This window comes from Schistocerca serialis, chromosome 1 (assembly GCF_023864345.2).
Source record: "Schistocerca serialis cubense isolate TAMUIC-IGC-003099 chromosome 1, iqSchSeri2.2, whole genome shotgun sequence".
In the NCBI taxonomy this organism is placed as follows: Eukaryota; Metazoa; Arthropoda; class Insecta; order Orthoptera; family Acrididae; genus Schistocerca; species Schistocerca serialis.
Window position 1 is genome coordinate 251,018,713 of NC_064638.1, and position 72,089 is coordinate 251,090,801.

Genomic DNA, 72,089 nt, shown 5'->3' on the forward strand with positions numbered 1-72,089 from the left:
GTGTCTCAAGCGTCTGGGGAATTAGCCTAGATTTTTGCTATATGGACGCAAAAAACCGCTCAAAAACCGAACTCTGGTTGCCGGTGTACAGGGGCGACTTCAGTTCCTTTTGCGGATGCCTTAGTAATACTGTGAACTGAAGCCCACTACAGTTACGGCAGCACACAGGTGGGGAGTCACAGTTCTTGCACTGATCAATGGTCATCATAGTGTTGCGAACGATGGATGATGAGTTGTGAGAAAACGACAGTATCGAAATATCTTTTTCTGGTTCTTTGTCTTGCACTAAGTGCTATCGGTCTGCAGTGTACTTTGCTTTATACTCATACCATATGAATTACTAAATAATGTCTATGTGCTGGATTATTTTATCGCGCAGATTCCAATGACGGACGTTACTAACGCCGGCCGGCGTGGCCAAGCGGTTGTAGGCGCTTCAGTCTGGAACCGCGCGGCCACTACGGTCGCAGGTTCGAATCCTGCCTCGGACATGGATGTGTGTGATGTCCTTAGGTTAGTTAGGTTTAAGTAGTTCTGAGTTCTAGGGGACTGATGACCTCCGATGTTAAGTCCCATAGTGCTCAGAGCCATTTGAACCATTCTTGAACGTTACTAACAGAATACGTACATGTTACAATATTTTACCTAAACGAAAAACCACTCTTTACGTATAGTCGTGTAAGGAAAAATTCCCATGGTCGTTACTTCCAGTTTCTGAAATACAGCTTGTGATCCTTGGTAGTAATGTTACAGGTCTAGCTATGAAGGGAATATTTAACACACACACACACACACACACACACACACACATACTGTTACGTTATCTGTTATCTGTTTTGCACATGTGAACAATACTGTTAAATAGCAGAGCTCTCTTTAACGATTTACAAACTCCTACGCTTACATACATTAATTCTTCACTAATATTCAGGACTACCAAAATTAAGAAATTGTAACAATGCGATTGAAACTGTAACAATCCAATTCATTAAAGTGATTCCCATGCAGATTGTGCTCCACACATTAGGGAAAAGTCTGTCATTTTATTGTGGTACTGAACTGTTTCTTAGTCTTAAAAATTGTGGGAATATGTATGCTGAAATGTAATGATCCAAATTTTTTATTCTGTTCCCAATATCGATTGAGCTATTACATATCATACATGTTACTCGATAGACATTAAGCTTCGTTGAAGCAAGTTGCAACCCAGTGCCACTGAGAGCTCCGAATTGTAACGTTTAACATGTTGCTGTATAGCGTAATTGTGTGTGTGCGTGAGAAACAATGTTCTGTATTCGAGTTTCTAACCACAGGAAACGTGCCTCCAATTGAAACCCTTAGAAGAATGAAATCTGTGTACGGTGATGATCATATCGACATCGGTAAGTTGCGACACTGTGTTGTTCATGCCCATAATCTAGGAAATGGTGGTGCTAACATTCACTTGTGTGTCAGCCCAAATCTCACCCAACTGTTCATCTCCTCCAATTTGCTGATTCAGCGCCTTCCTGGCTCTTTATCCTACCCTTCAACGGTCCCAACGTAGCCTATAAACCCACTCTGACGCGCTCACCACCTGGTGCAACCAGTGGTTCCTTCTTATCAACCCCTCCCAGAACCAGGCGATCATCATAGGCCGCATCACCCACTCCTTCCGTCTCCATGATTTCTATCTAATGATTTATGGTCGTCCTATCCACCTCACTCCTTCCCTAAAATACCTTGGCCTCACCCTTGGCCGCCACCTCACCTGGACTCCCCATCTACTTACAGGCCAACACAAAGCCCACAAAAGACTTCACCTACTGAAACTCCTGTCTGGCCAGACATGGGGATCACATCCTTCCACAATCCTTCACACCTACAAATTCATGATCTGCCCCATCCTTTGTTATGCCAGCGTCACTTGGATTTCTGCCCCTCCTAGATTCTATAAAGTACTCTGCCTCGCCTTTTGTATCTGCCTTCCATCCTCCATGTGCATACCCTGCGACCTCTTCCCCTTCCCCAACCTTCTTCTTTTCCCTGAACACATCTGCACCCTGTATATCATCTGCCAACTCGCCCCCCCCCCCACCCCCTGGTGTCGCCATTCCTCTCCACCCCCAGTCCGTTGGCACACCTTTACTGTTGCATCCCACCCTCTCTCCACCTCCTGTACCACCACAACTTCCGGCACCTACCCCTCCCAGATGATAAGCTTCACCCTGACATCTACCCCTCCTACCAACTCTAACCCCACCTTCCTTCTCCCTACTCCTCAGGTCTCCCTTCGCTGGCCGAAGTGGCCATGCGATTAAAGGCGCTGCAGTCTGGGACCGCAAGACCGCTACGGTCGCAGGTTCGAATCCTGCCTCGGGCATGGATGTTTGTGATGTCCTTAGGTTAGTTAGGTTTAACTAGTTCTAAATTCTAGGGGACTAATGACCTCAGCAGTTGAGTCCCATAGTGCTCAGAGCCATTTGAACCATTTTCAGGTCTCCCTTCCCCTTCCCTTCCCCTGAGTCGTTCTCGCCCTCCTACACCCCTCCATGCCCCCTTCTGTGTCTCTGCACTCCCTTCTGCTTTCTCTTCCCTCTTCATATCCCACTCCACCCATCTCCTGCCTCATGGTGCGCCTACTGCCCCCTTTATCTTCCTTCCTACCACCCCCCGCCCCCCAGCTCCTCACTGCACATTCCTCCCTTTTTGCCTCCAGTCCCTTGGCAGGTTCCTATCAGTTTTTATTCTTCATGAGTATTCCATCATTTCCAGTGGGTTTGTTTTTTATGTGTCTCACTCTGCATGATTTTTATACTGTGGCCAACTTTTAACTTCTGTTTGACTCCAGTAATTTTAAGTGTACAACGAATTGCCAGCATTGTTCTTTTAACTTTATGTCGACTAGAATAACATTTTCACTCTGCAGCGGAGTGTGCGCTGATATGAAGCTTCCTGGCAGATTAAAACTGTGCCCGACCGAGACTCGAACTCGGGACCTTTGCCTTTCGCGGGCAAGTGCTCTACCATCTGAGCTGCCGAAGCACGACTCACGCCCGGTCCTCACAGCTTTACTTCTGTTAGTATCTCGTCTCCTACCTTCCAAACTTTACAGGAGCACTCATGCGAACCTTGCAGAACTAGCACTCCTGAAAGAAAGGATATTGCGGAGACATGGCTTAGCCACAGCCTGGGGGATGTTTCCAGCTCAGATGGTAGAGCACTTGCCCGTGAAAGGCAAAGGTCCCGAGTTCGAGTCTCGGCCGGGCACACAGTTTTAATCTTGCAGGAAGTTTTTTATGTTGACTTGTTAACTGTCCCCCAGTGCATTTCCCTGCATTAGAGTACATTCTAACTCCCTTGTTATGTAAGAGATCCCCTTTCATGTATTTTCATAAAGCCATTTGGCTGAAGAGCGGTAGACAGTGCTGCTGCCAGCCCTCCCTTGCCTATATGGGGCAGGGGCATGAAATTACAGTGAAGGACAAAAAAAAAAACAGAGCCGGGATCGGGTTAGTGAACTCATCAAAGAAAATCGTCCGATAACACAGACACAGTTCTCAGGTGAGTGTAGCACACCACAAGTAGCGTGCACGGGCCATCATTGGGGAACCATGGCGCAACTGTTGTACAGAAAACTGCTGCACGGTGGGATTCTCGAATGCTCGCTCACTACACAAAACGGAGGGGACTGAACATAACTAAGCAATTTCATTTTGAGCTTGAGGGTTATGGATTCGTTAATAACGTTGTGACAGGTGATGAAAACTGGGAACGCCTTTTTGACCCCGCAAACAAGAGAGCAACAATGTAGTTCCGCCGCAGAGGACCACTGGCGGCATATTAGTCAAAGACCATGCTATGAGCGCACGAAGTCATGCTCACAGTGTTCTGGGATTTTCAAGGTATGTTGCATTTGGAATTCATGCCTAAAGGCACACTACGAAAACCCTCAGAAAACTGAAAGCACGAATTCGAGGAGTTCGTCCACACATGGAGGACCCTCTCCTTCAGCATGACAATTCAAGACCACACACGAGTCCGTCGACATCTACAATAATCCGACACCTTGGGCTCATTGTGCATGAGGTTGTGCCTCCATCAACAAAGTCAAACATTTGACAGAGACGGTATCAACAAACGAGTCTCTCGTTGCGAGAAGTGTGTTCGTCGATGGGGTGACTATGTAGAGAAATAAATATGTACAAATGAAGAATGAATACGCAGAATGTTCATAATTCCACTGGAAGAGGGTATACGCTACTTTCATATATGGAATACGGAAAGATGATTTCTAACTGGTTCTGTAAGCGCTATGATAGTCTAACCTCATAATCCAGGTCTCTACAGATGCTACAGATAGAATATTCTTGGAATATGCAATTCACACTGCTTCTTCGAAATTTTTATACAGGCATTCGAGGGGAATTAGGCGTATGTCTCCTCTCGTCTGCTAGACCATATGTTTGCGTTTCGTGAGGTGGATTTGTGAACGCTTGAAATAATTTACTAAACTTTGTACTATTTTCAAATCTTTTTAAGATATGAAAATACTTACGTAGATTTTTTCCAGTCGTACTTCATTAGAGCTACACCACGTATTCAAAAGTATCCTGACACCCTCAAAAACATACGTTTTTCATATTAGGTGCATTGTGCTGCCACCTACTGCCAGGTACTCCATATCGGCGACCTCAGTAGTCATTGGACATAGTGAGAGAGCAGAATGGGGAGCTCAGAAGAACTCACGGACTTCTAACGTGGTCACTTGTGTCATACGTCTATACGCGAGATCTCCACGCTCCTAAACATCCCTAGGTCCACTGTTTCCGATGTGATACTGAACTGGAAACGTGAAAGGCCATGTACAACACAAAAGAGTACAGGCCGACCTCGTCTGTTGACTGACAGAGACCGCAGGCATTTGAAGAGGGTCGTAATGTGTAATAGGCAGACATCCATCCATACCGTGACACAGGAATTCCAAACAGCATCGGGATCCACTGCAAGTACTATGATAGGCGGGAGGTGAGAAATCTTGGATTTCATGGTCGAGCGGCTACTCATAAACCACACATCACGCCGGTAAATGCCAAACTACGCATGACTTGGTGTAAGGAGCGTAAACATTGAACTATGGAACATTGAAAAAACGTTGTGTGGAGTGACGAATCACGGTACACAATGTGGAGATGCGATGGCAGGCTGTGGGTATGGCGAATGCCCAGTGAACGTCATCTGCGAGCGTGTGTACTGCCAATATTAAAATTCGGAGGCGGTGGTGTTATGGTGTGGTCGTGTTTTTCATGGAGGGGGCCTGGCACCCCTTATTGTTTTGCGTGGCACTATCACAGCACAGGCGTGCATTGATGTTTTAATCACTTTCTAGCTTCCCATTGTTGAAGAGCAATTCGGGGATGGCGACTGCATCTTTCAACACGATCGAGCACCTGTTCACAATGCATGGCCTGAGGCGGGGTGGTTACACGACGATAACATCCCTGTAATGGAGTGGCCTGCACACAGTTTTGACCTGAATTATACAGAACACCTCTGGGATGTTTTGGAACGCCGACTTCGTGCCAGGCCTCACCGACCGACATCGATACCTCTTCTCAGCACTCCGTGAAGAATGGGCTGCCATTCCCAAAGAAACCTACCAACACCTGACTGAACGTGTGCCTGCGAGAGTGGAAGCTGTCATCAACACCATATTGAATTCAAGAATTATCGATGAAGGGCGCTACGAACTTTAACTCACTTTCAGCTAGGTGTGCGGATACTTTTGATCAAATCTCCGAAAAGTCTGTTATTACTATTGAAATTAGGTTCCAGGCCATTACTGTACAAAATGTACCTCCCTAGGACAATCCTACATTCGTCGATGACGCTCCATCCACGACAACAGTCTGCGACTTCCTCACCAAGAAATTCTCCATCTTCAGTAGCTCTACAGCCCTTGGTGAGCCTTGGCTTCTTCAACAATCTTCCTCCACACTTCTCGGTTATTTGCTGCTCTTTTCCACCCCCGGACTCCCATATCGCTGATATCCATTACTACCTCATCGATCCATCTTCTTCTAGGTCTCCCTTTTCGCCTAACTGAATGGATCATATCTTTCATCATTTTCTTTGGAATTCTATCCTCTGCCATTCTCTCCAAGTGTCCTAGCCATCGTATTCGCTGTGATTTCACAAATTTTACTATGTCCGTGCCTTGTATTAACTCTTGTAATTCGGCATTGTAGCGTATTCTCCAGCTTTCTTCCTCCCTTATTGGCCCATAGATTTTGCTTAGTATTTTCCGCTCAATGCTTCTTAGAGCATTTTTATCGTGTTCTGTCAACGTCCATACCTCTGAGCCGTATGTGATAACTGGGCGGACTAGGGAATTATATAGAAATTCTCCATACAGTCACAAATTACGTTTGATATTTTATATGGTCGTAGTTTCTTTAATAAGCGTTGGTGTTTTACTGAGTCAAATGCTTTTGGGAAATCACGAAATACTACATTCCATTGACTGTGTTGATCCATGGCTGTCAGACGTCATGTGGGACAAGGCCGAGATGGGTTTAGCCCGGTCGAAGTTTCCCGGAATTCACGTTGGTTGGCATGGCAAATGTGGACACTTCATTAAGTGTAAGATTAGAATATTTTCCGGTACCGTTCTCGTAGACGGATGTAACCTATGCTTACTTCCATGTCACTCAGTACAGCTTTTTTGGGTGAGGGAAGGTATATTATTGCAGCAAGTATAGCAGACAGCCAACCATTTACAATTAATGATGGTTTTCAAATAACCTTTACCATAGTTCCGACGGATTTAAACCTGTCTTCCTCAAAAGGACAACCAAACTTCACATTAGCAATCAGTCACTAAAGCTGTCTCCACGTGACAAGTATAGGCAACGGACCGTATGTCCATGTGTAAAAATTAATGCCCGTAGAATCAAGGGCTTGTCTTATCAGTAAAACCAATCCCTTAAAATAACACACTATGTTATTAACTACAGTTTAGTCGGCATGTTGCTGTTAACATGGTCTGTTATTTTAAGAGATTGGTTTTACTTATGTGATGAGCCCAAGATTCTAGGGGCCTTAATTTTTACATATGGACACACAGACCGTTGCTGATACTTTTCATGCGGAGACAGCTTCACTGACTGGTTTCTAATGTGAATTTTGTTTGTTCATCTGAGGAAGACGGGTTTAAAATCGTCGGAATCATGGTAAAGGTTATTTGAAAATCACGATTTATTGTAACTGTCTGGCTGTCTGTTATACCTGCTGTTCTGTATCTGTTGCTGTGTTGCAGCCATGTTCAAAATATTGATGTATATTATTGTTAAGAGAGGCTAACTGAGCTGGAAACTGTACATTAATTCCGACAGCGATAGCATCTGGCGCTAGTGCCTTCTATAGTACACATATTTTCAATAGAGCGAGAATTAAAATGGAACAGTACTTCTGCATCTTCCGTTGTAAAGGAACAATTAAAAAAGAAATTCTGTATTTCTGCCTTTAGAATTTTTGGCGTCTCGCTGAAACTTCGCCGTCTGTAACTGGTATTCGTTGTAACAACCATAAACAGACTAAGTTTCCAGAATTGGTGCCCGGAGCAGCGGTATCTGTCATCAGCTTGTTGATGACGTAGAGCTGGTGCCAGATACTTATGTTGTACCGTTGCCCCTCTCCAAAATTCTTACTTTAAGAAAGAGGAAAAGTTCCTGCCGTGAAGTGAAACTGCGTTGGACACACTAACCGCGCAAGTTACTGTTTACGGAAGGTTGTATAAACCGCCAAGGTAAATTATAGTAAACTGCACTAGGTTGTTCCCTAAATGAGCAAGTGGAGGTTTACTTACCTCGTATCTTCTTAAGCTGTCTCAATGTCAACCTCGAATTTCTTCTAACATGGGAGCTAAAAGAGAAGTTTGTAGTGACTTTTAGGAATGCTGCCACGACGGTACAATAATGTCTCAACTCGTGGGAAGCCACCTCACTTATTAATACAGACTAAGATGAAGAAATAAATTATCACAGCGAATCCTGCATGAGATCCAGTCTAACCCGTTAGTAGCGATAACGATAGCGAGCTCTTAAGGCCCCCGTACTCAATCAAACTTATTTGAAGATTCGTTATAATCTACCCATATACGATCCAACAAGTTTGTCAGTGAAGACCGCACCCACAGATATTCGATCTTGAGCATCGTGGACCAACTCGTTGTACACCTCCTCTCGCACAAGCATGCGACTAAGCTCATCGGCAGCTTGGTTATCAGAGGTCTTTATGTGTGAAACCTCAAAGCGAAACTCCGACTTTCTGAGGGCCCATCCAGCTGTTCTGGGTCGCGCCAACACTCAGTTCGGTGCTTGGTTCCCCATTTCCGAGAAGAAAGGTTTGTGGTTCAAAGTAGAACTTAAACCTCTCCAAACCAAATAATACTGTCAATGCTACCGACTCGTAGATGGAACACTTGCCCTCTGCTCTTGACAAAGATCGGGAGGTATACAACACAGGTCTTCTCTCCCCGTGACTTTCTATCAGCAACAGCAGCAGTACATAAATTGTATGTACCGCTTTGCAAGATAAATTGTTCATCAGTGTTAAGTACAACCAGGACCCGATCAGTATCCAACGTGGTTTTAAGAGCATTAAAGGATGCTTGTTGCGTAGGGCCCCATAAAAATTGTTGACCCTACCCACTCAGGCGATTTAGGCTCGCCACTGCCAAATTGAGCTTTGAGTGTTCGAGTGTGAGTCCAGCTTCCTGTAGACGTCAAGTACAAACTATTTTATTTTTATTTTTTTTTCGAATTCCTCTCATGTGCCAACCTCTTCATATTAGAGCAGCAGTTGCAACCTACCTCAACTGTTTGCTGGACGTATTCCAATCTCTGTCTTCCTCCACGGTTTGTACCATCTAAAGGCCACTCTAGTACAATGGAAGCTATTCTTTGATGTCGTAAGACATATCCTATCACTATTATCTTCTTTGTCAGTGTTTTCCATATATCCCTTCCGTCGACAATCCGGAGGGGAAGCTCTTCATTTCTTATCTTATCAATCAGCCTAATTTTCAACATTCTTATGTAGCACCACTTTTCAAATCCTTCTTCGATTCTATTCTGTTCCGGTTTTTTCACAGCCCATGTTCCACCGCCATACAGTGCTGTGCTTCTAATGTACTTTCTCAGACATTTCTTCCTCAAAATAAGGTCTAGCCTTCTTTTGGCCTTTTTCGCAGTGCTAGTCTCCTTGTTCCATCCATCATGGGTTATTTTGCTACCTAGGTAGCAGAATTCCTTATCTTCATCACCATCAAATCAAATGTTAAGTTTATCAGTATTCTCATTTCTGCTGCGTCTCATTACTTTCGTCTTCCTTCGATTTACTCTGTCCCCATTCTGTATTCATTAGACTGTTCATTCCATTAAACAGATCTTCTTCCCTTTCACAGAGGAGAGGAATTTCATGCTCTGATTTTATCACTGTTATCTTCTTACCCTGAACTTTAATCCCAACTCTTGAACCTTCCTCTTGTTTCCGTCACTGCTTCATCGATCTACAGACTGAAAAGTAGGGTCATAAGATTTAAATCCTCTCCTACACCCTTTTTATTCTGGGCACTTTGTTCTTGGTCTACCAGTCTTGTTGTTTCCTCCTGATTCTTACGCATATTGGACTAGTATATTACACCTGTTTTTCTCAGAATTTCCGATATCTTACACTATTTAACGTTTCCAAAGCTTTTTCCAGATCGACAAATCCTATGAACATGTCTTGATTTTTCTTCAGCTTGCTTCAATTATCAAGCGCAACATCAGAATCACCCCTCTGGTGCCTTAACCCCTGCTAAAGCCAAACTGATCGTCATCTAACAGATCCTAAAGTTTCTTTTTTATTCTTTTGTATATTATTCTTGACAGCAACTTGGACGCATGAGCTGTTAAGCTAATGGTGCGGTAATTCTAGCACTTGTCGGCTCTCGCTCTTTTCGAAACCGTCTGGATGGTGTTCTTCCGAAAGTCTGGTATACCGTCAGTCTCATGTATTCTACACAACAGCGTGAATATTCGTTTTCTTGTCGCTCGCCCAAATGTTTTCAGAAATTCCGATGGTACGTTATATGTTCCTTCTGCCTTACGTGATCTTAAGTCTTCCAAAGCTCTTTCACATTCTCATTCTACTATTGGATTCCCTATCTCTTCGTTGTTGACTCCTGTTTCTTATTCTTCTATCGCGTCATCAGACAAGTTCCCCCCCCTCATAGGCGCCTTCAAAGTACTCGTTCAACATGTCCGTCCCTCCTATGCATTTAACAGTGAAATTCCCAGTGCACTTTTAATGCTACCGCCCTTGCCTTTAATTTCACCAAAGGTTGTTTTGACTTTTCTGTTTGCTAAGTCAGTCCTTCCGACAATCATTTCATTTTTGATTCCTTCACATTTTCATGTAACCATTTCGCCTTCGGCTCCCAGGACTACCTGTTTATTCCACTGCTAAGTGACTAGTGTTTCTGTATCCGTTAATTTCCCGGAACATTTTTGTACTTGCTTCTTTCGTCGATGAATTGACTATTTCTTCTGTTATCCGTCGTTTCTTCGCAGTTACCTTCCATGTACTTAAAATTTTCTTTCCAACTTCTGTAATTACTATTTTTAGAGATTTCCATTCCTTTTCAACTGACTGGATACTGGGCTACTCATTGTTTCATTATCAATACCTCCAAAGAAGTCCAGGCTATCTTTTCATTACTTAGTAATTTCTGTCTATTAAACTGTACCCTACTCTTCATCATTATTATGTTGGTATCTGAGTCTCCTCCTGAAAACGCCTTACAATCCAATATCCGATTTTGGAATGTGTGCCTGACCATATTGTAATCCAACTGAAATCTCCCCGAACTCCCGGACTTGTCCAAATATATCTCCTGCTTTTGCGATTCTTGAACAGAATATTCGCTATTACTGGGTTTTAATTTATTGCAGAACTCTGTCTCTTGTCTCTCATTCCTACTAAGAAGCCCATACTCTTCTTAATCAGTTCTCCTACTCCTTCCCCTGCAACTAATCGAGTCCTCCACGGCTATTAAATTTGCGTCTACCTTTACATACCGAATTACCCTTTCAGTATATTAATACACTTCTGCTTGCGACATCGCATGTACATCTGAACTATTGTTGTCGCCATTGGTTTGCTGTCGATTCTGATGGGAATAGCCAGATAACGGAACTGTTCAAATCTACCCACTTCCCTCCCTACCTTACCATTTATAACGATTCCTACTACCGTTATACTATTTTCTGCTGCTGCTGATATTACCCTATATTCGTCTGACCAGAATTCCATGTCTTCTTTCCATTTCACTTCTTGACCCCTAATATACACTCCTGGAAATTGAAATAAGAACACCGTGAATTCATTGTCCCAGGAAGGGGAAACATTATTGACACATTCCTGGGGTCAGATACATCACATGATCACACTGACAGAACCACAGGCACATAGACACAGGCAACAGAGCATGCACAATGTCGGCACTAGTACAGTGTATATCCACCTTTCGCAACAATGCAGGCTGCTATTCTCCCATGGAGACGATCGTAGAGTTGCTGGATGTAGTCCTGTGGAACGGCTTGCCATGCCATTTCCACCTGGCGCCTCAGTTGGACCAGCGTTCGTGCTGGACGTGCAGACCGCGTGAGACGACGCTTCATCCAGTCCCAAACATGCTCAATGGGGGACAGATCCGGAGATCTTGCTGGCCAGGGTAGTTGACTTACACCTTCTAGAGCACGTTGGGTGGCACGGGATACATGCGGACGTGCATTGTCCTGTTGGAACACCAAGTTCCCTTGCCGGTCTAGGAATGGTAGAACGATGGGTTCGATGACGGTTTGGATGTACCGTGCACTATTCAGTGTCCCCTCGACGATCACCAGTGGTGTACGGCCAGTGTAGGAGATCGCTCCCCACACCATGATGCCGGGTGTTGGCCCTGTGTGCCTCGGTCGTATGCAGTCCTGATTGTGGCGCTCACCTGCACGGCGCCAAACACGCATACGACCATCATTGGCACCAAGGCAGAAGCGACTCTCATCGCTGAAGACGACACGTCTCCATTCGTCCGTCCATTCACGCCTGTCGCGACACCACTGGAGGCGGGCTGCACGATGTTGGGGCGTGAGCGGAAGACGGCCTAACGGTGTGCGGGACCGTAGCCCAGCTTCATGGAGACGGTTGCGAATGGTCCTCGCCGATACCCCAGGAGCAACAGTGTCCCTAATTTGCTGGGAAGTGGCGGTGCGGTCCCCTACGGCACTGCGTAGGATCCTACGGTCTTGGCGTGCATCCATGCGTCGCTGCGGTCCGGTCCCAGGTCGACGGGCACGTGCACCTTCCGCCGACCACTGGCGACAACATCGATGTACTGTGGAGACCTCACGCCCCACGTGTTGAGCAATTCGGCGGTACGTCCACCCGGCCTCCCGCATGTCCACTATACACCCTCGCTCAAAGTCCGTCAACTGCACATACGGTTCACGTCCACGCTGTCGCGGCATGCTACCAGTGTTAAAGACTGCGATGGAGCTCCGTATGCCACGGCAAACTGGCTGACACTGACGGCGGCGGTGCACAAATGCTGCGCAGCTAGCGCCATTCGACGGCCAACACCGCGGTTCCTGGTGTGTCCGCTGTGCCGTGCGTGTGATCATTGCTTGTACAGCCCTCTCGCAGTGTCCGGAGCAAGTATGGTGGGTCTGACACACCGGTGTCAATGTGTTCTTTTTTCCATTTCCAGGAGTGTATTTAAATTGAATCTTAGCACTTCTCTTTTCCGATTTTCCAGCTTCCTTATCGCTTCCAAGAGGGAACAATAAGAGTGGAAGACCAAGATCTAAATGTTCGGAGTACGGAGTGATCGGATTAAAAAGGTTATAAGACAGCAATGTAGTCTTTCGCCGCTACTGTTCAATCTGTTCAATCTTTACATCAAACAAGCAATGATGGAAATAAAAGAAAGGTTCAGGAGTCGAATTGAAATTCAAGGTGAAAGGGTACGAATGATACTATCCGCTGATAATATTGCTATACTGAGTGAAGTGAAGAAGAATTACAGGATATGTTGAATGGAATGAACAATCTAATGAATACAGAACATGTATTGACAGTAAACCGAAGAAAGACGGAAGTAATGTGAAGGAGCAGAAATGAGAACAGCGGGAAACTTAACATCACGATTGATGGTCACAACGTAGGCAGCAAAATAACCAATGACGGACGGAGCAAGGAGGACATAAAAAGGAGATTATTACTGGCAAAGCGGGCATTCCTGGCCAAGAGCAAACTACTAGTATCAAACATAGGCCTTAATTTGAGGAAGAAATTTCTGAGAATGTACGTTTAGAGTACAGAATTGTGTTGTATGAAACATGGACTAGGGGGAAACCGTAACACGACAGAATGGAAGTATTTGAGATGTGGTGCTACAAAAGAATGTTCAGATTAGGTGAACTGATAAGGTATCCAATGAGGAGGTTCTCCGGAGAATCGGCATGGAATTCAATTTACGGAAAACACTGAAAGAAGAAGGAACAGGTGGTAGGACAGTTGTTAAGATATGACGGAATAACGTCCATGGTATTAGAGAGAGCTGTAGAGGGTGAAAACTGTAGTAGAAGATTAAGATTGGCATAGATTCAGGAGCCGGCCGCGGTGGCCGAGCGGTTCTAGGCGCTTCAGTCCGGAACCGCGCGACTGCTACGGTCGCACGTTCGAATCCTGCCTTGGGCATGGATGTGTGTCATGAACTTAGGTTAGTTAGGTTTAAGTAGTTCTAAGTTCTAGGGGACTGATGACCTCAGATGTTAAGTTCCATAGTGCTCAGAGCCATTTGAGCCATAGATTCAGGAAATAATTGAGGACGTAGGTGCAACTGCTACAATGAAGAGGTTGGCACAGGAAAGCAATTCCTGCATTTTTTTTTCCTTTTTTTCTTTTGACTCATCAGTCTTCTGACTGGTTTGGTGCGGTCCGCCAAGAAATCCTCTCCTGTGCCAAACTCTTCATCTCAGAGTAGCACTAGCAACCTACATCCTCACTTATTTGCTGGATATATTCCAATGTCTGTCTTCCTCTACAGTTTTTTACCTCTACAGCTCCCTCTACTGCCATGGACGTCGTTCCCTGATGTCTTAACAGATGTCCTGTTATCCTGTCCGTTCTCCTTATCAATTATTTCCAAAAGATTACTTCCCTCTGCGATTCTGCGCAGAATTTCCTCATTCCTTAAGTTATCAGTCAATCTAATTTTCAACATTCGCCTGTAGCACAGTACCTCAAATGTTTCGATTCTCTTCTGTTCCGGATTTCCCACAGTCCGTGTTTCACTACCATGTTCTGCTCCAAACGTACATTCTCAGAAATTCCTTCCTCAAATTAAGGACTATCTTTGATAATAGTAGACGTCTCTTGGCCAGGAACGCCCATTTTGCGAGAGTTAAATCTACTTTTGATGTCCCCTTGCTCCATCGTCACTGATTATTTTGCTGTCTAGGTAGTAGAGTTCCTTAGCTTCATCTACATCGCAATCATTATTCGTGATGTTAAGCTTCTCGCTGTTCTCATTTCTGCTACTTCTCATTACTTTCGTCTTTTCTTCGATTTACTCTTAGTCCAACTTCTGTACTCATTAGACTGTTCGTTCCATTCAGCAGATCATGAAATTATTCTTCACTTTCACTCAGGATAGCAATGTCATCAGTCAATCGTATCATTGATATCGTTTCACCTTCAATTTTAATCCCACTTTCTTTTATTTACATCATTGCTTCTTTTATACAGATTGAACTGTAGGCTCGAAAGACTACATCCCTGTCTCACACTTTTTTAATTCGAGCACTCTTATATTCCACATAGCTTACCCCTACATTTCTCAGAATTTCGAACATCTTGCATCCCAGGGACAAGAGCGTGCACTTAACCTCTGACCACTCCTCCCCTATCTTTGACAAGGCTGTTGGCAGGATGAGTGTGCCTTACTATGCAGGAAGTTTCGGCCGCCTATGCTGATTATTAATCAAAATTTAAGGGGTGCCGAGGTTCTAACTCGGGACCGAGGACGCTTTGATTACTAATGAAAGCCCTCTCCTTCTTTTTAAATGACATTTTGTTTGTTACTGCTCGTTACATTTGTTCGAGGCGGACGTCCCATGACACCCGTTTAAATTCATCATTGTTCCGTTCACTCAGTTTCTTTTATTATTATTATTTCAGAGAGAAAATAAACCTTTAATCGAAAACGCTGAGCAAACGTGTCGGTTTCCCTAGAGCACGGATGCTTCACCAGTTCGTGCCTAGTCACATCAAACCAGTCAGAAGACTGATGACTAGAAGAAACATAAACTTAAAAATATGGAGAACCACGTTCAACTTCTGACGTTCCAACTCATAGAACGTTATTCTGCAGTTAGTTATTCAATCTTTTTTTCTTTTTCTCGTGGTCACCAGTCCCTTGGGAGACTCCTCGCAGAAATCTGGATGGGGACTAGTCCAGAAACTTTTGACACTTTTCAGTTACAGGCCACATGTCCTGTGGACATACTTCACGTGTCTTCAGCGGTTTCCATTGCCTTCTGCATTTTCATGCGGATGTTCATGGCTGTTCTTCCGCATTTTAGGGGGCAGTTTCCCACCCCAAAGGCAAGAGAGTGCACTGAACCTTTGACCCCTCTTCCACTCTCTTTGACAAAGCCGTGGGCAGCACGAGGGTGACATCTTACACCGGATGTCTTCGGCTATTATTGTTTATGATTTTTAATCAAAACTTAAGCAGTGGCAAGGTTCAATCCCGAGACACAGGATGTTTTGGTTATGAGTCTAAGGCACTACCCTGGCACCACGGGCACTAACCTTAAAGTAATTGAATGGTGCTGAAAGATTTTTGTGACCGGATAGTCAATGGAAGGCAGGATTCGGTTGCGATTGTGGACGGGCTGTCTCTGAGCACTAAGGGACTTAACATCTGTGGTCATCAGTCCCCTACAACTTAGAACTACTTAAACCTAAGGACATCACACACATCCATGCCCGAGGCAGGATTCGAACCAACGACCGTAGCGGTCGCGCGGGTCCAGACTGTAGCGCCTAGAACCGCTCGGCCACACAGGCCGGCACCCTTGTGGACGGGCTGTAATCAGTTACTATTGGTTGTCTTTTACAGTTACACACATTTATTTTTAAAACAGTAATTCCAGACTCAACAATAAATAAAAAAAATACCGCACGTTATTAGTGAAGGAATAAACAACTGCGTAAATAATAGTGTTTTCTGTGCGTTACAATTTATCAAATCACCATAAAATAGAGATACAGATGATGTTTAAAAAAAAGGGCAAGCCACTGTGATCACAGCGCAAAGCCTTACAAGCCAAGGATGGCAATAAATTAAGAACGTTTAAGAACTCGCTGCATCTTACAAATTACAGGTATTGAAATATTAAAGGCAAGTCGCCACAAACACAGAAGACGGAATCAGACGCCAGGAAGGCAGTAAGTAAGGTTTAAAGGCTTACTGCGTAAATAACAATACAAATTCGAATTTTAAGGCAATCGATCACAATCACGGCTGAAGGCCTTACACGCCAGGAACGGCAATAATATAAAAAATTTTGAAACCTGGTAAAATAGCAAATACGATAGCAAAAGTTAATTAAAGAAAAAGCAACTGATCCAGATCGTGCTCCAGGAATCGACCTCTGAGAATGTCCGCATCAAACACTTTCACGAGCGATGAGATAGGCAGCCAAGAGTTGCATTCACTTCACAAGATGGTAACTCAGACTAGTGGCAGTCTAACGAATGACTTATGATAATCTCGCTGAAGCTACCTGACGCCCGATAAATCAAATGCAACGATGGAACAATACGCCAAAGCCAGAACGAGTGGTCTGCACTACATCCCCAGAATACTGTAATTAGAACTGGAACGAGAAAGGAACCACTACCACCAGAGTAGTAGAAACACCCACAGGCCACTGGTTGAACTTAACAAATCGTAACAAGTTGAACACAGTATATAGTGATCAGGAGACGAGGAACGCTAATCAGATCCGCCTTCCCCAACACTCCACTCGCTGCTCTTTGCCTCGGCAACACTACGAGCTACAAGTCACTGGAGAAGCATGAGATATCACACTGGTGGAGGTTTCTCTACTTGGATTGAAAGGCACTCACCTTAAAGCTTGCTGGATCCGGTTTACGACAAGGTGGTGCACCCTCGTGACCACAGCCCTTCCGTCCAGCAGTCCATGCGTGCCTCCAGAGGTCCCGGCGTTTTCTCGCACTGTGCGGACCTGGCTCCTCCTCAGTCCCCGATCGAGCTGGCCCACTCACACGACCTGGAAAAACATCGACGTCGCCCCAAAGATAGGGCAACAGTTACCACAAATCGATAACCGCCGCTGCTGCCACTAGCGGACAGACAATGCTTGCGGAACCGAGTGGCTCCAGTCAATACTAGAAGAAGACAACCAACTGCAACCATTCAAACTAAACGATACCGTCTGGCCTGCAACAGAGGGCGAAAACCTACAAACAGCACCAATATGCGCTGGAGCACAGCTCAGTTTGACTATAATTTACCACGTCATCTAAGTAATTGTAAACAAAATTAAAATTTAGGTCTCCCAGCAGGGAATCCAACTGTTCAAAAAGCTGTCACTAGGTAGGACTCTTCAGCAAGCGGCACCTGATGTTAAGACTGATTTAGATCCATCACAGTGAAATAGTGAGCACGAGAGAACTATGTGAAAGGGTTACGCAGATCCTACAATGATACTGAAGCCAAAACTACTTTCTGATTGAGCATGTGAGAATTGACTACCGGGCGATACCCTTCACCATTATTTTTTGTCACCAAAAAACATAGGTGGGGCGTAGGGGGTACTGATGGTCTTATCACACTCTCGGCTAGAAGGCTTGTTAATGATTTTACGCATTTTTTTTTTTTCATTTTGAGAATCGCCAGCGATTGAAAGGCTGATGTACGGAAATAGAAGCAGTTAATTATGTCTTGTAGCTGATCTTGTCGGTTAATTTCATTTAATTTGTCAGCCCATCACGATATTCGCTGAGGAGAGATATCAAAGCGACACACCTCTCACCACATACCCACCAGTCTAGCTACGTTTACTGAAAAAGTAGCACACATTAGGCCAAAATTTAAAAGAAATCACTTTTTCTACGCAATTTAACACGCAGCCAGTGTATTCTAAAAAAATCACATCCCAGCTGTTCCGGCGCAATATCAAGCGCCGGCAATTGGTCTCGAAACGTAACAGCAGAGAAGGCTGTGAGACGACGTCAGCCAATAGCCCGCTACCAACGCACCACGACAGGAGTGGCCTCTATCCGAAGAGAATATAAGTGCCGCTCCAGCTAGCTTCACATCTCAACGTCCTTCCTATGTCATCATCTATAATACAGATTCCTACACCTTCCACTCCTCATCCAGTGTGCCCCAAGGTTCTGTTCTCTCCCCTCTTCTCTACCTTTTTTATACGGAGGACGTGCCGCCGCCTTTCACCCCCCATACACCTTCTCCAATACGCCGATGAAACCACCTTCCTTGTCCTCGCTCCCACCCTGCAACGCTCACAGCTCCTTCTCCAACCCCATCTTGACCAGTTCACCACCTGGTGCAACCAGTGGCGGCTCAAGGTCAATCCTTCCAAAACCCAGGCAATCAACGTAGGCAAAACCACCTCCTCATTCCATCTCGTTGATTTTTATACCACTATCTACGGCCGTCCTATCAACCTCATCCCCACCCTTAAGTACCTTGGCGTCATCCTTGACCATCACCTTTCCTGGACCCCACATCTCTGGAAAGGCATGCTCCTGACTCTGTCTCCTCAAACTCCCCTCCTGCCAAACATGGGGTTTGGGACCCTCCACTGCCCTCCAGACTTATAAGTCCCTCATCCACCCCATCCTCCGTTGTGCCCATCCCACCTGGATCTCTGCCCCTCCTACCTACTACAAGTCCCTTCAAATCCTGCCTCGCCTATCCCATCTGCCTCCCATGCCCCATGTGGCTCCTCCACGACTTAATTCCTTTCCCACACCTCCTCCTCTTCCTTGAACGGATATGGATCCTTTACACCTTCTGTAAACTTGAACCCCCTCACCTGCTTGTCTCTCCCGCCCTTTCCCACTGCAATCCACTGCCGCACCTGTACTACTGCATCCCACCTGTTCTTCATCTTACCTCCCTCCATACCATTACACAAGGTGGCTTCTTCCAACTCCCCCTCCCAGGTGATTCCCTCGTTCCCTCCATCTACTCCTCCTATCAGATTTGATCCTTTCGCTTCCTCCTCCTGAGTTTTCCTCCTGGGCTCCTTCTTTCCCTTCTCTCCCTCCTAACTTCCTTCCTCCTCCTCTCTCCCTTTCCTCCCCCCCCCCCCCAAGCTTCCACACCCAACCCTACCCTCTCCCCTCCCCTTCACTTCTTATCTCCCACTGGCGTCCTCCCCTCCTCCCTCCTACCCTCCCCTATTTCCTGTGGCAGCCCCCCCCCCTTTTTTCGTGCAATAGTGTGTGTAGTGCGTCGAAGACGATCGTTAGTGTTCTCTGTGCAGTGTTTCTCCGTTCCAGTGCCATTGTGTCTCTTCAGCGTCCTCCATCGTTCGACAGTGTACTCATTGTGCATTCCTATACGGTTGCACTTGCTTATGCAATTCGGTGTCTTCAGCTCGAACGTCTTCGTTATTATCATTATATGTGTCACCTGATTTTTCATATTCATATTTTCTGTGTATCTGTCTACATGTAATCTGTTCTTTAGTTTTCTATGGCGGAAGAGCGGCGAAGATAGGCCGCTGCCGGCCTACCATTTAGCTGAGACTTGCGATCTATATCAGTCACTTGTTTGGAAGTTGTATATACCGAAGCACATTGATTATTTGCATGTCGCCAGTTGCTTGAGACACTTCATTGTGAAAAAGGCAAAGTTAAGAATTGTCAGTTCAATTACTGCAATAAACTCCATTAAATCGATTTGCTCTGTATGTTGTCTAGCTATCCGAGGAAACAGCTTCCTAGGCACTCTGTATTACAGGAGTGGGTGGGATCCCACACCAGCAACACACTGCTACGCAAGCCCTTTAAAACAAATTCCAAAGGCCAGAATAATTCGTATATCTTAATACGAAATACCCCTTTTTCCCTTGACCATCAACTCCTGCCCATTATCACTACGACAGCAAACCTGACAACACTGTAAGCTAGGCAGCTTACGAATACTAAAATAAGTCTTACGTCATCCATAGTCCAAAATAGACACATTGCTACCAGAATGAATTAAGGCACGAACCGGCTCCTGATTTACAGAGGCAGGAATGAAAGGGAAATTTACTCTTTGCGGGGTCTTGAATTTGCAGTTATAACGTACAAGCACTCACTGAGCAGTTGGTTACTGTCGTTCTAAGGTTCTTGTTCCGTGTACAGCCATAGTCCATCAATATGATTTTCAATGTCAGAAGATGATCATATTGTACACGGGTAACAGGGGTTGTGTGGCGTGGACTGGGCGGCTTTTTAGGTTACAGGGTCTCGGGGAAACACAAAAGGGTTTCAGTCTCAAAGGGCGGAGGTACAACACAGGAAGAACGTAGATCCATGAACCATCGGTGAAACAGTTGTAAATTGTCGTAGCTGTGTTGGGAAAATATCAGAGCTCCAAGCGCTAATAGAAGGCACTGCTGCTCAAATCGTTATAGGCAGTGAAAACTGGCTAAAAGCGAGATAAGTTCATCCGATTTTTTTTATGAAGAACGTAACGGTGTTCAGAAAAGACAAGTTAAAGGCAGTTGACGATGGCGTGTTTGTCGCCATTAGAAGTTGTTTACCTTGTAGCGAACTTGAGGTAGATGGTTCCCGTGAGTTAGTATGGGCAGAGATCAGTCTTGGCAACCGGAGTAAAATAATAATTGAATCCTTTGACGGACCGCCCAACTCAGATGATGCAATTGCTGAAAGGTTCAAAGAAAATTTGAGTTTAATTTCAAACACGTACTCGACTCAACAATTATAGTCGTAGGTGACTTTAATTTACCCTTGATACGTTGGCGAAAATACATGTTTAAATTCTGAGGTACGCATAACATATCATCTGAAATTTTGCTAAGCGCATTCTCTGAAAATTACTTCGAGCAGTTAGTTCATGATTCACGGTTAGAATCAGCCAACATAAATACCGAGGTGTTACAGTTGGAAGAGGTATGAAATGGAATGATTTTATAAATACAGTCGTAACGCTAATTATCACGCGAATTTAATTATCATTAAAGAAAAAATATTAACTGAAGAATACAGAGGTACTTACATCTATCGCTCACAAAGAGACCGGGAAGACAAAATTAGAATAATTACAGCACTCATATAGGTATTTAAACAGTCATTCATCCCGTGCTCCATAAGCGATTGGAACGGAAGAAAACCTAATGTTTGGTATGTGTGGTACTGTACATAGTACACTCTGCCAGGCATTTCACATTTCTTCAGAGTATGTACAGAAAGAAACTCTAAATGCCGTCAGAAAATTCCTTGAAGGCCCAACGGTACCTACCGACCGCCGTCTCATCATATGCCCATAGGCGTCTCTGGAAACGGGTATGGATGGGCATGTGATCAGCACACCGCTCTCTCTCGTCGGTTTTCGCTACTGCTCGGTCAGGTGGCTTCTCAGTTTGCCTCACAAGGGCTGACTGAACCCCGCTTGCCAACAGCACTCGGCAGATCGTCACCCATCCAACTTCTAGCCAAGCCCGACAGCGCTTAACTTTGACTTCTATTGTGGCAAGGCCATCGGCAATACGTGTACAGAGTGTATCATACTTAACGGTGCAAACACGTACTGCTGAAAGTAAGCGATACTACAATGCAAAAAGTGCTTTAAACTCACACCTTAATGGGTATGAGCATTTCATCTTCAATACTGTGAAACACATCTCTTCTACACAATAATTGTTCGAAATCTGTTCTTTGGCTTTGATTTTAACTTTTAAATGTTGTTTTTTGGTGATGAATATCTCTCTTTCTTCTGTGTTCTATTGATTCCATATCCACTACAGTATTGCCTTTGTCAGAATTTGTTACAATGATATTTCATGCTTGTAGTTCTTTCTTTGTATTTTGACAGAGCACTGAAGGGCCTACGTCAAAACAAGGCCCTGGGAGTAGACGACATTCCGTCAGAACTGCTGATAGCCTCGGGAGAGCAAGCCATAACAAAACACTTGGAAGTGGCGAGCAAGAAGCATCAGACAGGCTAAATGCCACCTTTGCCGAACTATAAGTTTTTTAAGTCATGGTTGCAAAATAATAACGCTAATTCTGTACAGAAGAACGGAAAAACTGGTACAAGCCGACATTAGGGAAGATCTGTTTGGATTCCGACGAAATGTAGGAACACGTGCGGCTATATTGAGCCTACGGCTTGTCTTAGAAGATAGGCTAGGGAAAGGTAAACCTACGTTTGTAGCATTTGTAGACTCAGAGGAATCTTTCGACAGTGTTGACTCGAATAATGTCTTTGAAATTCTGAAGACAGCAGGGGTAAAATACAGGGAGCGAAAGGCTATTTACAACTTTTACGGACTCCCAACGACGGATACAAGAGTCGAGGGGCATGAAAGGGAAGCAGTGGTTGACAACGGAATGAAACAGGGTTGTAGTCTATCCCTATTGTTATTCATTTTGTACAATGAGCAAGCAGTAAAGGAAATAATCCATGGAGAAGATATAAAAACTTTGAGGTATGGCGACGCCACGGCAGTTCTGTCAGAGACAGCAAAGGACTCAGAGGAGCAGCTGAACGGAATTAACAGAGTCTTGAAAGGAGGATCTAAGAGGAACATCAACAAAAGCAAGACCAGGATAATGGAATGCAGTCGATTTAAATCAGATGATGCTAACGGAATTAAATTAAGAAACGAGAGTCTGAAAATAGCACATGAGTTTTGCGTTTTGGGCACCAAAATAACTGATTATGATCGAAGTAGAGAGGATGTAAAATATAGACTGTCAATGAAAAGCAAAGCGTTTCCGAAGAAAAGATGCTTTTAACAAAGAATACAGATTGCAGTGTCAGTAAGTCTTTTCTGAAAGTATCTGTATGGACTGGAGTCATGTATGGAAGTGAAGCATGGGTGATAAAAACAGTTTACACAAGAAGAGAATGAAGCTTTTGAAATGTGCTGTTCTTGATTCGAAGTCTGGATTATTTACTTCGTCTTCTTTGGTGAAAGAATTTCGGAATGCTGTGTTTAGTAACACTACTTTGGCAGCTCTGTCGTCGAAAGCAATTGTATTGCTACTGCGTAGAGAAGGGACTGATTGTGTCTCGCCGCTAGCAATACTTTGCATACGATCGGAATATGAATTACATTAAGGTAATGGTAGTCGGCATCAAAGTGGGATTCATCTGAGGCCGCACTCATCTTTAGCTGTTGTTTCCTCTGTTCAAAACATTCCTACGCGTTGCTTACCGCTTGAGGCAAAGCGGAGGATCACACCTGTAGATAACTCCCGTCCGCTGCTGTTGAGTTCATGAGTTTTTATGGAACTCTGTTACCCAGAATTCCGTTGATTAAGCAGAGCCTTCTTTCGAACATTTCACCACTATCGCCAGAGTGCAGTGTATGAATAGCCTGCTCGTCGCATGGCTCCGTATGCAGTCAGCTTTTATAATACACTGTTCTGTAGCTTCAGAAACATCGCATTTGCTTATTGCTGATGTTATGGATATCGTTGGCTTCTATTAAAACGCATGTTGCACACGCTAGCAATTTCATCTGAAGCACGGGAATGAGCTGTGTTTTCCCTTTGCGAGCGCAACCAACTTTTACGAATTTTTTATGCCAGCCGTCAATTCGTTTACGACGATCTGGCCATCTGTTGAACCGAAAGCGGATTTCATGTAGCTCGTCTACAATTGATTCACCCCTCTCAAATTGCAGCACAGAAAATAACCTTACCTATGCGTGTAACAATTCGCTATAAACGGATGCAGCGTCCCTGTATGGCATTGTCTCTGTATGGCATTTGCTGCAAATAAAGATAGGGTGAAACATGGTTTTCCTTTGGAATAGCTTTGACTTAAAACAACCAGTGACAAATAGGAAGTTATAGTTTCTTTAGCAGTTTTAAGTTTCGATGCCGCTGCAAGTCCGCAAAGGTGCTATTGATTACCATGTTTGATTATTCAGTCTTTCGAATGTTGATCTCCATCTCATTCCATTGTAAAATAGATGCAAAGAACGATAGCTTCAATATAAGTGAAACACGACAGTATCGTTATTTGGCTGTATAGATCGTTTAAGGATACCATATCTCAATCGATAAAAACGGAACTCTTACAGAATCACATTGTTGTCCGTCTGTCTGTCTCTGCGACTGTTAGAACCCTTTTTTTTTTTCAGGAAAGGTTTGATGTATGATGTCGAAATTAACGTCACAAACGTACGTCTTGCGTTCCTTGGACGAGCAAAAAATTGAAGCTTCTAAATTAATAAGTCAGAAGGTAAGACAATTTATCTCACGTATTTTAATACTCGCAGGCTCACTCATTAACAACTATAGAGTATTTCAGGTCGACCTAGAATCACGAAAGTAAGCCGAAAACCAAGGTATCACAGTACAACTAAAAGAAAAAATTCGAAAATTGTTAATCTGTAATTATATTACACGAATCAAGTGCGCTTTTTTTTATTTTTGTCTTTTCTTGTCTTTTTCTGTGGTTAAGCGGAACCCGTAGTCTAGGGGTAGCGTCTTTGATTAGTAATCATAAAAACATCTTCGGTCCCCTGCTCGAACCCCATCACCACATAAATTTTGAATAAAAAACGTCATCAATGGCGGCTGAAGACTTCCGACATAACAAGCCACCCTCATTCAGCGAATGGCCTTGTCAAAGAGGGCAGAGGAGCGATGATGATGACGATTTGTGGACCGTTCAACTGTGCGGTTATCAGCGCCCGTATAAATTCCCAACCTTTGCTCAGTCCGATCTCACCACTTTCACGAATGATGATGACAACACAAACACCCAGTCATCTCGAGGCAGGGGAAAATTCCTGATCCCGCTGGGAATCGAACCCGGGACCCCGCACTCGGTAAGCGAGAACGCGACCGCGAGACCGCGAACTGCGGACGGCAGAAGAGCGGTCAGAGGTTCAGGACACCCTCTTGCCCTTGAGATGGGAAACTTCCCCTGAGGTGGACGAATCAGCAATGACCAATGGTATGAGGATGCTGAAGGCAATGGAAGCCACTGCATTAAAGATAGGTAATATGCATCCACAGGACATGTGGCCTGTATTTGAAATAATGTCATGATGATCTCTCCATTCGTATAAGATTTCAGACTAGTCCATTTGGATCTTCAGGAGGGGACAGCCAAGTAGGAGGCGATCATGAGACAGAGACTGAATATGAGTCGGGGTGAGGAGTGTCAGTAGTTTAAATATGGTTGGGAAGCTAGAAAATCTGAAAAGGGAAATGCTAATCCTCAGTCCAGATATCGTGGGCGTCAATGGAATGAAATCGAAAGAAGACAAGGATTTCTGGTCAGATGAGTATAGAGTAATATGAGCAGCAACAGAAAATGTTATAACAAGTGTAGGATTCATTATGAATAGGAAGGTGGGGCAGAGAGAGAGTTTCTGTGAACATGTCAGTGATAGGGTTTTTCTCATCAGAACTGACAGAAAACTTGCACCGACAATGATAGTCCAAGTATACAAGCTGAAGATAAAGAGATATGGAAAGTATAGGAGGATAATTAAAGGTTAATTCAGTACATAAAGGAAGACGAAAATCTAATAGTCATGGGGGACTGGAATGCAGTTATAGAGAAAGGAGTAGAACAGATGGTTACGGGAGAATGTGGGGTAGATAATAAGAATGGGAGAAGAGAAAGTCTAATTGAGTTCTGCAATACATTTCAGCTAGTAATAGCGAATACTCCGTTGAAAGATCACAAGAAGAGGGGGTGTACTTGGAAAAGGCAGGGAGACACGAGAAGATTTCAGTTACATTGTAGCATCCTCAGACAGAGATTCCGAAATCGGATACTGGATTGTAAGGCGTATCCAGGAGCAGATAAATACTCAGATCAAAATTTAGTAGTAATAAAGAGTAAGATGAAGTTTAAGAGACTAATCAGGAAGAACAATGCGCAAAGAAGTGGGATACGTCAGTACTAAGAGATACGCTCGAAATTCTCTAAAGCTATAGATACTGAGACAATGAATAGCTCAGTTGAAGAGGGTTGGACGTCTCTAGAAAGAGCAATCACATAAGTTGGAAATAAATCTTAGATACAAGGAAGGTAACTGTGAAAAGTTCATAGGTAACAGAAGGACTGTTTCAGTTGATCGATGAAAGAAGGAAGCACAAAAATGTTCTCAGAAATCTAGGAATACAAAAATATAAGTTCTTGGAAATGAAAGAAATAGGAAGTGCAGGGAAACTAAGTAGAAATGGCTGTATGAAAAATGTGAAGACGTCGAAACAGAAATGATTAGCTGGTGGGCTATTTCAGCATATATAAAAGATGAAACAGCCTTCGGTGAAATTAAAAGCAAAGGTGATAACATTAAGAGTGCAGGGGGAATTCCACTACTAAACGGATAGGTGGAGACAGTACACTGAAGGCCTCCATGAGAGGCAAAAGTTGTCTGATAAAGTGATAGAAGAAGAAAAAGGAATTATGTAGAAGATATAGGGGATCCAGTATTAGGTCGGAATTCAAAGCAGCTTTGGTAGACTTAAGATGGAGTAAGGAAAAAGGAATGGATAATGTTCCGCCAGAATTTCTGAAATCATTGGAGAAAGTGACAACGAAGTTACTATACACGTTGGTGTGTATAATGTATTTGAATGGCCATATACCATCTGACTTTCATAAAAGCATCATCCACACAATTGCGCAGATTGTAAGAGCCGACAAGTGCGAGAATTATCGCCAATCAGCTTAACAGCTCACACATCCTAGTTGCTGACAAGAATAGTATATAGAAGAATGGAAAATAAAATTGAGAATATGTTAGATGACGATCAATTTGGCTTTGGGAAAGGCAAAAGCGTCAGAGAGGCAGTTCTGATGTTGCAGCTGATAATGGAAGCAAGACTAAAGAACGGATTTGTCGACCTGGAAAAAGCGTTCGACAACGTAAAATGTTGCAAGATGTGTGAAATTCTGAGAGAAATAGGAGTAAGCTATAGGAAAAGACGAGTAATATACGATATGCAAGTGGGAACAATGAGAATGGACGAACTTCTCGGATTAAAAAGGGTGTAAGACAGGGATGTAAACTTTCGACCCTGCTGTTCAATCTATACTTTGAAGAAGCAATGACGGAACTAAAAGAAATGTTCAAGACATGTTGGGTTGGGTTGTTTTTGGGGGAGGAGACCAGACAGCGAGGTCATCGGTTCTCATCGGATTAGGGAAGGAAGAGGAAGGAAGTCGGCCGTGTCCTTTCAAAGGAACTATCCCGGCATTTGCCTGGAGCGATTTAGGGAAATCACGGAAAACCTGAATCAGGATGGCCGGACGCGGGATTGAACCGTCGTCCTCCCGAATGCGAATCCAGTTCAAGACAGGGATTAAAATTCAAGGTGAATTGATATCAGTGATAATATTCACCGATGACGTTGCTATCGTCAGTGTATGTAAAGAAGAATTACTGTATCTGTTGAACTGAATCAAAACTCTAATGACTAGAGAATATGGGCTGCGAGTGAACCGAAGAAAGATGAAAGTAATGAGAAGTATCAGAAATTAGAATACAAGAAACTTAGCATCAGGATTGTTGATCACGTAGAGGACCATGTTTAAGTTGTGCTACCTAAGCAGCAATATAAACAATGATGGACGGAGCAAGGCCAACATAAAAAGCCGCATTGCACTTGCAAAAAGGTCATTCCTGGCCAAAAGTTTACAATTAGTACCAAATGTAGGCGTTGATTTGAGCTACAAATTTCTCAAAATGTACCATTGGAGCATAGCATTTTACATGGATTGTGGGAAAATCGTAAATGTGCGGAATCGAAGCATTTGAGATGTGATGCTACAGAAAAACGACGTAAATTATGTGGTCCCGATGAGGTAATGAATGGTGAGGTTCTCTGCAGAATCATCAAGGAAAGGAATATGTGGAAAACTCTGACAAAAAGATGGCACAGGATAACAAGACATCTGTTAAAAGAATAACTTCAATACTAATAAATGGATGTGTAGAGGATAAAAGCTGTAGAGCAAGACAGAGATTGGAATGCATCCAGCAAATAATTGACGACGTAGGCTGCAAGTGGTATTCTCAAATGAAAGGGTTGGTACAGGAAAGGAAATCTAGACGGAGGGTATCAGACTGGTCAGAAGACTACTGACTCAAAAAACAGTTAATTACAACGTTTTATGGGAGTGATGAAACGTTAACGCAATCGCTTTCGCGGCATTCGGCCGGCCGGCAAATGCTGCTGCTGTGAGCGCTTCGCGGGTGACGGGAGATTCGCAATAAATGTAGTACGGTTTGTCGCTTCAATTATTTCAAACATACATAACATTAATACTGAAAAGATAGGTAAATTATTAAGCAAGGAAAATCTGGAACTGTCTCCCTTCGTTGTTCAAGTACTAGGAAATTGCTCATACACTCTGAAGTTCCCTCTGAGAAATGGCAACAATTTCTTGATGAATGTTAGTTTTAAGTTCATCTAAAGTGTTTGGATGCGAACTATACACTTTCTGTTTTAGTGTCTCCGCAGAGATAAAAACCGCGGGGAGCCAAATCATGGCAATGTAGAGGTCATATGGTGTTTGTGACAGATCTACCTTGAAGTGCGCTACGAATTTTCTGTAATGAGAAATTTTCTTTATGAGCCGTTGCAGAGTCTTGCTGGAAGGTCGCAGAAGCACGTGTTCTCTCATTTATCTGGTAAAAACACAGCCACAAAACATTTTCCACGTATCTCTCACTATTAATCGTTTCCTGGAAAATCATTGGACCTATGATCCTCTCACCGCTAATAGCGCCCCACACTCCTATTTTCTGATCATTTATGCGTTCCTAGTGTATTAGGTTACACGTTTCAAAATTCCAATAACAGATGTTTTGTGAACTAACGTATCCGCTCAGGTGGATCCATGATTCGTCCGAAAAAAAGTTATGTGAGGGTCAATTTCTCTGTTAAGCACTGTATTCAAAATTCAGTCACTAAACCGCAACCTTTTTTCAGCGTGACTCTTGCTGTAACTTCAGTAACTTTGTTGCCGTTTGGACAGAGCCATAGCAAATTCCCATTTGCTGAGAAAGACGTCGAACTGATTTTCTAGGAGACCTTTTCACAGCTTGCCAAACGTTATCGAGAGTTTCTTCTATGTGTACAGTACACGGTTGTCTATATTTGCTGTCAAGAACGCTTCCTGTTTCGCGAAATTTATTTATCAATCGATGATCTTATTCCAGAAGGAAACTTGAACACTGGTAAATCAAATCAAATGTTCAAATGTGTGAGAAAACTTATGGACTTAACTGCTAAGGTCATCAGTCCCTAAGCTTACACACTACTTAACCTAAATTATCCTAAAGACAAACGCACACACCCATGCCCGAGGGAGGACTCGAACCTCCGTCGGGATCAGCCGCACAGTCCCTGACTGCAGCGCCCCAGACCGCTCGGCTAATTCCGCGCGGCACTGGTAAATCCTTCTAGAAATAACGTTACTGCATGCGCTAATTCTGTAACACGTATGAATCACACGTGGATCCTCTTTGGCCAATAGAATACATGTATATCGCAATTTCACTTGAAACTCTTTCATTCAATACACTGTATTGCGGCGCCTATCAAACATATGCTGCCTTTGCAAACAAAGACTTCGCAGCGGAGGGGAAATGTACTCCCCGCCAGTGCTGACTGCCAGGTGGGCAGCAAAAACCTCGCCAGGCGGTTGCATTAAGGATCGATTATCCTATATTTATTGACATGATTCGAATGGTTAGATAACTGTTAGCTTCCATATGGAAAGCCACGTTCCCCATCCATGTCTGGGTCCATGTGTTATTTGTTATGCATCCTTGTAGCCCAAACATGTGTTACAGCCCTAATGAAAAGAAATCTGGTAACAGGCAATTTCCTTTAGCTAGATGAAACGTGGAATATTGAAGAGAATAGGGCAATGCGAATGCTCTGCAGTAGGAAGTGGCTTTCAATGAACAAGAGGGATAGTGAGCCTGTGCTAGCAGAAGCTAAACTTTCATCTCTAATGTATGTGAAAGCGTAGTCAAGGCATTTATGCAGCAGTTATTACGAAACGGATGATGATGATGAAGATTATAACGTGATTATAATGCGGTGACTACTTTCAGTTTCTTCTACAGGGTGGTCCATTGATAGTGACAGGACCATATATCTCACGAAATGAGCATCAAACGAAAAAACTACAAAGAACGAAACTCGTCTAGCTTGAAGGGGGAAACCAGATGGCGCTGCCATAGATCGAACGGATATCAACTGAGTTTTTTTAAAATAGGAACCCCCATTTTTATTACATATTCGTGTAGAACGTAAAGAAATATGAATGTTTTAGTTAGTCCACTTATTTCACTTTGTGACAGTCACAAACGTATGAGTACGTGGTATCACGTAACATTCCGCCAGTGCGGACGGTATTTGCTTCGTGATATATTACCCCTGTTAAAATGTACCGTTTACCAATTGCGGAAAAGGTCGATATTGTGTTGATGTATGGCTATTGTGATCAAAATGCCCAACGGGTGTGTGCTATGTATGCTGCTCGGTATCTCGGACGACATCATCCGAGCTTCCGGACCGTTCGCCGGATAGTTACGTTATTTAAGGAAACAGGAAGTGTTCAGCCACATGTGAAACATCAACCACGTCCTGTAACAAATGATGATGCCCAAGTAGGTGTTTTAGCTGCTGTCGCGGCTAATCCGCACATCAGTAGCAGATAAATTGCGCGAGAATCGGGAATCTCAAAAACGTCGGTGTTGAAAGTTCTACATTTACATCGATTGCACCCGTAGCATATTTCTATGCACCAGGAATTGCATGGCGATGACTTTGAACGTCGTGTACAGTTCTGCCACTGGGCACAAGAGAAATTACCGGAAGATGACAGATTTTTTGCACGCGTTCTGTTTAGCGACGAAGCGTCATTCACCAACAGCGGTAACGTAAACCGGCATAATATGCACTATTTGGCAACGGAAAATCCACGATGGTTTGCGACAAGTGGAACATCAGCGACCTTGGCGGGTTAATGTATGGTGCGACATTATGGGAGGAAGAATAATTGGCCCCCATTTTATCGATGGCAATCTAAATGGTGCAGTGTATGCTGATTTCCTACGTAATGTTCTACCGATATTACTACAAGATGTTTCACTGCATGACAGAATGGCTATGTACTTCCAACACGATGGATGTCCGGCACATAGCTCGCGTGCGGTTGAAGCGGCATTGAATAGCAGATTTCATGACTGGTGGATTGGTCGTCGAAGCACCATACCATGGCCCGCACGTTCACCGGATCTGACGTCCAACGATTTCTTTCTGTGGGGAAAGTTGAAAGATATTTGCTGTAGTGATCCACCGACAACGCCTGACAACATGCGTCAGCGCATTGTCAATGCATGTGCGAACATTACGGAAGGCGAACTACTCGCTGTTGAGAGGAATGTCGTTACACGAATTGCCAAATGTTTTGAGATTGACGGACATCATTTTAAGCATTTATTGCATTAATGTGGTATATACAGGTAATCACGCTGTAACAGCATGCGTTCTCAGAAATGATAAGTTCACAAAGGTACGTGTATCACACTGGAACAACCGAAATAAAATGTTCAAAGGTACCTACGTTATATGTTTTAATTTAAGAAACCTACCTGTTACCAACTGTTCGTCTAAAATTGTGAGCCATATGTTTGTCACTATTACAGCGCCGTCTATGAGAAAGCGAAAAATGTGGTGCAACTAAAAGATTCATATTTCTTTACGTACTACACGAATATGTAATAAAAAATGGGGGTTCCTATTTAAAAAAACGTAGTTGATATCCGTTTGACCTATGGCAGCGGGCCAACCATAGCGCCACCTGGTTTCCCCTTTCAAGCTAGACAAGTTTCATTCTTTGTAGTTTTTCGTTTGACGCTTATTTCGTGAGATATTTGGCCCAGACACGATCAATGGACTTCCCTGTATAATCTGGGTTACATTTTGTAGTATCTATCGCCCCCTCCTATGTCTACCCTGTTCCATTCTCTCCAGTTCTGGGCGAATTCTTCTCCGACACCTAGGCTCCTGTCCGCTAAATGGGGCTGAGAGCCGGCAAGCCTGCGAGTACTGCAGATAAACGTGGGGCGTGACTCCTGACTGCAAATCTTCGACGTCAGCGAATGCATTTTGAATATCAATACGTAGAACTGGAGGCCGCCGGAGTCTATACGTCGACTGTCACCCTGTGACGTAACAGTCGCCACCTGTCATTTTAATGTGCGCACGCTGGCCTCCCGCTTCTGATGAGCCGCTGCTCTGCCAGCCCAGATGTGGCGCGAGCTTTGCAAGACGTGTTACTGCCTAATAAATGAGTTATTGTCAATTATGGTTTCCTGACACTCGAGCCTAACTAGGTCCTCACCACGACATCCAGCCTAGCTCTCTCCTGTAGGAGTGTGGAACTGTACCCTGTGCCGGCCGCTGTGGCCGAGCGGTTCCAGCCGCTTCAGTCCGGAACCGCGCGACAGCTACCGTCGCAGGTTCGAATTCTGCCTCGGGCATGGATGTGTGTGATGTTCTTAGTTAGGTTTAAGTAGTTCTAAGCCTAGGGGACTGATGACCACAGATGTTCCAAGTCCCATAGGGCTCAGAGCCTTTGTTTTTCTCTCCTGTAGAACCTTTGTCTGCACACGATTTGATAATGTCACTAGCGGTAGTCTATCGATGGGCTAGGCCTTTCTAGTTAAAGTATTGGACGCTGTCCACCATGCAGGCAATAGACTGGGCGCAGGAGAGTACTGAACTGGTCCCATTCCTAGCCTCTATACAGAGACAGGCGAGTCGCCTGCTAACGTAAAATGGGAACTCCTCATATTGCTACAGGTATAGAATATGACGCTCATCCCCGACCATCACATTGTCGGTATCGGAGCATCGTGAACACATTCTGGTTTTCACCGATGGATCAAAGCAAGGGCACACACTCCGGTATTCTGTTATCTTCCCACGTGTTATCATTAAATGTCGTTCCAGTCAACTTCTCGGTGTACTATACTCAGCTCTTGGAGGTCAAGAAGGCACTGAAGGACAAGAGACTTCTTGGTGGAAAAAAGAATCTGTCTGCATGGACTGTCTCAGTGCTCCTATTCAGCAAAACTTCGTAGGAGAGTTGAGGGCACAATCTACCTCCTGCACAGGCGGAAGAAAGAGGTGGCCTTTTGCTGGCTTCCTGGACACGTGGGAATCGAGGGGAATGAGGAAGGTGACAGAGCAGCGAAAGCAGCCTCCCAGAAAAACATCACATTACGTTTTAACGTCTCCCTAAGGAGTGACGTGTCGTGAGTGTCGTCTGAGTGGGAAAAGCAGAGGCTGCGAGCAGCTAACAAGAGGCATTCTCCGGTCAAACTGACTATTCAACGTCCTTTTGAGCTCTGCAAAGGGGCGCTCACTGCCCAAGGCCGCGTGCTTGATCTCGCAGCATGAACACGCAAGGGAATGCAGTGTTTGCGGCGCCACACTCACGGTGCATCATGTTTTAACATCGCCTGTTTTGCATGGTGGCAGCAGAGAAGTGAAATGTCATGTAAGAGCCAGGATATCTCAATGATTGTCAGGCGGTTGTGGTAATTCATTTAGAGTTAACCACGATGCACTTGTGTCGTCTACTGTGGACGCGAAAAGGCATTAATGTCGTATTATATACTATTTACATGTAATTAATTCATATGTTATACCATGCCATAAAATAAATAATTAAAGAGAGAAATTTTCGATCTGCTGAGGGACCTATCATCCCTCAATTTTAAGTAATGATGAAATGATAGAGACAAAATTGTTGACATTTTGCGTGGCGTTAGGACTTCTGCCCAGTTTAAATGGTCAAATGTTTTCATGTGCTTTTGGGTGGCTGGTTCACAACACAAGTTTCGCAATCAACCAGCCATCTGAAGTCCAACCACTATTTCATTAGTACTGTTGACGTATGAGGAAGGTATCCGCTGTGATGGTGATTGTGTGTGAGACATTTTATGACTGTGGCAGTTGTTCATGGCTTTTGATTTTCGTTTTGAAAGAAGTAGCTCCTCTTGAACCAGTACCACAATTATGAGAAAGGGCACTGTTGACCACGCTGTTAAGCACCCAACGATTTTCAACCCATCCGTCTATCATCCTACGTTCAGTTTCTCCATTATTGACATTCTTGAAGTAACACTTTTAGTAAATCTAAAACATAATGATTCGAATGACTGATACAGCTCGAATTCAGTATGGTCCTCCACAAAGTTTCACTGCACTTGTTAACAATACAATCAGCTCTTTTTCAAGCAACTTGTGAATTACAGCTTCTCTACAATCTGCTCTAGGTGACCACATTTTACAAAAAATCAAATGGCTCCAAGCACTGTGGGACTTAACATCTGAGGTCATCAATCCCCTAGGATTCGAACCTGCGGCCGTAGCAGCAGCGCGGTTCCAGACTGAAGCGCCTAGAACCACTCGGCCACAACGGCTGGCACATTTTATAACAAAGTGTAGCTAGATATTGTAGCAATTAGTGAATTGTGGCTACAGAAAGGACAGGGTTTGTGGTCAGATGAGTACAGAACTTGGCCGGTCAGTAGAAGTCCTAAGTGGAAGCAAGACACCTGGAGTATACGATAGTCCCTTAGGGTTACTGATATATGCAGGAGAACAAATCACTTCAAAAGTTTTCCATCTGTCAATCAAGATAGATTAGACAAACGAATATCTTCGGGGTTCAAGCGAAAAATAGTAATGCAGCTGCTGACAGCTGTGAATATTACCGTATCATCAGTTCAATAAGTCATCGGTGCAATACAATGACCGAATTAATTACAAACGAATTAAAACACTGGCAGAAGCCGACCTCGGGGAAAAGCAGTTTGGAGTCCACAGAAATGTATGGTCACGCCAAGGAATTTATCTAAGAAAAAGTTTCAAAAAGTTTTCAGTGAGAACAAATAAAAACGTCAATGTTTGTTGAAGCCATATATTTATATAAAAGACGCCAAAGGACCTGGAAAGTTAGTTGAACAGGTTTGTTCGTGTCTTTGAATGGTAACGTCTAAAATGATGGTTACAAGATGAACGTGAACAAAAGTAAAACAAGGGTTAAGAAGTGTAGTCAAATTAAATTAGTTACAATGAGGTAATTACATTAGAAAATGATACTCCACATCAATCTCAAGATAATTAAGAGTCACTGTGTTCAGTACTCACAATCAGATGAAATTATTGTTTGGTATCAGAGTTGAAGCTAGTGTTTTTCAGAAAAAGGGGAGTTAGTTATTTGCAGTTACTTGTTTCAATAGTCGGTCCTTTACATGCAGTATCGCGGTCGTCACATTGCCTGCGATGTGTGCAGTAAATTCAGAAAAATAAAAACATATAACTCTATTGGTTTGCTGCGGAATGAAATACGCAGAATAACTCATTTGCCGCTTGCGTTTAACTGCCAAAGCGGCGGCAAAACTCGTTTGATTTAGGGGTAATGCGACGTCATTTGATCAATATATTACAAGCAAGGGTAGTTTACATTTTTTCGCTTGGTTTTCGTTTTCCAGAAAACAGTGTTTGAAACTCAACACAGAGACCACATATTCTGTGTTTTCAGGCAGTAATTACTCGTCCTGTTGTCTCAATAAATAACATTAAAAACTGTTCTTGCTAATACTTTTTTTCGCTGGTGCTACGGCACTGAAGATTCCGTTACTGAAACCCCTTTGATGTTAATTAAAAACAGACGCGCGGTGTAGACAATCGTATTAATGATACAGTGGAACAAATGAATTATGGGACCTGTTTATGTCTTTTGCTGGTCCTATGAAAAAAAAACAGTATGAAATTGGAAAACGTTATTTCGAAATTTCTGTAACGAAATTATTTCTCCAATGACAGTATTTTATGTAGCAAACAACGTGAATGACACACTACTCTCTTGCCCACGCCTGAATCGTACTCGCGGCACATTTCCTATACGCTGCAGCAGTGCCCTCTAACGGAAACTTTTTGATCGCCGCTTACACACTGATGCGCCAAAGAAACTGGTATGTATCTCTGTATTCAAATACTGAGATATGTAAACAGGAAGAATACGGCGCTGCGGTCGGCAACTCCTATGTCAGACAAGTGCCTGATGCGGGTTCTAGAACGGTTACTGCTGCTACAATGGTAGGTAATCAAGCTTTAAGTGAATTCGAACGTGGTGTTACAGTCGGCGCACGAAGGATGAGGCACATCTCCGAGGTAGCGATGAGGTGGGGATTTCCTCGTATGACCTTTTCACGAGTGTACCGTGAATAACAGGAATCCGCTAAAACATCAAATCTCCGACATCGCTGCGGCCGGAAAAAGATCCTGCAGGGACTGGCCAACGACGACTAAAGAGAATCGTTCAACGTGACAGAAGTGCAACCGTTTCATGCTTTCAATGGTGGGCCATCAATAAATGTCAGCGTGCGAACCATTCAGTGAAATATCATCCATATGGGCTTTCAGAGCCGAAGCCCGTGTACCTTCGATGACCGCAGGTCACAAAGTTTTACGGCTCACCTGGGTCCGTCAACACCGACACTGGACTGTTGATGACGGGAAACACGTTGCCTGGTCGGACGAGTATCGATCCAAATTGAATCGAGCGGATTGACGTGTACGGGTATGGAGACAGTCTCATGAATCCATGGACCCTGCATGTCGGTAGAGGACTGTTCAAGGTGGTGGAGGCTCTGTATTGGCGTGGGTTGTGTGTAGTCGGAGTGATATGGGACCCCTGATAAGTCTAGATAAGATTCTGACAGGTGAGACGTGGTATCTAGTTTTGCAGGACAGAGCGGATCAGGTTGTGGAAAGGGGCCAAGGTCAATTACTGTTAGTTATACAAGAACACACACAACTGTATTGCTCAAACCAATGCACAGTTTTCTCTTTAAAACAACAAAGATCAATTCACGGCTGAGAGCCCGAGTAACTTCTCCAGACTAAGTTGGAATAATTGCTTTTAGGACACCAGGATTTAGAGTAACGACTGAAGGCCTTACTTAAGAAAACTCAGCTATGGAAATTCTTTTAAAGCCAAGCATTTACAGATTCCGGCTAAAGATAAGATTTTACACAGTACAACAGAAATACATCTTAAGAAAACTTGAAGTATCTTTTCGGCTGAAGGCCCAAGCAACTACTCAAAAAAAATTAAATACCACCTTAAGATAAACATTTACAGAACACGGCTGTAGGCCGTTTCAAGAATTCAAGATAATTAAGAGAAACCTTACAGACATGGATTTACATATTAAAGCCACAGATTCTGAAACAAACGCAGCTGAAGGCCTCAATACAGAGCAACAGGAATTTTAAATGTTATGAAGTTCGGCTGAAGGCCATATACTAAAAATAAAACAGACAATATTAATACACGGCTGAAGGCCTGGCACAGTACCTGCGACAAAATTAAATGACAATCACAAACAACAAACAATAGTGCTGAGACGAGTTCCCAAGGGTCGGCCTGGGGAGGAAACTCTAACCACCGTTTAGGTTAGACAGGCAGCCAAGCGTAACACTAAACAGTCGGGTTGCAACACGACCTACGGACGGCTGAAGAACCAACCAACAACCTAATCAATTCTCTCTGTCGCAACCGACCAACTGCCTATTGCAGTACGCAGAGAACATTCATCTGCTCAGTGGAAATCTCAGAAGTTACACACAGTTCGACGTCAATACACTTCCACAAGAACCCGAACGATCGTAAAAGCAATCACTGTGGAACAACAAGGACGAATCAATTCGACACACAGAGAGTTTCCACAAGCGGTCGGCGACCAAGTACACGTCGTCCGATGAGACGACCGACTAAACGACCAACCCAGGTCTTTCCCACTCAAGTTACTTGTGTCGGCGATGGTCGAGCGAGTCTTGGCTGTCTGAAGCTGACTGCAGCTCCAACCCGACTCAACTCCATGTCCGTTCGGAACTCCGAGACACGGTGACACAGGCATCCTGGTTCGGACCAGTCCACGAAGAGGTAACTCTTGCCTATTGGCCACGACATCTCTGCACAAGGAAGGAACCGACCCACGTCCGGCAAGATGACCTAGTGACGAGGCCCAGAAACGGTCAAAAGACCAAATACACGTCGCCCCGATGACACGATCAACCGAACGACCGACCAACGTTCGTCCTGCTCCAGTCTCCTTGTGTCGGACAGTTCATGTGTGTCACCAGCGGTCGGCGAGCACTGGCTCTCCGCACCTCACTGGCGCTCCGTCGCCGACTTCACTGCTGCTGCGTCCGGACTGCTGCTCCGTGCCCGACTGACTCCCAAGCACACGACGACCCGGAAATACTATCGGGCGCTCCAGAGATAGTACGACAAAGCACTTATCGATAAGCGCTGCTGCTGGCACTTACGGGCAGGTAAGGCAGGAAGTTAGTGACGCCAGTAAATGGAATAAGGAAACGAGGCGGCAGTAAAGTAAGAGAAGATGACAAACAATAAACGGAATGTACACGAGCCGCGCACGGCTCAACACGTATGTGAGCATCCTGTCTGATCGCCTACGTCCATTCATGTCTGTTGTGCATTCCGACGGACTTGGTCAATTCTAACAGGACAATGCGACACCCCACACGTCCAGAATTGCTACAGAATGGCTTCAGGAACACTCTTCTGAATTTAAACACTTCCGCTGGCCACGGTACTCCTCAGACATGAACAGTATTGTGCATGACTGGGATCCGTTGGAATGTGCTGTTCACAAGAGACCTCCACCCCCTCGTAGTATTACGGATTTATGGACAGGATTCATGGTGTCAGTTCCTTTCAGCACTGCTTCAGACATTAGTCGAGTCCATGCCACGTCCATTTGCGGCACTTCTGCGTGCTAGCGGGGCCCTAACGATATTAGGCAGATGTACCAGAGTCTTTGGCTCTTCAGTGTATATACAACAGGGAAAGACAATACAGGAACCAAGAGGCAACAATAAAAATAGAAGGTATAGAGTGTAGCGGTCGGATTAAAAAGGGGCAAAGGCAAGAATGGAGTTTTCTGCCCTATTCTTCAAAATGTATGGATGTAAGAGAAGCAACGACTGAAGTTAAATATAGGTTCAAGACCGGGAATAAAATTACGCGTGAAAGTTTGTCTGTGATAAGACGTGCTTATGACTTTGGTATCCTCGGTGAAAGAAAGGCAGAACGAAACAAACGAAAGAAAGATATCTGCTACCTACGAAGCAGAATCGACCATGACGGTCGAAGCAAGTGTGCTGCGTCAAGCGAACGTTTCTCGTTCCCACTGCAATACAGAATCGTAATTGGCGACTTGTCGTGTTGGTGCTGTGAAAGGGGCGGGCCTCACGCGCACGTGATTTCCGAAAGATCCGCAGCGGTCGAAGTTGTGCAGAGGGGAGAGGCGAAGTCAGTCGTTGCGCGTGGGAAGCATTGGCAAGCCGTACACCAAGCAGATGTCTACGGTACATCGACAACGGTCAGCGCGGGTCGTAGCCACCGTGTGGACGCAAACAACACGTTGAGGTGCTGGTGTCTCTTCCCGGGCCAGAGGACAGCGATTCTAGTCGAGACGAAGAAAGGGCCTTCTGTATTTCAAGACAGCACTATATACGTGCTTCAGCGGCCAATGGCTGCTTCTTGATGGTAATATGATCCAGTAGAGCGTACAATGCATTGAGTGTACTGGTTAAAAAGATCGTGTTTATAGTGCACCCCGTTGTGGTTGTTATGTGATGGCATGCTGAGCATGCGAATGGCTTCTCTAAAGGCGAGAGACATCTTGAGTTTGTTAATTACATGCTGTTCTGATTGATCTGCACGTTATGTTGTAAAGAAGATTATGGTATGAGCGTGGCTGGAGTGAGTTTACATCATTTGCACACGAAAAGTTACCTTGTTATTTTGCTGTTTGAGGGTGAGACATTTATTTGCTTTATTGTATAGTAGATTGTTTTCAGATATGTGCATAGGTAGTCCCGCAGGTGGCTGACAGTAGCTTGACATACAGACTAGTTGGTGATGGTAGTAGTCATAGACCAACATTTAGCTGCATGCTATGTCGGTGTCCTATGGTTAATTGCAGAAGCTAAAGATATTATCTTTTTCTGTCTATGGCCAAGGGGCTTATACTGTAAATACTACTGTTTCTGCCAAATTGTGTGTGCTGGGGCAAGGTTGAGTTTAATACTGTTTCACTGATATCTCTTGCATTGTGCTGAAGTCATTGTAATTATTGTTCCCTTGTGTGAGAGCTGGTTTCAGGAACTATGTTGGGCTGCTAATTACATTCTGTTCAATTGTTATTACCCCGATGTAATGAAGATTTTATGATCAATACGATAGTTGTTAAACTGACTCCATGCCTGCCCAAGCCCCAGTCCAAACCTCACTCCACCCAAATTCTACAATACGAAAAGAACGTTTAAGGGTGTGATGAAGAGTAAAAACTTCAAATTGTTTATTCTGACGCAATTTCGGTTGAAATATTACACGTCATGTATATTAACTGATCTGCTTACCCGTTTCGCTGGAACAAATTTCACCTCTCTGCCACTCGAGGTTTCCGAATTGTTGTGTTTAACGGGACGGTGCATAACGAATCGATGTCGATGTGTAAGAAACAGCGTCCTATAATCCAGTTTCTAATCTGAGAAAACGTGCCTCCAATTGAACTCCATAGAAGAATGAAAGCTGTGCAAGTTGATGAGTGTATCGACATCAGTAATGTGCGACAACGGGTTGATCGTGCTCGTAATGTTAACGGGGGGTTGCTAACCTCAAAGTGCGTGACAGAACTCGGAGTGGACGACTGCGTATGGCAACAACGAGACTCAACGGAATCTGGTTGATGGACTCGTGAGAGGAAATCGTCAGGTAACACAGACACAGCTCTCGAATAAGTGTGGACTATTACGCAAGCGCGCACAGTACATCACTGTAGAAATACGGCACAGAAAACTGTGTGCACGAAATGGTGCAAGCAGAGGTGAGGTTGTGGCTCAGCCAACAAACACTAAAAATTGAACGAAATAAGCTCCGCCCGAACAGGCAATGAAGGCCCAACGGTACCGACCGACCTCCGTGTCATATTCAGTTCACAGGCGTCACTGAACGGGGATATGGAGGGGCATTTGGTCAGCACACAGCTCTCCCGGCCGTATGTCAGTTTCCGAGATCAGAGCCGCTACTGCTCAATCAAGTAGCTCCTCAGTTTGCCTCACAAGGGCTGACTGCACCCCGCTTGCCAACAGCGCTTGGCAGACCAGATGGTCACCCATCCAATTGCTAGCCCGACAGCGCTTAAATGTCTCTGAGCACTATGGGACTTAACATCTGAGGTCATCAGTCCCCTAGAACTTAGAACTACTTAAACCCAACTAACCTAAGGACATCACACACATCCATGCCCGAAGCAGGATTCGAACCTGCGACCGCAGCAGCAGCGCGGTTCCGGACTGAAGCACCTACAGCCGCTCGTCCACAACGGCCGCCACGACAGCGTTTAACTTTGGTGATCTGACGGGAACCGGTGTTACCACTGCGGTAAGGCCGTTGGCCAAACAAACATTCTACAGTGACCGTATCAACAACCTGGTCTTTGATTCGTCGAGATGGTGACTATGTTGAGAAATCAGTAGGTAGACATGAAGAATGATAATGTAGAATACTAATAATATTTTTATTCAAAAAGCTTTTAACAGCTATCTCATAAAAATTCGGAGGCATTATTTTTTTCTGCTAGTCCACAACAAAAGGAATAGTACAGGCAAAAAGGTCATTCCTTAATACGAAAGCAAATAGTATTATGAAACAGATATCTTACTTTCACGAAGAAATTTCTGAGAATGCATCATGAACACAGAACTGCATGGAAATGAATCATGCTGTATGGGTAAATCGAAAAAGAAGGTAGTCGAAACGTCCGAAATGTGGTGTTACTGAAGGATGCTAAAAGTCTGTAGGCTTGAGAGCAAAAGGTTCTTCACAGAATCTAGAGGAAAAGAATATGTGGAAAACATTGGTTAGGAAAGTGTAATGGTGGGAGATTATTGTGGAGGCTTTATGGAATATCCTTCATGTTATAAAATGGTGCACAGAGCGCCAAACTTTAGAAGAAACAGACTGTAACATATCTGAGGATTTTGTAAAATGTGGCTTTACCGTATTTTTAATCCTTATGCTTCTATTTCTGATTCTTATTCGTGTTTTGTTCCTTATTTTCCAGATAACACGTTTGTCATATGCCATATAATTTTGGAAACCATTTTCAGTCTTCTTACTGGTTTGATACAGCGCGTCATTGTGGTATACACCACTTCTAACAAACACCGAACAACGCGCTCCAGTACGCGGCCGCCAAATACATCGCTGGCCGCACTTCTCTGGGCGGCCCGCTGCTTCCATCGCTGGCCGTCTTCACACGCACGCTCCCTTACGTGGCCGAGAAATACATCGCTGGCCGCACTTCTCCGGGCGCCTCGCGGCTGCCACCGCTGGCTGCCTTCGCGCGCGCGCGTTTGTCAGCACACAGCAATTGGCTACGCCAGGAAACATTGCGATTGGTTTTCCCTGGAAAACAGCGACCCCAGCCGACGGCTCCATTAACTAGCAAGCCTTATACTGTATAAACCCGGCCGCCGCCGCAAACGACAGTTCTCATCGGGAAGTAATACGCCGTGTTCCAGCTGCTTGTCGATGACTCGCCGCACCACTCGAGGTTACCTGGCTGCTTGGCGGAAATCTAGCGACTTCACTTGGAGAGACTGAACTTCACTGGACTTGGGAATAATTACGGGACGTGCACCTCACTATGCACATTTGGACATTGGTATAACCAAACTTTAATTATGCATTACTTCTGAGTGTGAGCCTGGGTAGATGCTTGGCTAACATAATTGTTAAAAAGTGATTTGTGATTTAATAAACCAGACTGACGAGGTTATTGTGTTATTCCTGGTTGTAACAGTCATGAATTCCTCTCTTGCGCGAACCTCTTCATTAGAGTTCTTACCTCTAGTACTGTGTAAGTTATTCCCTGATGCCTTTACATACGTCCTTCTTCTCCTCAGTGTTTTCCATCTGTTTCTTTTTTCAATGATTCTGCGGAGAACCTTCGCGTTCGTTATATTGACAGTCCACCCGATTTTCAACATCCTTCTGTAGCATTACATCACAAACACTGCGACTTTCTTGCGGTTTTCCCACTGTCCGTATTTCACTGCCATACAACGCTACTCTCAAAATGTACATTTTCGGAAATTTTCTCCTCAAATTAAGGCCTACTTATATGTTTCATACTTGCTGACTTCTGTTGGCCAAGAATGCTGATTCTGCCTGCGCTAACCTGCTTTTTATGTCCTCCTAGCTTCATTTATCATGGATTATTTTGTTTCCAAGATAGGATAAAAATGGTTCAAATGGCTCTGAGCACTATGGGACTTAACTTCTTAGGTCATCAGTCCCCCAGAACTTACAACTACTTCAACCTAACTAAGCTAAGGACATCACACACATCCATGCCCGAGGCAGGATTCGAACCTGCGATCGTAGCGGTCGCGCGTTTCCAGACAGTGGCGCCTAGAACCGCTCGGCCACCCCGGACGGCTCCAAGAATTTCTTAATTTCGACTACTTAGTGATCATCAATTTTCATGTTAATGTTTATCGCTACCCTCATTTATGTTACTACTCAAGACTTTCGTATTTCTTCGGCTCACTCTCAATCCGTACTCTGCACTCTTTAGACTGTTCATTCCATTCAGCTAAGCCAGTAATTTTCAGGGAGGGTAGCAACGTCGCCGAATCTCATTATTGATAACCTTTCTTACTGAATTTTAACCCATGAATACTTCGTTCTTGTTCTTCCAATCTTACTGTTTACTCTTTGTTCTTGTACGTACACTACTGGCCATTAAAACTGCTGCACCACGATGATGACGTGCTACAGACGCGAAATTTAGCCATCAGAAAGAAGATTCTGTGATCTGCAAATCATTAGCTTATCAGAGCATTCACACAATGTTGGCGCCGGTGGCGACACCTACAACGTGCTGACATGAGGAAAGTTTCCAACCGATTTCTCATACACAAACAGCAGTTGACCGGCATTGCCCGGTGAAACGTAGTTGTGATGCCTCGTGTAAGGAGAGGAAGTGCATACCATCACGTTTCCAACTTTGTTAAATGTCGGATTGTAGCCTATCGCGATTGCGGTTTATCGTATCGCGACATTGCTGCTTGCGTTGCTCGATATCCAATGACTGTTAACAGAATATGGAATCGGTGGGTTCAGGAGAGTAATACGGAAAGCTGTGCTGGATCCCAACGGCCTCGTATCACTAGCAGTCGAGATGACAGGCATCTTACCCGCATGACTGTAACGGATCGTGCAGTCACGTCTCGAGCCCTGAGTCAACAGATGGGGACGTTTGCAAGAAAACAACCATCTGCACGAACAGTTCGACGACCTTTGCAGTAGCATGGACTATCAGCTCGGAGACCATGGCTGCGGTTACCAATGACTCTGCATCACAGACATGAGCGCCTGCGATGGTGTACTCAATGACGAAACTGGGTGCACGAATGGCAAAACGTAATTTTTTCGGATGAATCCAGGTTCAGTTTACAGCATCGTGATGGTCGCATCCGTGTTTGGCGACATCGAGGTGAACGCACATTGGAAGAGTGTATTCGTCATCGCCATATTGGCGTATCACCCGGCGTGATGATATGGGGTGCCTTTGGTTACACGTCTAGGTCACCTCTTGTGCGCATTGACGGCACTTTGATCAGTGGACGTTACATTTCAGATGTGTTACGACCCGTGGCTGTACCCTTCATTCGATCCCTGCGAAACCCTACATTTCAGCAGGATAATGCACGACCTCATGTTGCAGTACTGTACGGGCCATTATGAATACAGAAAATGTTCAACTGCTGCCCTGCGCAGCACATTCTCCAAATCTCTCACCAATTGAAAACGTCTGTCAATGGTGGCCGAGCAACTGGTTCGCCATAATACGCCAGTCAGAACTCTTGATAAACTGTGGTATCGTGTTGAAGCTGCATGGGCAACTGTACCTGTACACGCCATCCAAGCTCTGCTTGACTCAATGCCCAGGCGTATCAAGGCCATTATTACGGCCAGGGGTGGTTGTTCTGGGTTCTTATTTCTCAGGATCTATGCACCCAAATTGTGTGAAAATGTAATCACACGTCAGTTCTAGTACAATATATTTGTCTAATGAATACCCGTTTATCATCTGCATTTCTTCTTGGTGTAGCAATCTTAATGGCCAGTAGTGTATTTTATATCATCTGTCTTTCCCTGTAGCTTATTTCTATTTTTCTCAGCATTTCAAACATCTTACACCATTTCACATTGTCGAAAGCGTTTTCCAGGTCGACAAATCCTATGAACACATCTTTATTTTTCTTCGATGTTGCTTCCATTGTTGTTATCGTGGTGTTCAGTCGGAAGACTCGTTTGATGCAGCTCTCCATTCTATACTGCCCTGTGGAAGCCTCTTTAACTCCGAATAGCTGTTGCAACCTACATCCTTCTCAATCTGCTTACCGTACTCATCTCTTGGTCTCCCTCTACGATTTTTATCCCTCCCGAAACACTTCCTTCAAAAACTAAATTGGTAATCCCTTGATGTCTCAGAATGTGTCCTAGCAACGGATTCCTTCTTCTAGATAGGTTCCGTCACAAATTTTTTTCTCTTCTCCCTAATTCGATTCAGTGTCATCTCATTAGTTACATTATCTACCCATCTATCTTCAACATTCTTCTGCAGCATCACATATCAGAAACTTGTATTCTCTTCGCGTCTAAAATGTTTATCGTTCTTGTTTTACTTCCATATATGGCTACACTCAGTACAAATATTTTTCACAAAAGACTTCCTTAACAAATTTCTCTTCTTCAGAAACGCTCTTCTTGCCAATGCCGGGTTACATTCTATATCCCATCGACTTCGGCCATCATCAGTTATTTTGCTGCCCAAATAACTACTTCCAGTGTCTCATTTTCAAATTATCAGAGTATCTTCTGATTTAATCCGACTACATTTCCTTTTTCCTTTTGTCGACGTTCATTTTATATCCTTTCAAGACAGTGTCCATTCAGTTCAACTTCTTTCCCCAGTCCTTTGCTGTCTTTTGTAATATTAGTGGATTTCAGATACTTTGCAAGTGAGATATTTGTAGTAAAGGAAAGGAACAGCCATCGGGCTGTAGTTCGTAAAGATATTAAGCATCATAGCGCATGTGTAAAGAGACGAAATGCTTTATAATGTGCGCCTATACCAAGACATACATTTCAAATTAACACTATGATCCATTGGGCGCAGATATTTAAATCATTGCCACAGCGGTCGATAGCAATAAGCTGCGAAACATGTGAAAGAACAATCCATCGTTTGTTAAGAAATGTTCTAGAGACTTCACTACATTTTTACGTGTGGTTACCGATTTGTTGAGACGTGTTGTGTAGCAGCACTACAAGTTATATTTCATTTAGTGTCAAAAACCATGTAAATCACCAATGAAAACGCTTCGGTAAACCGTGTGACGCTAAAAAGTACTTATGCGCACGCCAGAACATTTAATTTTTAAGAAATCTTGGATGAACAAAAGCAGCGATTGTTGAACTGCTCCATGTATGAGAGAAACATAAAAATTAAAGTTTTGTATTCATTGTATATTTGTTAATGTCTATTAGTTTAACGCCTATGTTCTTTGAGAATATATTGATGCTTCACTTTACAGAAAATCTCTGCTTATTCATTTCTTTAAACTCACCATGATTTTTCAATGTATGTAAGCTTTGTTACAGCTTTGTTCGCTCTTCTTCGCGGTATCTCGATTGTATTCGGGAGGACATTAATGTGTTCAATTTCCGATCTGATAACTTTTTTTACAAAATTTCACTGTTTTGCATTCATTTCCATTTTTTATTATTATTCAAATAGGTCCCTTAGGTATTTTCATCTAAGATTCTGATTGCGTGAAGGCAATCTGGGGCGAAGGTCAGTCACGAAACCGCCTTCGCGTAATCAAACCTTACGTCTCCTGAACACAATCGAGAACCGACGTATCGGAGGTCATACATTAATTTTTCTCGTTTTTCAAGTCGTACCAAAAACGGCAAAGCAGAACTGCCGTGAGTACGTAATCTAGTCTTATAGGTTGCATTCTTTATCTTGTAGGCAAACATTGCCAGGCATTATCATCTTTACTGTTTTATTTGATTAAATGTCTGTGAATAGCAAAATCTATAACACTAGAATTTGATGTAATTACAGTGTCATCGGCAAACGTAAAAGTTTTTTATTTTTATTCCAGAACTTTAATTTCTACTCCACTACTAATCTGTTCCCTTTACTGCTTGCTCGATGCACAACTGAATATCATCGGGGATAAGCTACAACCCTGTCTCACTCCCTTCTTAATCACTGCTTCTCTTTCATGTCCCTCAACTCTTATAACTGCCGTCTGTACGAGCTGTAAATAGTCTTTCGCTCCTCTACTTTACCTCCGCTACTTTCAGAACTTCAAAGGGAATACTCGAGTCAACATGGTCAAAGCCTTCTCTAAGTCTACAAATGTTATAGACGTAGGTTTGATTTAATTTAACGTATCTTCTAAGATAGGTCGTAGGGTCAGAATTGCCTCGCATGTTCCTACATTACTCTGGAATCCAAACTTATTTTACGGGAAGTCGGTTTTTATCTGTAGAGAATTCGTGTTACTATTTCGGAACCATAACTCATCGCACTGATACTTCGGTGATATTCCCACCTGTCGGTACCTGCTTTCTTTGCAATAGGGATTATTATATTCTTCTTGAAGTCTGAGAGTGTTTCGTCAGTGTCATGTACCTTGCACTGCTGATGGAAGAGTCTTATTGTTCTGGCGTAGCCACAAGCGCCGGAACGAAGCTGCCAATGGTGCGCGGAATTGAAACGCTCCGCGCCAAGACCGACACCTGGATGAAGTGAATATAAACGCCGCCCTGCCAGCCTCGGTCGCTCAGATCGGCCCAGTCTGCAACGGGATTAGTGCTACGTTATAAGATTGTCGTGATCCGTGTCAAGTGCTTACGTGGACTACGTGTATGGGAAGAAATTTACTGTTTTCATGTCGCCTCTCGCTTGCGACATTTGCTGTATGAAAGTTAAGTACTCTCAATTGCTTTCTAGAAATAAAACTACTAATGTTATTTGTTTGAATTGTTGTATAGCATTCCGAGAACGCATCATTCTTTAGCACCCTATAAGCAACGAGTGGGCAAGACCCCATACTTATCATGGCTGGCTCTCCCAATGCTATCAGTTGTTTTGACGAAACGACGTTACTCACAGGGCCTTAAGTTTTTCATAGATCAGATTCTTTTCGTAATATCATGTCTCTCACCTCATCTTTATCTACGTCCTCTTCCATTTGTATAACATTGCCTTCAAGCTCATGTTCCTTGTGTAGACCTCCTTATCTCCCACCATCCCTTTTGTTCTTTGGACCAGTTTTCCATCTGAGATTTTGGTATTCAAACAGCTGTTTTTCTTTTCTCCAAAGGCGTCTTTAATTTTCAGGTAGGCTGTATGTATCTTTCCACTAGTGATATATACTTCTAAATCCTTACATTTATATTTTAGCCATTCCTGCTTAGCTATTTTGCACTTCCTGTCGATCTCATATTTAAATTTTTTTTATTCCCTTTCGCCTGCTTGATTTGCAGTACTTAATATTTTCTATATTCATCAGGTTAACTCAATATCTCTTGTGTTAACGAAGAGTTTTTACTAAACCTTGTGTTTTTATCTAATTGATCCTCTTCTGCCTTTACTATTACATTTCTCAATCCCAGTGCTACCCATTTGTCTTCTACTATATTCTACCCATTCGTTTTCTACTATATTTCTTTCCCCTGTTTTAGTCAATCGTTGCCTAATGCTCCCTCGGAAACTCTCAACCACCTTTGGTTCTTTCAACTTATCCAGGTTCCATCTCCTTAACTTCCTACCTTTTTCAATTTCTTCAATTTTAATCTACAGTTCATAATCATTAAATTGTGGTCAAAGTCCACACCTGCCTTTGCCAATGTCTTATGACTTGAAATCTGGATCTGAAATCTCTGTTTCATCATTTTACAATCAATCTGAAAAATTCCAGTATTTCCATGTCCCTACTAGTATACCAATTTCTGTCATGATTCTTAAACCAAGTGCTACCGATGATTAAATTATGCTCTGTGCAAACATTTACCAGGTGGTTTTCTATTTTATTGCTTTCCCTCAATTCATATTCGCCTACTATTTTTCTTTCGCTTCCGTTTCCTACTATCTATATCTAGTCCCCTACAACAAATTTTCGTGTCCCTTAACCATTTGAACAATATCTTTTATCTCATCATATATTTCTTTAATTTCTTCAGCACCTGCGTAGCTAGTTGGCATATAAACGTGTACTGCCGTGATGCTTGTGGACTCTGTGTCTGTCGTGGCTGTTCATAGTACATTACCAGTAATTTTGCTACATTTTTATTCATTATTAAACCAACTTCTGCATTACTGCTGTTTAATTTTGTATTTGTAACCCTGTATTCAACTGACCAAGTCCCATTCCTGCTGCCTTCGAACTTCACAAATTCCCACTATATCTAACTTCAACCTATCCATTTTCAACTTTTCTAACCCAACTGCCTAATCAAGGCATCTAACATTCCACGCTCCCAGTTCTTGAACGCCAGTTTCGTTTCTCCTGAAGACGACATTCTCCTTCGTAGTTGCCGCCCGGATATCCACAGGGGGGACTATTTTACCTCCAGAGTATTTTATCTAAGAGGATGCCATCATCATTTAACCATACAGTAGAGCTGCATGCCCTCGGGAAAAAATACGACTGTACTTATCCCTTACCTTTAGCCGTTTGCAGTACCAGCAGAGCAAAGCCATTTTTTTCTGATCCTACAAGGCCAGATCATCTAGAATGCTGCCCCTATAACTGAACAAAAGGCTGCTGCCTGTCTTCAGGAAACATGTTTGTCTGGCTTCTCAACCCTTTCGCTGTGATTGCACCTATGGTACGGCTATCTGAATCTCTGAGGCACACGGGCTACCTAACCAACGACAAGGTCCATGACTCATGGGTAGGCTTCCATTATCAAGCGCAATGTCAGACCTGCCTTTTCCTAGAGTCAAATTCGTCATGTAATAGATGCTCAGTTTTCTTTCCCATTCTTCTTGCCATCAGAACTATTATACTACTTATTAACAGTACGGAAAGCCTTATTACATACCAGTTCTATCATGCGCAGTGTCATGTAAAGTCGCTAAGAAGGTTTATGCATATTTGGCCCAATGGATTATTTTGTAAGCGCGATGGAAATTAACACTGACACTCCAGCACGACGATCCAGAGAGTAGGTTTAATTAAATATTCGGTATTCATTTCTCAGGCAGAGTTCTTTCCGTCAGCGATTCCGAAGGGTACAGAGGAAAGTGGAAGAATGCACGTGGGAGCTGGCGCGGGGGAGGGAAGGAGGAGAGAGAACAATGAGTAAAATATATTCAATGAAACGATCATTTATTAGCTACACAGATCTTACATGTGCGTATTGTCAATACGTACTGTTTTATTAGAGTCACACACACATACATTCACAATTATTGTTCATTTTCGCCAATATTACATTTTCTGGAAGCCCGACAGCAGTTTTATCGTACTTATCGTCTTCTTCTTAACCAGCAGCATCTTCACTGCCTTATCTTCGCTGCTTCGCTGCCCTACTGTATTTGTGTCAACAGTTTTTCCTCTCTTCTGGTTTTTCTCTGAGTAGGGCGTGATGTTTATGAACATGATCCGTTACCATCTTCCCAATTTCAGTGAAGGGCTGCTCATTACTATCAGTGCCACCAGTCATTCCTTAAAAATACATTAACTTAGGAAAGTGTACATGCAGCTCAGATGCCTCATTTCTTTATCCAAAAAGCCTGTCGAGAGCCAACCAAAGAAATAACGCAATACCCGCATTCGTATTTCTATCTGTTTTCCATCTCGTACTATCATCAGTTCCAGTTTTGACATACAGTATTTATGCTTGCACCTGGGCTGGGAGCTATGTTCTATAACTTGGATATGATTGCTCTTCCTACTCACTGGTTACGTAATGCCGAGTATACCCTACTAACCATGTCAAGGTATTTTTCTTGTTTGTGAGATAGTAACTTTCGTCTAGTTGTGGCACCGACGTATGTGAAATATTCTGTCTTGTTGTTCTGCAAATCTACGCCAGGCTCTTTCCACGCCGTTCCCATATGACGTTGTTATCTCTACAGACGTATATGTGTGGCAGGGGGTCTATTTGATAACATTACTACAGTTCTGAGACTCCGATAAATGCGTTATGTGAAGTTTTTTTGTAGTTGGTAATGTTTCATTAGCTATTTTGTGCCAGGCTGATCATATATCGGTTCCTAGCACGTTGTTGGGGACGTTCCTCCAGATTACGTTCGAGTCGTTTGAGTGCTACTTTACTTCCATACCTTTGATCGTCCCATTATTGTTCATTAACCGATTTTGCTTGACGGTGGTTCCATCTTACAGCGTGCTTGCTTTCGCCCGGAGGTATCTAATTCCCAACAGAGACAACCTTATGTGGTCCGCATTGTGGTGTATTTCCCCCAAATTTATTGGTACTTATACAGGGTGTAACAAAAATGTACTGCGCAAAGTTCAGGACTCATTCTCACATGTAGACAAAGAAATAATGTTACATGAACATGGGTCTGGGAATTCTTTGTTTCCATGCTACAGCTAATTTTCTCCAACTCATTAATCATAGAAAACACACACACGGACAGAAAGCATTAGCATATCACATGTAACTCTATCTCACAGGAGATGTTCAATATGCGCTCCGTGGGTGTTGGTACGTGCATCACGGATGCGCTAGTGTGTCCCTCGCGTATTACGTATTGTATTGCAGCTTCCCATATTACTTGCAAGGAGACTCTGTACATCTTGTTCTGGGGTTCCATATACAACAGCTTTAAAATCCTCCCACAAATAAAATTCCAATGTCTTTAGGTCCGGAGAGCGTGGGCGCCAGGCAATTGGCCCATCTCTACCTGTCTTTCTGTCACCGAATCTGTTATTTAGAAGCCGACGGGCATTTACACTAAACCGAAGTGGTGCCCTATCGTACATGAAGTACATGTTTTGTCGCACATCTAAAGGCACATCTACTAACAGATCTTTACGATATAGTGACAACTTTGTCCGTTGAGCCTCGGTGGTAGAACGTGATGTCCTACCAGTCACCAACAATGCCGGTCCAAACACTGACAGAAAATCTTTGTTGATGACTTGCTTGAACAGTTGCGTCAGAACTGACGTCTGCCCATACGTGACGATTGTGAAAATTTACAGTCTGATCTGGCTGAAACTACGCTTTATCTGAGAACAGCACCTTTGAACTAAACTTAGGTTTGCTACTTTCTTGAATAAACCAAAATTGGCTGCTGATAGTGCCTGCATCCGCTGCAAATGATATGGATGCAGATGGTCCTCGTGCAACACTCGCCAGACAGTCATGTGGTCAACATTTACTGTTGTAGCTATATGTCTTGTACAGACAATAGGGTTGTCATCAACTGCATGAAGAATTGTCGCCTCTCGTTGCAGTGTTCTCGTCCTAGGCCTCCCCCGGTCGCGACTATCACTCTTCAGTGGCCCATGTTCGAGCCACGGTACAAACGTTGAGCGCCAGCGCCATTGCCATCAACTAATCCATAGCCCAAATGGGTATCTGCCGTCTCTGCATTTGTGTACGCTTCCATTGAGCGAGCCAAGTCTGTGATTAATTCTACGTTGTAACCCGTGTTTTTGCGACAATCATATTGATCGCCGAAACAGTTGATCTTATCTGTAAACAGGCAGTGAAGGACGTCGCATGGCAACAGGGACATGGGAAACAAAACACTTGCGGTGCACAACGTAACGAAACGACACCAAGAGTTCCTTCTCCAGATTGTCGCACAGGTGATAAAATGGTAGATACCGAAATAGATGACACAGGGATAGAAAAACAATTAGAATCGCTCACAAGAGGAAAGACCGCTGGACCTAATGGGATACCAGTTCGATTTTACACAGGGTACGCAATCCCAAAGAAAGCAGGTGTTGACAGATGTGAAAATTACAGAACTATCAGTTTAATAAGTCACAGCTGCAAAATACTAACGCGAATTATTTACAGACGAATGGAAAAATTGGTAGAAGCTGACATCGGGGAAGATCAGTTTGGATTCCGTAGAAATGTTGGAACACATGAGGCAATACTGACCTTACGACTTATCTTGGAAGAAAGGTTAAGGAAAGGCAAACCTACGTTTCTAGCATTTGTAGACTTAGAGAAAGCTTTTGACAATGTTGACTGGAATATTCTCTTTCAAATTCTAAAGGTGGCAGGGGTAAAATATAGGGAGCGAAAGGCTATTTACAATTTGTACAGAAACCAGATGGCAGTTATAAGAGTCGAGGGGCATGAAAGGGAAGCAGTGGTTGAGAAGGGAGTGAGGCAAGGTTGTAGCCTCTCCCCGATGTTATTCAATCTGTATACTGAGCAAACAGTAAAGGAAACAAAAGAAAAATTCGGAGTAGGTATTAAAATCCAGGGAGAAGAAATAAAAACTTTGAGGTTCGCCGATGACACTGTAATTCTGTCAGACAGCAAAGGACTCGGAAGAGCAGTTGAATGGAATGGACAGTGTCTTGAAAGGAGGATATAAGATGAACATCAACAAAAGCAAAACAAGGATAATGGAATGTAGTCGAATTAAGTCGGATGATACTGAGGGAATTAGATTAGGAAATGAGACACTTAAAGTAGTAAAGGAGTTTTGCTGTTTGGGGAGCAAAATAACTGATGATGGTCGAAGTAGAGAGGATATAAAATGTAGACTGGCAATGGCAAGGAAAGCATTTCTCAAGAAGAGAAATTTGTTAACATCTAGTATAGATTTAAGTGTCACGAAGTCGTTTCTGAAAGTATTTGTATGGAGTATAGCTATGTATGGAAGTGAAACATGGACAATAAATAGTTTGGACAAGAAGAGAATAGAAGCTTTCGAAATGTGGTGCTACAGAAGAATGTTGAAGATTAGGTGGGTAGATCACATAACTAATGAGGAGGTATTGAATAGAATTGGGGAGAACAGAAGTTTGTGGCACAACTTGACTACAAGAAGGGATCGGTTGGTAGGACATGTCCTGAGGCATCAAGGGATCACAAATTTAGCATTGGAGGGCAGCGTGGAGGGTAAAAATCGTAGAGGGAGACCAAGAGATGAATACACTAAGCAGATTCAGAAGGATGTAGGTTGCAGTAGGTAATGGGAGATGAAGGAGCTTGCACAGGATAGATTAGCATGGAGAGCTGCATCAAACCAGTCTCAGGACTGAAGACCACAACAACAACAATAACAACGCGAGGAAACTTGCCCCCCTTCTTGCAGCGGTGTACCGTAGGTCTCTAGAAGAGCGTAGCGTACCGAAAGATTGGTAAAGGGCACAGGTCATCCCCGTTTTCAAGAAGGGACGTCGGACAGATATGCAGAACTATAGACCTATATCTCTAACGTCGATCAGTTGTATAATTTTGGAACATATGTTATGTTGGAGTATAATGACTTTTCTGGAGACTAGAAATCTACTCTGTAGAAATCAACTTGTGTTTCGAAAAATACGATCGTATGAAACACAGCTTGCGCTATTCGTCCACGAGACTCAGAGGGCAATAGGCACGGGTTCCCAGGTAGATGCTGTGTTTCTTGACTTCTGCAAGGCGTTCGATACAGGTCTCCACAGTCGTTTAATGAACGAAGTAAGAGCATATGGACTACCAGACCAATTGTGTGACTGGATTGAAGAGTTCCTTTATAACAGAACGCAGCATGTCATTCTCAATGGAGAGAAGCCTTCCGAAGTAAGAGTGATTTCAGGTGTGCCGCAGGGGAGTGTCGTGGGACCGTTGCTATTCACAATATACATAAATGACCTTGTGGATGACATCGGAAGTTCACTGGGCTTTATGCGGATGATGTTGTAGTATATCGAGAGGTTGTAATAATTGAAAATTGTACTTAAATGCCGGAGGATCTGTAACGGATTGACGAATGGTGCAGGGAATGGCAATTGAACATCAATGTAGACAAGTGTAATGTGCTGCGAATACATAGAAAGAAAGATCCTTTATCATTTAGCTACAATATAACAGGTCAGCAACTGGAAGCAGTTAATTCCATAAATTATCTGTGAATAGGCATTAGGAGTGATTTAAAATGGAATGACCATACAAAATAAATCGTCGGTGAAGCAGATACCAGACTGAGATTCATCGGAAGAATCCTATGGAAATGCAGTCCTAAAACAAAGGAAGTAGGTTACAGTACACTTGTTCGCCCACAGCTTGAATACTGCTCACCGGTGAGGGATCCGTACCAGATAGGGTTGATAGAAGAGATAGAGAATATCGAACGGAGAGCAGCGCGCTTCCTTACAGGATCATTTAGTCATCGCGAAAGCGCTACTGAGATAAAAGATAAACTCCAGTGGAAGACTCTGCAAGAGAGACGCTTAGTAGCTCGGTACGGTCTTTTGTTGAAGTTTCGAGATCATACCTTCACCGAGGAGTCTAGCAGTATATTTCTCCCTTCTACGTATATTTCGCGATGAGATCATGAGGATAAAATCAGAGAGATTAGAGCCCACACAGAGGCATACCGACAATCATTCTTTCCACAAACAGTACGAAACTGGATTAGAAGGGAGAACCGATAGAGGTACTCAAGGTACCCTCCACCACACATCGTCAAGTGGCTTGCGGTGTTTGGATATAGATGTAGTAGAGGAGTGCATATTCCCCAGGATTCTAGGGTTCTGCTCCTGTGTGTTTCCGATGATTAATGAGTTGGAGAAAATGAGCTGTAACATGGAAACAAAGCGTTTCCAGACCCATACTCACACAACATAATTTCTTCGTCTACGTGTGAGAAATGGGTCCTGAAATTTGTGCCGTATATTTTTGTTACGTGTATATCTTCCGGCTTGTACGTCTTCATAGCCCCACTAAAGTGCACTGTCCCGGTGTTTGTGTCACAACTACATCATTCTCCGCGTCAGAGACGCCCTGCAGTTTGTTTGAATATATGTTAGTCCGAGGACCCCTTTTCCTGGTGGGAGGGTTACATTTGTTGCCACATTGAAACTTTCACCCGTCCAGGTATACCAGCTATTTTCGTAGCCACCCTTCGTGCTATAGATAGTATTTGTCTACAGTACCGTACTTTAGATAGTACTGTAGTTGAGAATTGACGGTTTGGCTACGTTCGCCGTTCAAATGCTGAAAGGGCTTCGAGACCCGCCTATATCCCTTTATTGTTTTCAGTTTGTACTTGGGCATATCGTTCCTCAGATGCATTTTTTCAAGCTTTTGTTTAGCACAAACAGTTTTCATAAGGTTTTACTGGTATAACAGTTTTATTTACCACTCCACTATGGCATTGCTGTCTTTATTAATTAAAAAACATAGTACGCCTGTTAGCTTGTTGAATTACACAGCATCGTAAAACAGTCTTGTAAATGAAAAACACGTCCTATATATTCAATGACTAATAAGAAGCCTGCGAAATACGTGTCCGTCTCAACACTTTACCATCATACGTAAAATGGAACTACGTTAATTACCTGAGTATTTCACTGAGGGACAGATATAAGTACTGCACTGTGGCATAATGGAAGAAATAATGACAAGTTTAACGTTAAAGAAGAGTGGTGGAAGAGACAGAATGCCGCGACAGTAAAACATCAAGAGGTTCAAGATCCATCCGCCACTCTACCAGCATCTGATGTGAATAGAACTGAGAGGACAAGAACCACTCACGCCGGATACAACGTCAAGATGCACAATTGGGGACTCCGATACCCTGCAGTCCTCGACTGTGGGGCCCGGGACTACATTGTTCAGCATATTATCAGAGACTGCCCTCTAGGAAAGTACACAGGACCATCAGTGACTTTATTAATGCTGCTCCCTCTGCTATCAATTGATTTCATTCACTAGATGTTGAATTCTGATTAACTGTATCTGTTTTAATTAACAATTCTAATTCTGTAGTTTAACTGTTCTTACATCAGTTTATTGAAAAATTAGTTTTCATAATTTAAACGTATTAACTTTGTGCCTAAATCCTTAGATATCAGTATATCATTGTAAACTTTACTTATTTCCTAGCATTTACTATTGTCGCCATGGGATAAATAAATACATAAAATAATTGCTTCTCATCTTTCATCAACAATTTTGATAAATTTCAAGCAATCAAATGACATGCCTGTCGTCAGAAATTTTAAAGTAACACCTAATCTCTCGTCGATTGCGATTGACTCCCTCATTAAAGTATTATGCCTCTCTGTTTTATGTAATATCAATAATTTTCAGATTTTATGCAGTGTATATGCGACTGTTTGTAGCCAGTTTCGAAACCATTTTCTCTTTCTACTGAAGTTTTGTCCCCAACACAACACTTTTCCACGCTCTTCGGCTATGTTTGCTATTCTAAGCGGATCTTCAACCACTCACAAACATTTGCCTTATTCTAAAACATGCAGTTGTCTGCTATGCACAGATGAAGCGCACTTATTTCAGCGCTTTTATTTTGCGTCGCTACTGTAACACAATATAAAAACTAATTTTCTCAGTCTCCTTAACCTATCAGTTGCTGTTTTATGACTACTGTATTCGTAACAACTGTCTCTGAAAATAACAAAAGGTATTGTTTCGCAGAATTCCTGCTTGTTCGCTGAAGCGAGGTAAGTCTAGCAGTTCTTGTTAGCACCGAGGACGTAACGTGGCGTATTTCGTACTGCGGCGTAGTGTATACTGCAGTGGACTACGGTTGGCTCATACATTTTATACCAGCACTGCACCCGTGGTCCTATTACAGAGTACAGCTGTATTTCAGAACGAGGAGACACGTAGAACGACGCACCAGATGTTCCTTTTTACGACCAAATGTATGCGGACTGCCTGGGAAGAGCTCTTTTACGTTTTTCTATTTATCATTAATCAGAGCACATACACACTGCTGTAAGATCACTGACGTAAAGCGGCCATACAAGGTGACCTTGGCATACAAAAGAAATTGTATGAAATGTTACTTCTAATACCACCACAGAAAAGAAGACAAAGCACGAAGATATTCCTCATGCTCTCAGTAGTGCGAGCGTTCCTAAATGTATCTTTACTGCATCAACTTGTGTCAGAGCCGTATACTGGACTGAACGTAATGTGCCGAGGCCATACGACAAATTCGTTCCCACGGATAGCTCTCCCATGGAATATTTTCTTAAATGTCCTGAAACATCATCTTCTCAAACTGAAGTCGAAGAGAGACGATGTTCGTTTTTGTGTGCGTCATCGTCAACTTATGGGTTGATTCAATGTGGTCAACATTTCTTTGATTTTGTCTCAACCTTCATTCTGGCCATACATGTCACGTCCACAGAAAGCTGTGTTCTATGATCCATTTTAACATAGATTTTTAGGATCGATTTTGTCCTTCAAGTCCAGGATGCCTTGCCAGGTATTCCACTAGCGTAGCTATTCATCCGGCAAAGAAGGTTCCTGAAGCGGTAGGGACCAAACTGGGGAGCTGTAAAGTATTGGATCCACAAAATAAAATATACTTAAGCAGCCGTTTATTGTTAAAAACAATAAAGCTCTTTACCAAGAGAAAATACACAATTTAATGGTTTAAAATGGTTCAAATCGCTCTAAGCGGGACTGAACATGTGAGGCCATCAGTCCCCTAGACCTAACTAACCTAAGGACAAACACACATCCATGCCCGAGGCAGGATTCGAACCTGCGACCGTATCAATAGCACGGTTCCGGACTGAAGTGCCTAGAACCGCTCGTCCACAGCGGCCGACCACGATTTAATATTGGAAGCACTGGCGACTAGTGAATAACGCAGTTGAAGTGGTCACCATATCAATAAATACTGTACTTGAAATTAATGACAGCAGAAGATAAATTTTTAAAAAATGACGAATGTTGGCGGGCAAAAGTGAAATTACCAAATTAGTTAAGTACTAAGCAGTTGTAGCAAAATTATTAAATATTATTCAGCGTTGCTCGGTGACCAAGTAAATAAGTATACTTAGCAACTGCACAAATGGCTTAAGGCAAAAAGAAAACTGCGTACCACGACAAAACCAAAATGATTTAAAGTTTTGCACACAGATTTCATTAAGGAATCGATGCCTCCGCCAAATAGATTAATTTACGGCAACACTGTTCAACTTCAAGTGAACAGAATTTTACTATATGAACTTAAATTGTTTTTAAGAGAAATACTGAATAAGTAAATTAACGGCCGACAGACATGCGAACAGGCTTTGCATAAGGTGAAGATGCTTACGTAGAATCTGCTTAAAATACAAGAAATCCATTAGAAACTATTTTAGGGGATCTGAAGCTTACCTCTATATCCGCCTCCACGGTCAGGAAAATGATCAGGCTTATAAATACAGTGAGCTTCACTGCATAAAGGCTGATCCAAGGTTGAATTTATTCTAGAGGCCGTTTCTAGATGGTGTTGCTTAGATTTACTTAAGCAGGATTTAGAAGCAATGAGAAAGATAATTATAAATGTAGAGATTCCCTTATCGGCACCATATACAATTGAAATACGTAGCACCACGGCAGGCAAATAGTTAACCTCAAGGTTTGCAGGTGAGCAAACAACGGTAACAGCCGCTCAGGTATACAGAAGGAATTGGCAATGCCTAGTGGGCAAACAAACAAAATACAAGGTAGTTACTACACAGACGGCTAGTTCGGGAAACACCTAATGGCAAGTAATACAGATTTCCTAGACTCAACTGGCCAACTGTATTACGAAAATACAGATAACTTTTCTAATAATGTGAGAGACGTTTATATTACAAAATGATTTCTTGAATACCACAAGACCAACTATAGCATACAATGAGGCCCCTTTCTGGGTTTGCCCCTGTATTCGAAAAATATGACACTAAATCGTGGCTAACTTACTTGTACTGTCCACTATACAGGCACACAACAGTTCCTTGAACAGGTCTGGCTTCCTCCAGTGGTAGACTAGCTGACAGTGAAACACCAACTGGCATGATGGCGCCCTTAACACACCACACGCTACGCCACCAGCCTCCAACAATGTTTGCCCCTACAGAGCACTTACGTGTCCTAGGTAAAACCATACCTACAACTGTCCACAGCGATGTCAGCACATCACATTCAGATCTTGGAAGAGTTTCGTAAACGCTCTAGCTGTTTTATATTACAAAATTGGACTAGCTGAAAAACGGCATTTTGTGTGTCCAAATATGATTTTAACACCTTTCTTGGGTATGAAATCTCTTGCAAGTTAGTTAAGGAACTTTATTAACCTCTCCTACTGCACCATATCCTGCTTTCGTTCTTGGCTCGTCTCTTTCCACGTGTCCACCTTCGTTTCCTTTCGGCAAGTATCTGTGGTAAGAGAGGAAACGCTCAAGGTGTATACTCAGCGCTTGTAAGCAAATTCCCTACGTAGGAGGACTGGAATAGCGTTCACGTAGCTTCAGGTGGAGCTAATGAAGTGCAACAACTTCTATTTAGAAAGCTGACGTGAATAGCCATCACAGCGTTGTTATGACGAAATACGATTATATCAGTGACGTATTGCTGTCTATTGATGTCATAGGCAGAGGGTGAAGAAGTAGATGGAGCCTGGGGAGCGTCATACAGGACAATATTCTTATTTGGTTTGGTGATGGTTTGTTGCCCACTTATCCTCATTACTTTCGTTTATTTGTTGTTCACGCACTTAAAGCTAGCAGAAGCCGACCTCAGGGAAGTTTAGTCTGAATTCCGAGTAATGTAAGAACACGAGAAGCAATGCTAACCCTACAGTTTACCTTAGACGACAGACTAAAGAGAAGTGAACTTACGTTTCTAGCGTTGTAGATATGAAAGATTTTGACATTACTGACACGGATACACTAACTGAATTTCCTCGAGGTAGCGGGTAGGGAACGAAACGTTATTTACAACTTGTACAGCAACCAGACTGCAGTTATAGGAGTCGAAGAACATGAAAGGCAGGTAGTAGCTCAGAAGGGAGCGAGACGGTTCGGAACCTATCCCATATCTTCCTCTGTCTGCATGAAATAAAGTAAACCAAGGAGAAATTTGAAAAGGGAATTAAACTCAGGGAGAAGCAGTAAAGACTTAAATATATGCCGATGGCATTGCACTTTTATCAGAAAAGGTATAGAACCTGGAAGAACAGTTGAACGGAATGGATAGTGTGTTGTCAGATGAATATCAACGAAAGTAGAACAAGGGTAATGGAATGTAGTTGAATTAAATTAAGTGATACTGAGGGAATTAGATTAAATAATGAGACACTAATAGGATTACTTGTGTTTTGCTATTTTTGCTACTTCGGTAGCAAAATAACTGAAGATGGCATAAGAAAAGAGGACACCAAATGCATACTGCAATATCACAACAAAAGCGTTTCTGCAAAAGATAAATTTGTTGAGATCCAAAATAAATTTGAGCGTTCTGAAAGGAATTGTCTGGAGTGTAGCCTTTTACACAACTGAAACAATGACGGTAAATAGTTCATACAAGAAAAAGTTAGGAACCTTTGAAATGTAGTGCTACAGAAGAATGCTAGACATTAGATGGGTGAAGTGGACAAGTAGTGAAGACTTACTGAAGCGAGTCGCCAAGGTACGAAGTTCGTGGCGCAATTTGACTAAAATAATTATCGGTTGATATGTCATACTGAGACATGAAGGGGTTGTCCGTTTGGTAACGGAGGAAACTGTGAAACTGTGTGTGTGTGTGTGTGTGTGTGTGTGAAAAGGATGAGTTAGATAGATATCGTAGATGGGTAGCATGGCTTGTCTACAATAAACAGGTTCCAATGGATATACGTTGCAGTATGTTATGAATTAGACCCTATGAATCGGATCTCATAAATATTTATGTTATTAACAGAATCTTCCATCGGTTCTTGGTAGAACAACATTATAATAAATGAAAAACACCAGTTTGCTTTTGTTCTGCAATATTACTTTTATTGTTAACCGGTTTTCGTCTTACAAGGCCATCATCAGACATTTACTGAGTATTATCACCAAAGAAGTTAAATGATAGCAGATAACATTGGAAGAGACGTAACATATCTAGACTGAAGTAGAAACATATAGTAAGTAACATCTTTGCAATGTAAAAGTAAAAACTGAACAGTGTATAAATAACAATGGAGTAGACAGGAAAACCTTTAGCACAAAATGGGAATAGCATGCCTACATAACAGTTTCAGTTAATAAACAAAACTAATAAAAGAAAATAAAAATTAGTATTAGACAAGGCTGCATCAGGAGGTATGAAACATGGAGAGTGATACACAACCAATTGAAAGAAGAGACAGTTATCAATGTAAATACAGAATACATAAGGAACTTAAGCAATATCAATAAGATAAACAGAAATAAATAAATGCAGGAAAATGGAGGTGTTTGAGGGAACCTAGAGTTTGAGAGTGTGGTAGTACTGCATTTTAACATTAACATTATAATCAAAGCAGTGGCTGTGTACCATTTTTCATGAAATAAGTGACCAAAGTAAAATATGAACAGTATTTGATGAGACAACTACAAGTGGTGTTAAACACGGACAGTAATACAAGTACCAGTTAAAAGAACGCCTTAACTATTGAAACTACAGTCTATGTGGAATAGAAAGACAACTTCAACAAAACAAAACAACTTAATGAATACAGGAAAATGGGAATATGTAGGAAGAGAGAGTGTGGGAAGTAATGAACAACAAAGATGATTATATGAAGTTTAGGAGAGGGGAAGTGTTGAGCTGTGTCTGGTCATTTAGTATGAGATCTGGACTGTGAGCAAGATGTTTGTTAATTTCCAGGGCTTACAGCAAGTTGAGTTGATGGCCTTTGTTTGCTAAGTGAAGTACATGGGACACTGGCTGGTAGTTGTGACCCTCACTCAGTACATTCTCAGCGAATGCAGAGTCTGAATTCTACATCCTCCAGCTGCGTTCATGTTCAGCCAGCCTATTTGATATGTCTCTGCCTGACTGACCAATGTAAAATTTGTCACGATCAGAACAGGTGATTTTGTATATCCCACTGTTGGCTTATAACTAGATCTTGCCTTTGCTATTAAACACACACTGGGCTGTCGTGTTCCTGACATAGTAGGAAAGCCTATACTTGCAGGATTTCAGTGCTTTGGCTACAATCTGTGATACCTGAGCTAGAAATGGTAGTGTACACCATTTCTTGCGGAAAGTGGACGGAGAAGCAGGTGGGGCATAGAAGAGGGGTATAATTTTCCGTTTTTGATTCCTGTGCAAGATGTGGTCAATAAGAACTGGATTGTAACCATTTACTGTGGCAATAAATTTTATTGTATCTAACTCTGCTTTAAAATCATATCTGGACATGGGGATAGATATGAGACAGTGTACCATTGAGTGGAAAGCTGCATGTTTGTGAGCTATGGGGTGTTGTGAGCAAGAAGATATTACTGTGTCTGTAGTTGTTGTTTCTCTGTAAATTTTGAAACAATGTGTGAGTGTACTGATGTCAGTGGTGAGATCTATCAAGTTTATGGATTTGTTGCGAATCTCCATAGTGAACTGGATATTTTTATGTCGACTGTTTAGGTTTTTCAAGAATGTGTTGAGTTGTCTTGTACCACCAGTCCACATACACAGGACATCATCTACATATCTGAACCAGTGTTTGATGTTTGCACTCAAAGGCTCTGTTTTTTGGAAAATTTTGTTCAGAATGGTCCATAAATATTTCAGCCAATAGTGGACTAAGAGGGGAACCAGTAGCTAAGGCATCTAATTGTTTATAAAGAGTCCCTTGGAAATGGAAATAGTTCTGTGCGAGGCATGTCTGTGTGGCCAGTCTCAAGTCATTCAATTCTACAGGATTGACATTAGATTTGTGCATCAGCTCTGTCAGAATATCAATGCATTCTACTACTGGTATGTTATAAAACAAACTGCTGACATCAAATGATACTAATTTATCACTGTGTGAGACAGATATACCTTTTAACTTGTTTACTAGGTCCACATTGTTTGAAATACCATGCATTGGTTTGAATTTAGTCTTCCTCTTAATTTGGACATCCACTTTACTGGCTAGTTTGTAAGATTTAGCAGTGAATGATGATATAACTGGATGAATAGGAATATCTTGTTTATGCAGTTTAGGAAGCCCATACATTCTAGGAGGCACTGGGTTCATATTAGTTAACAGTTTTGCTTCAAATTCAGAGAATATGCTTTTGCATGAAGTGATTGCATATTTAACATCCTCTTTGAACAATTTAGTAGGGTCTTTAGGAAGGACTTGGAAAACTGTGGTATTCAGGAAATCATTAACTTTGTCCACATAATCACATTTGTTCAAAAGCACAATACTGTTGCCTTTATCAGATTTTGTGGCAATGATACCTTGGTGCTGTAATTTCTGTTTTAAAGACTTGAGGGTGTGAAAGTCAATAGACCGTGGGATGTTACACACGAATTTGGTTTCGTTCTTTAGTGCATTGGCAACTATATATTTTTCAGTGGTGTCTTTCGTTAGGGCATATTCAATATCAATTTTCGTAACATCCAGTCGTTTTTCTGATGGAGGGTGGGGAGGTGCACATTTAAAACTTTTCTCAAGCACTTTTTGTTCGTTTGGAGACAGAACCAAGTTCGATAAGTTAATTACACGTTGCGTAAAATTTTGTTTACACTTTGAGGTTAGAGGTACACTCACCTTCCTAATCATAGATAATCTGAGCAATCGGTTGGATCTTTTGCATTAGGTGCAGTCCTGGTGGACCTTAGGCTGTTTATAGGATCACCTTTTGTTCAAATTCAAATTCAAATGGCTCTAAGCACTATGGGACTTAACATCTGAGATCATCAGTCCCCTAGACTTATAACTACTTAAACCTAACTAATCTAAGGACATCACACACATCCATGACCGAGGCAGGATTCGAACCTGTGACCGTAGCAGCAGCGCGGTTCCGGACTGAAGCGCCTAGAGCCGCTCGATCACAGCGGCCGGCCACCATTTGTTCGTCGGCGGTTTTAAAGTAACCCCGAAAACCATTATTTTTGGTTATGAAAAACACCAGTTGTGGGCATTGCCACTTGCATAGTTTCTGTTTATGGTAGATCGTCTACATTTTTACTTCGAAACATTTTTTCGGTATCACTACCCACTACCGAGATCCAGAGGTTCATATTTCGCTTGCTTATCTATGTAAAATATCAACGTAATACCCAGTCTGAAGCATAAATATAAATTTAACTGACATAGTGAAAACATGGTGATGGATCTAGGGTGATCGGATTGATTCTGTGGTCACAAAAATATTTAGCCAGCTTTCTTTCACCAAAACAACTGGATGACGCACTCTCCCTCTATCATGAGCACTTCGTTCCTACACAAATATGCCGTAAATGTTACTGTAATGATAAAAATTGGATTAAAAAGGGTCTTAACATGCCTGAAAAGAATTTAATATTAGTGCAAAAAATTACATAAAACTGAAAAAATTCCAAATTCAGTAAAATATTTCGAATAATATTTTTACAATTTTAAGACACAAATCGTAGCCTCGGCATTTTCGATGAACTGCGGTCGATGGTCAAAGTAGTTAGAAAAAATGTATAGTGTTATATTACGTGTACTTCTTTGTTGTTCATATATGCCAAGATATAGAAATGTATCGAAGTACAGAAATAAACTGTCAAAACTTACTGACCTATACGTAGAATTCGTTTCATATGAGCAGGACACCCTACTGATGATCACTGATGTTAAGTCCCATAGTGCTCAGAGCCCTTTGAACACCCTGCTGTTACAGAAAAAAAGAAGGGAACCAAAGGAAAATGCTCCTGGCGGAGCACAAAAATAATATGCACCTCCTTGAAATAGTCTTGTAGTATCCTTGTCACCACTGTAGAGTCTTGTACCACAGGGAAGCAAGGAAAGGAAGTTGTTGTGGGTGGGCGGTATCCTCCTCCTACGACACAAATGCACATGTGAATTAATATGGTTCTTTATTTACATGATCTAATTCCTTTAATAGAATCCATGTGCTGTGGTACAAGCTCAGCTATAACACTCTCCGCCCGCATCTCGTGGTCGTGCGGTAGCGTTCTCGCTTCCCACGCCCGGGTTCCCGGGTTCGATTCCCGGCGGAGTCAAGGATTTTCTCTGCCTCGTGATGGCTGGGTGTTGTGTTAGGTTAGTTATGTTTAAGTAGTTGTAAGTTCTAGGGGACTGATGACCATAGATGTTAAGTCCCATAGTGCTCAGAGCCATTTTTATAACACTCTCCTTGCTGACAATATTGGTAATCTTTCTATTACACTACTGGCCATTAAAATTGCTACACCACGAAGATGACGTTCCACAGACGCAAAATTTAACTGACCGCAAGAAGATGCTGTGATATGCAAATGATTAGATTTTCAGATCATTCACACAAGTTTGGCGCCGGTTGCGACACCTACAACGTGCTGACATGAGGAACGTTTCCAACCGATTTCTCATACACAAACAGCAGCTGACTGGCGTTGCCTGGTGAAACGTTGTTGTGATGCCTCGTGTAAGGAGGAGAAATGCGTGCCATCACGTTTCTGATTTTGATAAAGGTCGGATTGTATCCTATCGCGATTGCGGTTTATCGTATCGCGACATTGCTGCTCGCGATGGTCGAGATCCAATGACTGTTAGCAGAATATGGAATCGGTGGGTTCAGGAGGGTATTACGGAACGCCGTGCTGGATCCCAGCGGCCTCGTATCACTGGCAGTCGAGATAACAGGCATCTTATCGGTATGGCTGTAAGGATTGTGTAGCCACGTCTCGATCCCTGAGTCAACAGATGGGGACGTTTGCAAGACAACAACCATCTGCACGAACAGTTCGACGACGTTTGCAGCAGTATGGACTATCAGCTCGGAGACCATCCTACGGCTACCCTGACGCCGCAGCACAGACATGAGTGCCTGCATAGGTGTACTCCACGACGAACCTGGGTGCATGAATGGCAAAACGTCCAGGTTTTGTTTACAGCATCATGATGTTCGCATCCGTGTTTGGCGACATCGCGGTGAACGCACATTGGAAGCGTGTATTCGTCATCACCATACTGGCGTACCGCCCGGCGTGATGGTATGGGGTGCCATTGGTTACACGTCTCGGTCACATCTTGTTCGCATTGACGGCACTTTGAACAGTGGACGTTACATTTCAGATGTGTTACGACCGTGGCTCTACCCTTCATTCAATCCCTGCGAAACCCTACATTTCAGCAGGATAATGCACGATCGCATGTTGCAGGTGCTGTACGGGCCTTTTTGGATACATAAAATGTTCGACTGCTGCCCTGGCCAGCACATTCCCCAGATCTCTCACCAATTGAAAACATCTGGTCAATGGTGGCCGTGCAACTGGCTCGTCACAATACGCCAGTCACTACTCTTGACGAACTGTAGTATTGTGTTGAAGCTGCATGGGCAGCTGTACCTGTACACGTCATCCAAGCTCTGTTTGACTCAATGTCCAGGCGTATCAAGGCCGTTATTACGGCCAGAGATGGTTGTTCTGGGTACTGATTTCTCAGGATCTATGCACCCAAATTGCGTGAAAATGTAATCACATGAAACTTCCTGGCAGATTAAAACTGTGTGCTGGACCGATTCTCGAACTCAGGACCCTTCATATCAGCGCACACTCCGCTGCAGAGTGAAAATCTCGTTCTGGAAACATCCCCCAGGCTGTGGCTATGCCATGTCTCCGCAATATCCTTTCTTTCAGGAGTGCTAGTTCTTCAAGGTTCGCAGGAGAGCTTCTGTAAAGTTTGGAAGTTAGGAGACGAGGTACTGGCAGAAGTAAAGCTGTGAGGACGGGGTGTGAGTCGTGGTTGGGTAGCTCAGTTGGTAGAGCACTTGCCCACGAAAGGCAAAGGTACCAAATTCGAGTCTCGCTCGAGCACACAGTTTTAATTTGACGGTAAATTTCATATCGGCGCACACTCTGCTGCAGAGTGAAAATCTCATTCTGGAATGTAATCACAAGTAAGTTCTAGTACAATATATTTGTCCAATGAATACCCGTTTATCACCTGCATTTATTCTTTGTGTACCAATTTTAATAGCCAGTAGTGTACAGGCTTTAGTCTCCCTTTAGTCTCGATGTGGTCGCTATGGACTGTCAAAGCCTGAGTGAGTCAGTGAGGGCCTCTGGTCAGTGGCGGCGACCTAAACACAGGCTGTCGAGAGGGCGTTGGCGCCGTGTTGCTTGTCGGTGTGTCTCTGGCCTCTCTCGTGATAGATGCACTTGATGTAGTGCCACAATCGATCTTCACGCTACATCTTTGCCGACCTGTGCGCTGGCGATAGCTTACACCAGTACATGACTGACAGAAAAGTGGGTAACCAGCTGCCTCAGTCCTCATTCTGCCTTCTGATATATATATATATATATATGTATGTATGTATTTGTGAAAGATAAATCTAAACTTTGTTCCCAGGTAAAAATAATAATAAAATTTAAAATCTCTGAGTGCGTCGGTGAACAAACAATTACGACGACTTACTCCATATCAGGTACACAATACGAGGGAGCGGGTTCCACAGCTTCACCGCTTCCCTTCAAATTTGTTCCCAGGGAAGTCACTGAACTTCCATCCCCAAGCTGCCCATGTCGGCAAAACGACCAACCAGTTTCACACCACAACGTGCAACGGTCATCACACTCGTTCGGCGGGTGTTGTCTCCCCCGCGAATGACTCTCCTGGAAGGCTAACAACCAACTCGTCTCGCCTGCGAAGCTGCAAGATAAGACACGCATATTAAGTCCCCTAATGCTCAGAGCCATTTGAACCATTTAAGACACGCATAAAAAGCAAAGATAGCTTACCTCAACCACAATCGATCTCAACGATACATGAACAAAATAAGACTGGCGCCAGCTCACCACGGCTCATATATAATAGTAAAATCTTTTAAAATTGAAAACATTGTTGTCCTACGCGTAAGTTAAAATTCGCAAGTTTCATCTGTATTCATGTACGAGGAATTATATTCTCCCGAATTCGAATGAATCTTTTCAAACACTCTGCATTTCAGTAAAATAAGAGAACATAGTTGATCCTCCTTCGGTTACTAACAATACCTTTCTCGTCGATGGTGCTGATCCTGAGATGTTTCAGAATATTTTTTTGTGGGCTTTGAGGTACACGCATAATTCAGCAGTGTGGTCGTCTTCTGTACAAATCAGAAAAAAATAACTGTCGAAAACTTAGTTCATATAACAACGGTTCAGCGGGACGAAAAGACGGCGACTGATTTAACTTAATTCCAGTAATTCCAGCGCACATCTGTCACTCAGAATTCAACTATAGAGCAATTATTGCTGAAGTAGCATGCACGTGTAGCTGCCACTGACTGACTCAGAACCATTTACTCACTGACAAGCACATCTTTAACGGATGGGAATTCTGCAGACAACTGTCGTTTACAACTGAATATGTTTTTATTTTACGACGTCAAACCACAATTCAGTCTTCACTGTCGAACGAAATATCTTCGCGTATTTGAAGATAAAACAGTCTAGTCACATTAATGTGACCACCTGTCAAAAGCGAGAATAACGACCTTTTGCAGCACGTACTGCTGCGAGACTTGCAGGAAGAGCGTCAGTGAGGTTCTGGAGGGCAGCGACAGGGATGTGGAGCCATGCCGAGTCCAGTGGCTTGGTCGGCTGCTCTAAGTTTCTCGGTTGAGGATCCGTGGTGGCAACAGCCCGATCGAGCTGATCCCACAGATTTTTGGTTGGTTTTAAATTCAGGAAGTCTGGTGGCCTAGTGCTCTTCTAATTACCATACGTACACTGCCAGACACGTGACACGTTGCTTCCTCCTGCTGGTAGATGCCATAGGCAGAAAAAACGTTGACTCAAAAAAAAATGGTTCAAATGGCTCTGAGCACTATGGGACTTAACATCTATGGTCATCGGTCACGTAGAACTTAGAACTACTTAAACCTAACTAACCTAAGGACATCACACACATCCATGCCCGAGGCAGGATTAGAACCTGCGACCGTAGCGGGCACGCGGTTCCAGGATGAAGCGCCTAGAACCGCACGGCCACACCGGCCGGCACGTTGACTCACAAGTTACAAATGTACAAGTGTAATTACATGTACACTTCATGAGTTATAGCAGCAGCTAGCCTGAAAAATGTTGTTTCGAAGAGACGAGCGTTTAAAGTTTTAACTTACGTTTTTTAATATTGAAATTAAAAAAAAAACCTTTAATCATCAGTTCCAGCACCGCCCTGTTCGCCTTTCTTTCGCCGATGTCGAAACACTCTCATTCTGACGAAATATCGATTAACTGGCTTCCGTTTACCAATCGGTGTTATTTGCAGGATTGGGATAACTTTTCGAATCATATCTATTCGTGTAAATACGTCGGCCTGTTATTTTCAAGCACTCGCGTTTTACTGTGAATAAAAAACATGTGAAATGACAAGTTAAACAGACGCGAGAGATGCATGTGCTTTCAGATTGTTTCCGAGAAACGAATAATGTTACGAAAGATCTCTTGTTGAGAATAGTATTTTAGTTGGTAACAATTCCCTCTATGATACTGTTATAAGCTAATGGGCTGCACAAATTTAATATATGTATTTGCTAGTGGCCAATTTTGACCTTTTAGACATTACCAGTATCAATATCGGATAGTTGTTTGATGCCTAGAAAAGGACATACTGGCCAATAGCAAATAAATTTTAGACTTTTATAGCTCGTAACGGCGAATGTCATTATCTGAAAAAATCTCACCTATGACTCGCGAAACGACCGCGCTGACAAAATCAGAGAAAGTCGAGCTCACATTGAAGTTTATTGACAGTTGCGCTTCACATACATCATTTGCTGAAGGAAGAAGGAAGGGGAAAAAAGACAGCAGTAGCAAAAAAAATGGCTCTGAGCACTATGGGACTCAACATCTTAGGTCATAAGTCCCCTAGAACTTAGAACTACTTAAACCTAACTAACCTAAGGACATCACACACACCCATGCCCCAGGCAGGATTCGAACCAGCGACCGTAGCAGTCCCGCGATTCCGGACTGCAGCGCCAGAACCGCACGGCCACCGCGGCCGGCTCAGCAGTAGCAGAAGTACGCTCCGCCACACACTATAAGGAGACAACCTCCATAGCCGATCGGCAGCTGTAGATAACTGCCATGCGGAGGACATTTGTTCGATTCCCGTGCTGTCAGGGATTTTTTTTTTCCTTGGTGGGAGGACTGGAACGGTGGTCCATTCAGCCTCGTGATGCCAAATGATGATCTACTCGACCGAAGATCAGCAGTTGGACGTCTAGTAACCCAACACCGGCATGTAGAGCGGTGTGCTGACCACACGCCCTTGTATACAACGTCCAACTGGCGTTATGTGCTAATGGGCGAGACGGCGGTCGGACGATGCCGATTGGCCCGAGTGTGGTCATAACGGCGCAAACCATAAACTGACTAGCCCAGTATAGATGTCGATTAGTAGATTATTTTCATGCTATCATTA